This window comes from Citrus clementina, unplaced genomic scaffold, assembly GCF_000493195.1.
Source record: "Citrus clementina cultivar Clemenules unplaced genomic scaffold, Citrus_clementina_v1.0 scaffold_8, whole genome shotgun sequence".
Lineage (NCBI taxonomy): Eukaryota > Viridiplantae > Streptophyta > Magnoliopsida > Sapindales > Rutaceae > Citrus > Citrus x clementina.
Window position 1 is genome coordinate 302,589 of NW_006262022.1, and position 67,193 is coordinate 369,781.

The window sequence follows — 67,193 nt, forward strand, 5'->3', positions numbered from 1 at the left end:
TTTGACCACCAGCACCATTAATACAGACCACGAAACAATTCCTCAAGGAATAGAAAAATCTACTAAAGATGAAGACAAGAAGACTGACAAAAGACAAAAGAACAACAGAATCTAAGTCTTACAATCTACTACTGTGAGCTGGCTACTTAGTGACTACTGAGCAGATGGAAACAAAAGGAACCATAAAATGGCTAACAAAACCAAAACGAAGATCCAAAAGACTTGTTTATTTTCACTAATATGACGTATGCGATCCCCGTGATTGTTTCTATGTTCAGCTTTTGCGCATGCTCTTTCATAATCTTTTCTTTGTTGATGAATGCTTTGAATCTTAATCCAGCCATTGCCCTTTCTTGGATCACGCGGTGCTATTGCTGCTATTGTTTCTTTTCCCTCCTAAATTTTTGTTTACTTTGTAATTTCTGATGAACTGCTCAATCAATTTTATACACGTGTTTTTTAGTTACCTGTTAACAGAATTGGGTTATTTACTCTTCAGTTTTTTGTTTTTTTTTTTGTTAAAGAAGATCATATGTTTAAGCAAAAAAACCAGTCCAGCCCAGGCCTTTCGGCTTTGGCCCGACCCTCTCATGCCTGGAAAGGCCTGGCCTAGCCCAAACCTTGTATTTTTCAAAATTAGAATATAGAATATTAAATTTTATCAACTTAGTTTACACATTAATAAACCTAAACCTAAAATTCTCTCATATGTAACACCCATTTCAGCGTCCCCATCCTCACATTTCCAATTCCAACCCTTCAATTTTTTTTTGGGTTAAATTTACTTGTTATTTTTGTTAAATGTAGTGAGAAAGATCTTGTAAAAAGCATAAGATGAGATTGAGAACAGCGGCTGCACTTTGATGTATTTTAGTAGCCTTATGTTGATTTTGATGTCAAAGTTGTTGTACTCATGACCTGTTATTGCTTTGGGATTAATAGCATATTTGTTCAAACGTATGCACCACCACTGCTTTGACATGAGCTTAATGTGTGTGTGTCGATATATATATAGAGTAGTTTTCAAGTCCGGGATATTAAAGTGCGGGAAAAATGCAGGAAAGCTTTAAAACCGCAGGGTTTTAAAAGATTAAATGTTTTCCCGAAGGATCCCACACTTTAAAATTCCAGATTAAAACATTTATTTATATATATATATAAATGCATGCTTGACGCAAAAGCTTAATGACCTTTTCATGACCTGTTATTGCTTTAGTTTAATGGACTTTAAATGAAGAAACTACAAACTAGCTTAGCTTGAGGTGACCAAAATAATATGAAATAATAATAATAATAATAATAATAAATAAAAAATAAAAATAAACGGGCCAAACGAAAACTTTTCAAGTAAATTACCAAAATGGATTCTAATTGAAGAAACTAAAAGCTAGCTGCGCAGCTATTAGCACCCTTCCAAAACTCTCACAAAACCGCTTTCTTCTATAGTCACCACTTTAACGTTTAATTTTAGTTCAATTAGAAAACAAATTTCTTATTAAAACCCTTGTTACCTTCAACGGCATAAAGAAATTTAAGGGCGGTTAGGGACTCACGTCTCTAAATAACCATTCGAGAAAGACAATAACTAATTCATCCATGAAAGATAATAACTAATGTAAAATATAAATTGGAAAACGGCTCCAAAAATTAAAAATTGGTTGTGAATATGGGTTTAGGGTTTGTGATTTCATATTGAGATTTTTTCTTTATAATTATTTTGTACTCTTCGAATTTGTTTTTTAATTATTAGAAGACATCATTTCCTTAGTTTAAATTTTACTCTAAACTAGAAAAAGGACAAACTTGTATCCGTACCTTATCCAATAAAATGAATAACAAAAATCAAGCAAAACAGATAATCCAAACAACTTTTTTTCATAACATGACAAGTGAGCAAATTATTTTATTTAGCAGGCAGTCTGAAATAAAACAAAAATTTCATATTAACTTCGGAGAGTTTAGATCCAACGGGGTGTGCTAAGAGAGTGAAGTATGGCTGTATGAGGTTATTTGTAAAATTAAAATAGATTTTCTTATAATAAAGGTCCCTTTAGAATTGTTTTTGAGAGGTTTAAATGTAATTCTAAAAAATTAAAAGCTAAATTTGGTGTTTCATAATTTTTTTTTAATAGAACCACTTTCAGCAAGATTGCCTCACACTACAGTAATTTTTGAAAAGTAGGAAAATAGTATATTTTTCAAAATCTGATTTTGAAAACTAGTTTTATCTTTAATATATATCCTCATATATATTATAAAACTCCAAAATTATCTTTATTAATTAAGAATTAAAATCAATAATTTTTAAAAAATTATCATTATTACCAATTATTTAGAGATAACAAAATATAAAATATAAAATGTGGATGATAAAATTTGAAAGGTTAGGTCCTGTGGCTTTGCTAGAATTGATTAATTTGAATGAGATAAATAAAAAACTTTATATGCTAAAGAATGAACAATCCAATGCACAGAAATACTGAAATCACTGGCCTACAATTCATTCAATATTTATAAGAAAAGTTATTAATGAACCACCATATTTTACATCGACAATTTATGTACTCACGTAAATTATTTTTAACAAAGCCTTGCACCACCTAACTTTTCACATTTTGTCAAAAATTTTCAACTTAACCATTATTTATAACTAATTAATTGATTAAACTATTTTAACATTCTGTCATAAATTATTTTTTATATATTTCAATTACTTGACAAGTTTCTAGTTATCTCAATGGAAAAGTTTTTTTGTTGTGTGAGCCGTGGATTGAAATCGTTAAAAATGGTACTTAAACAATTCATCAGCTCTTTAAAAAAGCTGCACAATCTTTAGATTCTCAAGACTACTTCCAAAATCTCAAAATTGGAGCTTCTTTTCAAAAGAGATAAATATAAATTCTCCTCCAAAAACTCATTCTCTCATTACACTCGAACAAAGTTAAATAAATAAAATAAAAAGAGATTTTGAATGACACTAATATCTCTCTCTCTCTCTCTCTCTCTATATATATATATATAAAATATTTTGGCAATCATAGAAGCTTCAAGAAACCGGCTATACGCATTGTACTTGTTGCTCCTGGCTACTTTTAATCCATTCAGGACTCGTCTAATATTTAAGTATGGTTATTGTAATACTTGAGTTAGAAAATTTAACGGAATTACTTTATGCAACTGAACTTGAGTCACACCTATATTGTCAACATAATCCTCAAAACAATAAGCTAATCCTGAATCAAACCCAAAAATGGGGAAGAGAAAAAAGAATAAAAATCTAATAGGGAGAGAATATAACTATACAAGTAAGTCCATGATATACGGAGCCATCCAGCAGGCCACCGTACTTACTGGGCAGCAAGAATTTGATTTCATATTCTACAATTGGCAGCTGCAGCAAAACAGGAAGACATTAACATAATGAATTAATGATATCAGAAAACGCACGCAAGAAGAATTTACCACATGATTTACAAGGGGTAGGTGAAAAATAAGGATTATTAGAAACAAAATTGTTCTTGCTCAAGCTGAATTTATATACTCACTACAAAAGATAAACTGGTTGAGATCAAGAGTGATCCTGCCCTGCTTAGCTGTATCAAATGAATTAAACAGATTCCTGAGGAAAAAAATGAATAATAATCTCCCCATCAGCAGAATGGCATTAAATTTTTGAATTCATTGATAAATACCATAAGCGCTGCACTATGTCTCAAGACTCGTGCAATTTTTGTGGAATGTGAGGGCATTTATGTCAATCAACCATCCCTAATCACTCAAGGTGCAATATTCAACATGAAAATTTAAGGGATTCATACCGAGCAGACTGCAAAAATATACAAAGGGATATGAAGTCATCCAGACGAAGTCTTCCATTCTTATTCTGATCAAAACTCTGAGTGATAAAGAAAGCTATCAGATTCAATGGCCAAAAAAACCAATTCTCACCTTATAAAGGAGAATAAACAAATTATTCACTACCAAACAAGATAATAGTTCAGAGAAGTAAATCTAATAAGGCAGTCCCAGTTAAACTTTGATGAAAGGTAAGATCTCAAAGACGTGTAGAGTTATTTTGTGGAACAGATCGTATTTAGTAATATTACAGCAAGACTGCAGTACACAATGTTGTACGCCTAGAGACGGTGACTGAACATCCTCTCTAGCTTCCATTTGCAAGCAAGGATAAATATATAATAAGCACGCTGAATATCCAAACAAATCGCAGATGTAAAGCCACAACAGTGGCATGTACTATACTGTAAAAGGTCTCTATTTGGAATGTGTTCCACATACAGTAGTAGGTCACATATTTCATCACTCAAAATGCTAATACCAGCAGCTTACAAAATAACTGATCAAAGCAATCAAGCTTACAATTTTACTTGAGCAACTAAAGAGCTAAAATTCTTCTAGATCTTGTATAAGCATCTAGGTTTGCTTCATGTCCCTAGCCATTAACTCTAGAGTAAAATGATCAATGTTAAAGTAGTACATCTGCATTATTTTATGTGAGAAAGATCTCTTTTAATTTAAAATAAAAAATGCTCGTGCATACCTCACAGACTGTGTAAAAAGCTGGTGAGTCCAAAGAAAAACCAATTTTCACCAATGCCTGTAATTAGGTTCAGCAGTTACAATCCAGAATTACAGCTCCGACAAGAAAACAAAGGCAAATAATTATAAATTAGAACAGGCATTCTTGAGGCTATGCAACACATCATTTTTTCATCTAACTAACAGTCAAAACCATGTCAAAAGATACCTCATACACGTTATCGGGAACAAGATATCCACGACCCCTGCAACAATGAACCCAAAAACTGAGATAGAGTGTAGATATACAAACTTCTTGGACCAAACATTTGTACTGTATCTCAAAGCTACATCAAATCTTTATCTAAATAGTGAAGAAAAAATAAAAAATAAAGATTTTTCAATTTTTCTTTATCTTAGTAATGAACTAAAAAGTTTTATATAACACTGCTTAATACAACGATTACCTCTCCAGGTCTGAGAAGGCATGTTGAACCTGCAAACAAGTTTGAGTAAATAATTATCATTTCTTCTTCTATGCTCGTGGATATACATAATAATACAGATTATAACTTGCACTTAAGAGAAACAACAAATAAGTTAAGGGTACATTTCATTCATAATCTAGAAACACTTTCAAAACTAAAGTACAACTGAAGATTTTTTAGATATAATAGGATATAATCTTAAAGAAGCTAGTTTTTGGAATGAGTTTGAAAACTATTTTCAAAGACTCTCAACAGAACACATTTTTCAAAACTGCGAAAACATGTATGGAATCAAAGACCTACACTAAAATAGTAAAATTAAACAGGCCATTGTCTTCATGTCGAACCATAGAGCCACGAACTCTTTACAGTTTGGAGACTAGTATTTGACTGGATAAAAAATGAATGTATCAGTTATTTTCGAAAACATACAACTGCATTCAGATTGCAGATCACAGAGCAGTACAGTAACTAAGCTTCTTATTGAATCAAGCTCATATATTTTAGTTAAAATTACAAATTTTCACTTAACAGATTAAAATCATCACAAAATGGATAAAGTGACAGTTGCTAACCTTTAGAAGGAACTTGTTAAGCTCCACAAATTCTGGATTCCAAACAAAAAAAAAAAAAATCAACAAATTATAGTAAATTAATTAAAAAAAAAAGTAAATAAAAACAAATCATTCAAAACTAAACTTACCCTCAAAGCTCATAGTACCATTCCTATCAAAATCATACATCCTTGGAAAATTAAAAAAAAAAATTATATTTGTCAGCAATTTACCATACACACACGAAAAAATAAATCATTGAAAAAAAATGAAAGAACCTGATCATTTGTTGAACAACAGAGAGAGAAAAATCAAGATTGCCAACGGCGAAAGCGTGCTGACAGAAAAAAAAAGAAAAGAAAAGAAAAGAAAACGACACGTCAGTTTGCGTTGTGGTTAAATGGAAAAGATAATTTGTTTCAATTTGAGATGATATAGAATAGAAACAATGAGCAAAGAGAAGTTTAAACCTTGAGCTGAGCTGCTGCTATGCTTCCTGTTTTTTCTGAGTCAACTCGATCGAACCACTCTCTCAAAACCGCTGTGTTCTCCATTTTCCTCCGCTTCAGAATAATTTAGTGTTTTTCCTTTACTCGCGATTTAAATATAAATGGATAATAACATTGAGATCCATTATATTTCGTTATCTTCTTAAATAAAGCATATTTTTTCCATATACACCAAATAGATCCGCGATCCGTTCCCTTCTGTAACAGTGTAATCAATCAGTAATGACCAGTTTCACAGATGAGGCCTTATCACATAATTATCACACATTTTATCTTTTTTTTTTTTTAATTCTTTAAAATGTAGGACATGATAACAATATAACAAGATTGTTTCAGTTTGTCGTTAATACGTTTAAAAGATGTATAAAATTATCAAAAAGTACTTAAAAATTATGAAAATTAGAGTCAAAATTTTTTTTTGAATACTGATTAAACATTAGATTACTGTATTACACAGATATTTACAACAACTACTATTATAACAGATATATTACACTGATAATTACAATCAGATATACATAATTAAGATTTATATTATTACATTAAATTCTGTAAAATACATGCCCAGACAAATAATCTCTCACAGAAGAAGAATGTCTATACTCCACTCATATTTCATAAGAAAGAATAATTTTTACATATTAAGAATATTTAGCTCCCACAATATTTTTATAGGAGCTAAAACCGCTGCCCTCATAAGACATTTGTGGGGGCTAGAATCGCTGCCCTCACAAGTCTTGTGAGGGCAGCAGCCCACCACGTCGGCCCAGGCCGAAGTGGCAATTAGAGTCAAGTTACTAAAGCAATTGAGGGACATGGGGACATTTTAACCACGTACCCCCGATTTCAAGATTTTTCTATAAATTCCCCAATTACTTCCATATTTATACTTACAGTTACCAACCATCAACCAAGGGGTTAAATGATAGATTATTCCAATTTCTTTGGATCAAAACAAATTCGCACGTGACACATGCGAGCCGAGTCGCCAACGTTGTTGAGTGTCCTCCTCCGAGCGTCGAAAGAGAATTAGTGGGTTTGGTTGGGTCCCAAAACGACAACGCTCCCTCCATCTCTGTAAGTGATTTTACCCCAGCGTCTGGCGCATCTCTGTAAGAGATCTTATCTCTTAATTTTTTTCAGTTCAATGAACTTTTAATTGATCATCGATTAATTAATTGGCTTAGTTGGACTCAAAGTTTTCAACTTTTCTAAACTCAAGAAGAGATATCATTTTGAGGACTGTATTTTTTCCTTCTTCAATTTTCTATGAACTTTTGAAAAAAGAAAAAAAATTGGGTATTGCCGTTTCTCATGGCATAACTATTTTCATGAATAAAATAAGATATGAGAACATAGTTTTAAAGCAATTTTATTTATTTTTTAATTAAAAAATGATGATTTTAATCTTATATTTGTTTTTGATAACATTTGTTTTTGGGTGTTTTGTAACAGGTCCATGTCCATTTGGCTCATCAAATGTTGTATTATGAGTTTGTTTGTGGGTTTGTAGTTCCATTATGCTGGTGGTATTTGAGAGCATAGCCCAATTAGAAGTTAGTATAGCTCATGAGGATTGCAAGTTATCACAATCTCGTTTCTTTGTTTGCTTATGCGACTCCCATATGGGCAAGTCTAATTGCCGGTGTCCTAGTAGTAGTGACCCTTTCACTTTCGATGTACCTTTTGTTTGACCACCTTTCTGCATACAAGAATCCCGAGGTTTTTGTTAATTTGTTGCTACACTTTGTCGAATTTTTATTGAGATCTTCATAGGTTTTGTACTCTATTATTGTTTATTCACTTATATTCTTCTTTTGTCCCTGTATTCAGGAACAAAAGTTTCTGATTGGAGTTATTTTGATGGTTCCTTGCTATGCAGTAGAATCAGTAAGTTGTTTAATAATCAATTTGGCATAAAGAAGTTACTATCTTCTTGAATGGATGTACTTTCCATCTGTAGAGAAAGATGAGCTATTCAATTTCAAATTTAGAATCTGGATAGGTTTTCTTTTGTAACTTTTTGACAGGTTTGGATGGGCGAATCTAGTATGAGACTGCATGTCTCTGAATTACTAGATTGGATATTAGAAGTGATTTGGGGATTATGTGATACATTTTTATACATCACTGTAAAATGAGGTGACATAATTGTATTGGAAGGTTCAGTGTTTTGTTTATTGGTGTGGAACATATTCGAGTGTTTTCCAATGTGAAAATAGTTTTTCCTGTCCTATGTACATTGTTTGGTACTCCTTCCCTCTGCTGCATCATTCTCTTTTCCTAACATGGATTATTTTGAACAGTTTGTCTCATTGACGAATCCAACAGTTAGTATTGACTGCGAAATACTACGGGATTGCTATGAGTCCTTTGCTATGTATTGCTTTGGAAGATATCTTGTTGCTTGCCTGGGTATGTAGTTTTCAATAGCTTTCTCATGCAATGCGAATTTATTTTGAAATAGAGAATTCCTTTCTTATTCATTTGTTGGTCTCGTATTTATGTGCTGATTCTCATTCTTGTTCCTATGGTGTTTCATTTTTTTAAATAATATATCAAAGGGGGGGAAGAGAGAACTATTGAGTTTATGGAAAGAGAAGGACGTGCAAGTCATAAAGCTCCGCTGTTAGAACACAATTCTGAAAGAGGAATTGTGACACATCCATTCCCAATGAATTATATCTTAAAACCATGGGAACTTGGTCGATGGTTTTACCAACTTGTCAAAATTGGAATTGTTCAATACGTATGTTTTCTTTCACTCACTGAAAGATTAACTTTTGCTGCATTTTACTCTTCTTTTTTTTCAATTTTTTCTTTCTTTCATTGTTTAATAGCGGTGGGTTATATGTTTGTCTGGCAGATGATAATAAAGTCTCTCACTGCTCTTTTGGCTGTCGTTCTTGAAGCCTTTAATGTGTATTGTGAAGGAGAGTTCAAGTGGGGATGCGGGTAAGATTATTTCATGGACCATTAATGATATCTTGTTAGCACAAAATTTCACTGAATAATTTGAATGCTTGATTGTGTTCTATTTTTCATAGATTAGCCTTCTGATCATCTTATTTAATGCATAACAAATTTTAAACAGCACGCAGCTGGGTTGAATGGTTTGAATCTTGTTTTAGGTCTATCAGTCTCTTCGTGGGTGTGGAGAATTGTTTGTTATTTGATAACCATGCAATATGCTGTTAGGAATCAGAATGATTTCATGTGGACATGTTTGCACCTATTCTCAATTTTGGTTTGTATTCTCAGGGAGTTTTGCTGTTTGAAAAATAGGTGTCTTTTTGAACTAGTGGTGTTGACTGTTAATTTTTCTAGATCTGAAACAGTGGGCAGCTATCAGTGGAATTTGATTAAGAAATCTCTTATTCTCTGTGCCTTCTTGTGTTTTTGTAGGTATCCTTATATGGCGGTGGTTCTAAATTTTAGTCAGTCTTGGGCTTTGTATTGTCTAATTCAATTTTATACAGTCACAAAAGATGAATTGGCACACATAAAGCCATTGGCCAAGTTTTTGACATTTAAGTCAATTGTATTTTTGACTTGGTGGCAAGGTGTAGCAATTGCTCTTCTTTATTCCCTTGGTTTGTTTAAAAGTCCTATAGCTCAAGGCTTGCAGTTTAAATCCAGTGTCCAAGACTTCATCATTTGTATAGAGGTATGCCTTCCATCATCTTCAAACATTTTTTGATGTTTCTCAAGTCTTTCAAGATTTCATGTCACCTGCTTCCACATTCATAGTTATTCTCTAACGTCATATTTTTCTGTAGTCTTTAAAACATTGTTTCTCCTGCCAAGGTTTATGAATGTTATAAATCTCATTAAAATATTGAAGTTAAACAAGCACTTGTATTCATCCAGCACAGATGGCAATTGCTTCTATTGTTCACCTATACGTATTCCCTGCAAAGCCTTACGAGCAAATGGGAGAGTGCTTTTCTGGGGATATTTCGGTCCTTGGAGACTACTCTGCTGATTGTCCGCTGGACCCTGACGAGATTCGGGACAGTGAGAGACCCACAAAGTTACGGCTACCCCAGCCAGATGTTGACATCAAGAGTGGAATGACCATCAGAGAAAGTGTCCGGGATGTTTTTGTTGGTGGCAGTGGATACGTAAGTTTTTTTTATCCTATGATGTCATATTGAAGCAGCCTGGACAGGTGGATCTTTTCACCATTGCAAGCTATAAGAAAAAGGAATAGATTTGCTTTAGTTGCCTGGACTTAGTTTTTTGCTGGTTGCCTGGAATATCTTAATATTGTGGGAAACAAAATATTGTTCTTGTGGGACAGATTATAACTAATTGCCGTTTGTATACTCCATATAGATTTATGGATCACTTTTGTCTCATTAAATTTTATTTTATTGTTGTAAGCCTGTTCTTAGTCTTGAATCTGATGTTTGCTTTCTATGCAGATTGTGAATGATGTGAAGTTCACTGTAAACCAAGCAGTAGAGCCTGTGGAGAAGGGGATTACAAAGTTCAATGAGAAGATACATAAGATCTCCCAAAATATAAAGAGGCATGACAAGGATAGGAGAAAAACAAAGGATGATAGTTGTATTGCCTCCTCACACACAAGGAGGGTGATACGTGGGATTGATGACCCCCTGTTAAATGGGAGCATCAGTGATAGTGCGCCCACAAGGAAGAAGCACCGCAGAAAGTCAGGATACACCAGTGGCGAGAGCGGTGGAGAAAGTAGCAGTGATCAAAACTATGGTGGTTACGAGATTAGGGGTCGAAGGTGGGTCACCAAAGATTAGTTAAGAGGAGTTATTGTAGCAATTTGGACCCAAAAAGGGGGAAAAAAGAAAAAGAATCTCAACAAGGATGGTTCTGGAATGAAGCACGAACTGTTCATATGCGGGCATTTGGTTAGAAGAGTGCAATTTTCCTCATGAGGTTCCTGGATCTTGCTTTACATATATAGAACATTTACTGCTGCACCAGGAGGCTGCACGTGTATATGATTCAAGAATTCTGTTGTGGATTTTTTGCCGGTAAACTGAGGTGGTTATAGGTGATCAATGGTGTACGTTAGGTTTGCATGATGGAATTCAATTTGTTGTATAGAGTTTCCTGAAGGCTTGGGTGATAGTAAATGCCACTGGATTGGGAAAATTGCTTTTTTTGTTTTCAACAGATTCATCGAGTAAAATGTAACTATGTCCTGTCTTAGCAATGCATTGTATTATTGACAAAATGCTTTCCATTTTCTTGTAAATTAGTAGTGCAAGTCTGCTTTATTCAGGTTTTCATCATGTAGATTCTTCGGTGACTGGATGCTTGTACAATCTCAATTGACAATAAGCTACGACATAGCACACACTTTTCCCTCAGACTTTTCTCGCAAAAATCTAAGGGTACATAAGCTCTGACGATATTTCCCATCTTGTAACCAAATTTCCTATGCTGAGAATTACAGCATCAGTCAGGTAATTCAGTGACTATAAGAAAATTAGAAAAGAGAGAACAGAAACATATCAAAATATCCTTAACGACAGCAAATTAGGGAGCCTGAGGCTGATTCTCCTAGGCGTTCAACAATCAGCATTCACTTCATTGCGCACTCTTTGCCAATGGAGACTTAAAATATAATCTTAAGAGTAAATGATGCTTCATTCAAAGCCATTACAGTGCCCATATAATCTTCCAGTTAGAAATTGCTGGCAAAAACTACCAACAACTCGAGCTCAATAATATCCGGCCTAACTCTTCTAGGCAGATTCAGCGAACTATTGTACAACGGACCGAAGTTCTCCAGTAAGCAGAGCATTTTTCCGGTGCTGTGACAGGATGTTGTGGACTCGGACAGTTTCAATCCTTGATGCCAAGTTATCACAATTGGGCTCTGTAACTTGCTTAACGGCATTAAGTAGTGTCTGCAAGATTTGTAGGGGATCACCATGGCTAACAACCAAAATTGCGCATCTGCAAAACAAACATAAAGTAAACACAAGAAATTAGGGGCTAATTACCTCAAGCTACTAGAAGGATGAAATCATTGCAGTTGTATAAGCATTCTACAGGACCTAACAATTATCACGCTAAACACCTAACAATTATCACGCTAAACAATATGATATTCAGGTAACATGAACAAAATGTTAAGCATCTTATCAAGGATTTAAAATTAATGTTTTTTTTTCCACAATATCATTTGAATTTCTTTGAGAATTCAGATGGGAAATATTTTTCTGCTAACTCATACTACTAAGGTTTTAAGCATTCTGATCCAGGATCATATTTTTAGTTGTTAGCAATCCATAATCAAGGAGTCATCATTCATGTTGTTACTTATTTGTTTGCTTTCAAATTTGTATATCCTTATTTGTTTGCTTCCCAACTAGTATCAATGTCAGTGTCTTAGAAACATAAATGCAGCATTTATTCTCAAATAATTCCCTGATTTGTTTTCCGGAATGCCAAATAAGGATGAGCATTATTACCCTTGAAATTCCAATTCCATAGCTGCCATAGCAGTTGCAAGTCTAGAAACGACGTCATTGACACTTTCTCCTCCCTCCGGTCGCATGAATGGATCTTTCTCATCTAGGGCCCATATCTCAGGATACTGCTCACGGAAGGAAATAGGAAATAAGAAAGCCTCAAATACTATGCAATTAGGGGGAAAACAAAAACTTGTGCATAGGTTCAAATAGAATAGGTCAGTTGATGTAGATATCACCACATATCAATTAAACCTTCACCCTAAATGCTTATAATGCCCCTATTATAAAGCAGAAGCAATCTTTCATATGCCACATTTATACTGACAAATGACAATTAGATTTCATTAATAGGACACATACTTTATCATGTGACAAAAGTTCAAATGAAGGGCCAAAGAAACGTTCTCGAAGATCTTCCATCACCTGCCCAGCAAAATTAACTTCAAGATCAGTGCAAGCAAGTGCGTGATGAAAAACAAATGTTTCATTTTATTTGTCAAAATAAATTAGCAATTTTTTGTCCCAAACCTACAATAGAAAGGAAAGAATACTGAAAATAGAGTGTGAAGTTCTGTTTGACTGAATATAAGTCTCTTTTGAGAAAACAAATACACAAATGCAAAGTATTTATCCTCATCTCTGGACAAGTCAGTAAGCATTAGCTGAAGCATTTAACATACACATGTATGTTCTGTCTATTATTCAAAGCATTTCAATGCAAAAGCATCTGGGTAATCTCAATAAGATAAATCTTTGCAAATTAAAGCAGCTTACCTTACATTGAGGACCTTCAAAAGGAAGATTCAAAACAGATGCAACGACTTCAGCTGTGTGTGTTGTTCTTGAAAATGGAGAGTAGCATATGCGAACATTTTCCAGCGGAATATTATTTTCATTCAGTTCCTACACACATAATAAAGTTACCCAGTATGTGAAGAAGAAAATACATTTTTCTCTTTCTCATTGGCCAAATGAGTCTGGATAAGATAATGACCATCGGAGACAACCAAAATCTATTTCTTCTTGATCTTCATTTATAGGTACCCGCTTACTGTTATAGTACCTACCTATCTTGCAAATCTGGGTTTATCAAAGGTGGATCATTGACTCAAGCTATTATCATCGTACACATAATCTTCAGGAAAGCACGCACCAGAATCCAATACCATTCCTAATGATTAAGCAACTACCCCTTAATGGATGCACTCCTCACAAACACTATTGAGTACCCCAGAAGGCATACACTAGCAAACAGCCATACAAAAGATAAAATTTTGGTTCTAGAAATAATAATTCTTGACAAAATGAAAACCTAAGACAATTCATTTTGCTTAGCAAGAAAAACATGAATAAAGGAATGACAAGCATGAAATGTAAATACCTTTAGGAATAACTCTCCAGCCAACCGAGCTTGATCCACTCCTTCTGATGCTAATTGATACTCGCGACGCGTGCCATTTTCCTATTTTTGTTAATCAAAACTAAGTAAACAACTTCAAAACAAAAATGGGATCATTAAAAAGAAATTAAACAAAAAAAAAGAATTTTGTTATCACGATGAATGTATCAGACATGAAACAAAACCAGACAATGATAACCTAAGATTAAACTAAACCGATATGGCATTACTCATTTCCTCGTACAATTTAAAAGCCAAAAACTTGATTGCTCATTACATCACATAAATATTTGTATAGTAATTTATAAATGAACGTGAGTAATAAATATAAAATAAAATAAAGCAGAGTCTGAGTGAAGAGAAAAACCAACGAAGAAACTATGAGTCCTTTCTCATTCGGAATGCTTTTGCCGTGCCTCAGAACCCAGTATTTGTTGCGAAGAAATGGGGTCGTCGCCATGTTTGCTGCTGCTGTTTGTTTCTTCTCTGATAGTGCAGTGTTGTTGAGTATTCACTCCTTTAAGTACGAGTTCTGATGATGATATCTTGATATCCTCTTGAGGGAGGTTGGGCAGTTACTGTTAAGGCTGCGTTTGGGACAACAAAAATAAATGCATATTCATTTTTCCTGTTTTTGATTCTTTTCACGTAATATCATATTGGTCATTCTATTAAGTCACTAAAATAAATGCATCAACATTGTAATTAAACAAAAGAGTGGGACCATCGGCGCCCTTCCAAATTTCTCTTAATTTTTTTTAAAATTATTTTCTAATTTTAACTTTTACTAAAATTATAATTTTTACTTAAAACTCCACTAAAAAATCAAGTAATTTTTTCCTTAAAAAAACTAATATTTAAAAAATAAAAAAGATTGTATTTTCCTTTAATTTCGAGTGAGGAATTTACTACTAGTAGCTTCAATAGAAAGAATAAAACTCGTTGTTTTTTTTTTATGGAAGAAATTTTGTTGTTGAAATGGGGTTTAATAATAAAAATTAGATAATGCAGTTTACACTGCACTGCTGAGTTTTAATTAAGGGTATTTATGTCATTGATAGAGGTATTAAAAGAACTTTATAATTTTTAAAAATATTTTGATGGGGTTAATAAACAAAAGGGGTGCTAAAAGATACTTAGAGGGGTAGCAATAGTCTCACTCTAAATATAAAGTATGTAAACGAAATATAAAATTTATAAATCAAGATTAACTATAAAATAAAATATAAATTTTTAAAATAGAACATAACCTTGTGAATGAAAATTAAACATATAAATTAATATAAAGCTAGTAAATTGATGTATTAATGATAAAGAAAACAAAAACCTTACAAATATAACGTAAAACTAGTAAATCAACATTGATTAAAAATTAAAACATAAATTTTGAAAATAAAATATAAACTTGTAAATAGAAGGTTAAAAAAAACTAAATTAATGGCAAACTAATTAATTTGAGGCTTCCCCATTAAACAAAATAAAAACTTACAAATATAACATAAAACTAGTAAATCAACATTGATTTTAAAAATAAAACATAAATTTTAGAAATAAAACATAAGAGTTTTAAATAAAAAGGTAAAATAAATAAGTTAATACAAAACTGCTAAATTGATACATTATTGGTAAATAAAATAAAAACTTGTAAATATGACATAAAACTAATAAATCACCATTAAGGGCAAAATGATACATAAATTTTGAAAATAGAATATAAGACTAGTAAATAGAAGGTAAAATAAGTAAACTGATATAAAAGTGGCATGAATAAAAACTTATAAATTTAATATAAAACTAGTAAATCAACATTGAATGTAAAAAAAAATATAAACTTTGAAAATGAAATACAAGATTTGTAAATAAAAAATAAAACAAGTAAATCAATATAGAAGTGGTAAATTGGTATCTTACTAGTAAATAAAACAAAAAATTATAAATGTAATATAAAACTTATAAATCAATATTAAGTGTAAAATTAAACATAAATTTTGTAGATTATACTTAAAATATACGAACAAAGGTAAAATAAATAAAATAATATAAGAGTTACTGAAAAAATTAAAAAATACTTGCAAATGAAAACTAAATACTCATTTATAATGTTAATTACCTTAAATGTTTCCTAATTTTGTATTTAAATTGAATAATGTTGGTTTTGCGTTTATATAATATATGTCATGTTTCATTAGAGATGAAACTTATTCTCAAAATCGAATTTTGGAAAATTATTATTTTAATATTTTTTTAAAACTATCGTAAGACGAGCTTAGTTTGCATCTCTTTTACACTTTCTCAACAATAGCCACAAATGGCCTCCAAGTACAATTAAGGAATAAAATTTGAAAATACATAAAATATGCATAAAACTCAAAATTATGTATGATTTTATTGATATATCATATATGTGTCTAGTAATATAAGAATATCTTTTTATTTTATTTTGGTTTGATCCACATCAAGATAAATAATTTTGTTTAGTCAGCTTGTGTAATAAATAAATACTATTATAGAAAATGATAAAAAGAAATTTATAAATGTACTAGTACAAATATACAATTTGTGGTTAAACTAATTCAATTAATAGTCATACCATAGAAACTATGGTAATCTTTTTAATAATTAATAGTTTGAATTTCTTGTTTTACTTTCTATTTACTAGTTTTATTTGAAAACTTATAAAATTTATATTTATCACAATATTCATACTATAATTTTAATCACGACATTATAAAATTTTTCTATTGTTGATGCAGAAATCTGGTTGATAGAGTTGCGACTAAGTGTCCATGCCAATACTTAAATTTGTTTGTTGGGATAACAGCTTAGCGCTGCAACTTTTCTGGTCAAACAATTATCTTCAATCACGAACTTGTTAAACTGGTTCACATGCGCTCACAATACTCAGTTAGAGGGCCACCAGATGTTTTTCTATTGAAAAGCCTCTGTTGCTCAAGTCAATAATCGGACCTTTTTTTAGAAAAACTTGTGTGACAAATCACGTGGCTTAATTACAACTACTTTAAATTGGAAGGCTTAATTTCAATAAGAAAGAAAGATAAATGAGAAAAAATTGTCGATAGAAAGAAAGAGTATCTGAGAATCAAGCCAAAAGTTATCCAACCCCCTCACCTTCGTTCTCCGAAGTTTTTATATCCAATTGAAATTATCGGCCTCCTCTCTCCCAATACCGTTACTGGGTCGGTTACATAACCGTGGACGAGTGAGCAGTGCAATTGCTCGTGAGTGGGCTTCGTGCCGGAATTCTTTGGGGGAAACCCACGGGTTAACCTTTGACCAAGTTTTTTATTTGACTTGATTCTAGTCTCTCCTTGTGTGCCCTCGAGCTGATTCTGTTCATGTGACCAGCAGCCACATGCCCCGTCGAATGTAATCTTCTTTGAGGAGCCATTCTAGGTTCAGGGGAGCACATTATGCTCATATGTGCCTGATCATGACGATTTTCACCCAAAACACCTATTATATTGTATTATATTATAATCTTTCTTCATAAAATGACAAAAAGAATAAATGTGACTTTAAATATAGTATATTTCGAAACCAGTCACTAGTACAGTTGTATATCATTTCCCTTCCTCTTTTGTGTGGGTAGAGATTCGAGTTTCTAAAATGTACTGGTAAGAGTTGATTTTAAAAGAGTATGTTTTAAAAATAAATTTGACCAATTCTAATTTCTAATCTTATATATTCATATTGAACCGCATAGAACTGATCTAGGAAGTTTTAAAATATTTACATTATCAAAGTGTTGATAAAAGAGACTTTGGTTGATTTAAGTTATCACAAAGCTGATTTACGTAAATTTTTAATTTTTAATTATAAATATCATCTAATCAATGAGATCTCAATAATTTTTTTTTATTTAAAAAATAAGCTAACCTTTAAAATTCTAAGTTTAAATATTTAGACTGTAATATCACATTTGTAGTACATTTATATCACCATAGAGCTGATCTAAAGATTATAATAAATTTTTAATAGTAGCTATCAATAAATATAAGAGTTATAAGTTTAGATGTTTGGACTATTTAATTACAAAACTAATGTAGGAGGTTTTAAGTCTAACACAAAATTAATCTAAAGAGTTAGCATAGATTTTTATTTGTAAACATTGAGTAGTTTATGAAGTTCTAATAGATTTGCAACCGTAAATTTCAACTAATCTAACGAGATTCAAAAAGAATTTATTTAATCAAAAGTAAAATTTATTCAATTTTTTAAGAAAATAATAATAATAGGTTTTCAGCCAAACATGTCCTTCATTTTGTTTTATTAGCATGTCCTTCATTTTTATTTTCCTCATAAGCCCGAAAAGTGGAAGTAGAAAATTAATTTAAAAAAGAAAATTTTTTATTGGTTCACTTGCATAAATCTGACGTGTACTTCAAATTAATGACGTGACCGCCGGGTAAAAATTAAATAACTGCACGAAAAATCACCGCTTAAAGAACCATAAATCTCCACCATTTTCAACCTTTGTTTTTCCCATTTTGCCCATCTGCATCTACTCGACCGCTTCTTCAATTCCATTTCACCATCCTAAAGCCTTCAATTTTACAAAAGCTTCAAACGCTTGGAGAATAAAAAGCAACTGAACAAAAATTTAGCAAAGTGTTTACATCACCATGGCTCTCAATCTTCGCCAAAAACAAACTGGTACATATCTCTCTCTCTCTCGCTTTCATTAGATCTCTCTTTTAATAAAACCCACTTTGTATTATTGAATTGGATTCGATGTATAATTTCGTATTAAGAAAAGAAAACCATGTTAGATTTTTTACTGAATTCATATGTATTGACTTAATTCAGTGCATTTTCTTTGGTGGGTTAATTGTTTGCATAGTGGTGTTATTGAATCTGATCCGTAAATTTGATTCCTATCCTAACAGAATGCATAACTCGAATGCTGAATCTAAACCAGCCTGTGAATGCCACGGGGACAGCAAATGAAGAGGTTTATAAAATCTTGATCTATGATAGGTTTTGTCAGAATATTTTGTCACCCTTGATCCATGTTAAGGATCTTCGAAAACATGGGGTGACCCTTTATTTCCTCATTGATAAAGATCGTAAACCTGTTCACGACGTGCCTGCTGTGTACTTTGTTCAAGCAAGCCAGCAGAATATACAGAGAATTATAGCCGATGCTTCTGCTTCGCTTTATGATAGTTTTCACTTGAACTTTTCATCCTCAATACCTCGTGCACTTCTTGAGGATTTGGCATCAGGGATGTTGAATTCGGATTCGATTCAGAGGATCTCAAAGGTCCATGATCAGTATTTGGATTTTGTGACTTTAGAGGATAATTTGTTTTCGTTGGCACAGAAGAGTAGTTATGTTCAATTGAATGATCCAAAGGCAGGGGATAGAGAGATTGAGGAGATTATCGAGAGGATTGTCAATGGGTTGTTTTGTGTATTGGCTACTCTTGGGGTGGTGCCAATTATAAGGTGTCCGCGCAGTGGTCCTGCAGAGATGGTTGCTTCGGCGTTGGATCAGAAGTTGAGGGATCATTTGTTGTCTAAGAACAACTTGTTTTCAGAAGGTGGGAATTTTGCGAGCTCATTTCAGCGTCCAATTCTTTGTATTTTCGATAGGAATTTTGAGCTTTCTGTTGGGATACAGCATGACTTTAGGTATCGACCACTTGTGCATGACGTGCTTGGATTGAAGCTTAATAGGTTGAGTGTGCAGGGAGAAAAGGGTGGTATGAAGTCATTTGAGTTAGATAGTGCAGACCCATTTTGGGTGGCAAATGGGTGGTTGGAATTTCCTGAAGTTGCAGTGGAGATTGAGACCCAACTGAACAAGTATAAAAAGGATGTTGAGGAGGTGAATAAAAGAACAGGAGGAAACGATGGGGCTGAGTTTGATGGGACTGACTTAATTGGAAACACAAAGCATTTGATGAATGCTGTGAACTCGCTACCTGAATTGACTGAGAGGAAGCAGGTGATTGATAAGCACACAAACATTGCAACTGTGCTGTTGGGTGAGATAAAGGAAAGATCTCTTGATTCCTATGCTAAAAAGGAAAATGACATGATGATCAGAGGAGGCATTGATCGAAGTGAACTAATGGGTGTGCTTAAAGGGAAAGGCAGTAAGATGGACAAATTGCGGTTTGCAATTATATATCTGATTTCTTCGGAAACCATCAATCAATCAGAAGTGGAAGCAGTGGAAGCAGCTCTGAGGGAGTCTGAGGTTGATATTAGTGCATTTCAGTATGTGAAGAAGATCAAGTCATTGAATGTCTCATTGGCATCAGCAAATTCTGCAAGTAGAAATAACATAGTTGATTGGGCCGAGAAACTATATGGGCAGTCAATCAGTGCTGTGACAGCTGGTGTGAAGAATTTATTATCTAATGACAGGCAATTGGCACTGACAAGGACAGTGGAAGCTTTGGTGGAGGGGAGGCCAAATCCTGAAATTGACTCGTACCTCATGTTTGATCCTCGTGCTCCCAAGTCAAGCTCCGGTAGCAACCATCTGAAGGGACCATTTAAAGAAGCTATTGTGTTCATGATTGGTGGTGGCAACTACATGGAATATGGCAGCTTGCAAGAGCTTGCGAAGCGTCAGCAGCCTGTGAAGCATGTTATATACGGAACAACAGAAATTCTCACAGGAGATGAGTTTGTTGAGCAGCTTGCACTGTTGGGCCAGAAGATGGGATTGGGAAACACTGTTGCCCCATCAACCCATTAAATACAGATATATCATAGATGTTCTTTCTTGTAAGACTTTCATTTGGTGATTTTATGCTTATGAGGAGGCACACTGGGAATTGATGCCGAGGCAGGTTTTGGAGCTGAATATTTGTGAAGGAACGCTATGGGGTTGGTGTGTGTGCTTGTTTATTGGTTATATTGGCCCCTGAGTGTTTTAAGTGAGACTCAAAACATACCGTTCTTTTGACAATGTAGAAGAATGTTTTTAGCTTAATAGCAATTAGGCATCTTCTTTGAAGTAAGCTTCTGTTGTTGGAATGTACCTGTTTCATTTTGCACTGTAATTGAAACCTTAACCTCAGAGAATTATTTTGTTAATGCTATCCACATCAATATATGAGTGTTGTTCAGTTTCACTTTCGCATGGTAGTCGATGTTGCTCTGCTGCTGCTGTGTTGCTTGGAATTCGTAGGTAGTAAAAAGTTTAATGAATGCATGGTCATGGTGTGTTTTTGACTTTCTTATACTTGGCTTTTCAACTTGTGAGCCGTGATTGCTGGCAGGCCCGGCATGATGCAGATGGTGCCTTTTTAGATATTTTACAATTTCTTGCTGTTCTCAAATAAATGAATAACAATAATAATCCAAGTTTTTGTAATATGTAATTATGTATCTGTCTCTTCATAGATTAAAAAACATAAATAATAATAATAATAATAATAATAATAATAATAATAATAATAATAATAATAATAATAATAATAGTCAATGTTTTAAAAATAACCTTCTATTTTTCTATTCTCTACACATAAAGAACAGAAAATACTTTTATTATTATTAGTACTGGTTAGATAATAAATTAATAAAGAAAATTTATGTATTAAAATATTAAAAAATCATCGGAAAGGCATTTCTATTTTCTCCCTATCAATCGATTGATTACCGGCGCGATCACTCTCTTTCTTTCATCTCTCTCTCTCTTCGTGGCATACAATTCCGTACACCAAGCATGTCTCGCCGATCCCTCCCTTTCCTGAAGTCCCTAATCCAAACCCGATCCGTAACCTACATGCCCCGACCCGGCGACGGCTCTCCGAGAGCCGTGACCCTTATCCCCGGCGACGGCATCGGCCCGCTGGTGACCAACGCGGTAGAGCAAGTAATGGAAGCGATGCACGCGCCGATCTACTTCGAGAAGTACGAAGTCCACGGCGACATGAAGCGCGTGCCGCAACAAGTGTTGGACTCCATAAGGAAGAACAAGGTCTGCTTGAAAGGCGGACTGAAAACTCCGGTCGGCGGCGGTGTCAGTTCGTTGAACGTTCAATTGAGGAAAGAGCTTGACTTGTACGCTGCGCTGGTCAACTGCTTTAACTTGCCTGGGTTGCCGACACGTCATCAAAATGTTGATATTGTTGTGATTAGGGAAAATACAGAAGGTGAGTACTCAGGACTCGAGCACGAAGTCGTTCCCGGCGTTGTCGAGAGTCTTAAGGTAACTTGTAATTTTAATTTGTGTTCATAGTGTTGATCTTGTTTTATTTTTTGTTTATTAATATCAATTAATTTGAGGCTATGTTCTTAATTGTCATATACAAAATTTATCTATCGTCCATTCATTTGTACTTAAGAGCTAGTGATTATGCTACCAAGTCGTTAGTCTGGTGGTTAAACACCCTTCGCCTGATCTCAAAGGAAAGGAATTTGTTAGCTATTTTTGAGCTATGCTCGATGATCCCACCAGCTATTCTACAATTGTTTTTAGACTCTCGATAGACTCCTGATAGCAATGTCAATGGATAAATATAGTTTTTGTTTTTTAAAGCCAAAAAAAAAAAAAAAAAGCTTGTGATTTCATTCCACAACCACCATAGCTCATCAATTCAAGACATACCTTTAGTTTAGCTTGAGTCTAGTTTGAATTGCTAGTCATATTTCTTGTGTTTGATCAAATTTGTTAGAGCTCTACTTTAGCTGGGATAATGATAATTGTAGTAAATGGGATTAGGGGGGAGACTTGGTTCATTTTTTATATATTTTAATGCTTGTTTCTGTTTTTGCGCAGGTGATAACAAAGTTCTGTTCAGAGCGCATTGCAAAATATGCATTTGAGTATGCGTACTTAAACTACAGGAAAAAAGTAACTGCTGTGCACAAAGCAAACATTATGAAACTTGCGGATGGGTTATTCTTGGAATCTTGCCGGGAGGTTGCTACTAAATATCCCAGTATCAAGTACAATGAGATTATTGTTGACAATTGCTGCATGCAACTTGTTTCAAAGCCTGAACAATTTGATGTCATGGTATGCAGCTTTCAAATACTGATTTAGTTTAAAACAGCCGTGCATGTTTTTCCCATAGCTGTGCATGTTTATGCCATTGCATCGTACTTGAGTATCTATTTCTAGGTTGTAGGCATACATAATTTTGCTTACTGCATTATTATTTTGTTTTATATGAAATTGTAGATCTCGTAGTATTTTTGGTTGATGTCAATGTGACTAGTATTTAATGTGTATAATTAATTTTGGCAACTTTTGGTGTAGTGACCCAAAAAAAAAAAAAAATCTTTCTAGAAATTTTGGCAACGTCACTTTGGTTCTATTGAATTGTGCTTTGTACATTGTGAAATCGTGTACTTTACTATGTTGGGCTGAATGTTTGAGCATTGTTTGATATATTTCATGTTGCTGATGAAAGTGTAGAATTATTGGCTAAGTTTTATATAGGGAGATCTTAGATCTCACTACATTGGTTTTCAATGTGATTCCAGTTTCTGTCTGGTTCATGATTTTTTGTAAATTCGGTACCAACTTTATTAGCTTTCCCTCCTTGCTTATGGAGCTTTCTTAATGTTCTGTAGGTCACCCCTAATCTGTACGGCAATCTAGTCTCAAATACAGCAGCTGGTATTGCTGGAGGCACTGGTGTCATGCCTGGAGGTAAAAATCTCTGGTTTTCAGGTTTTATTTCTTTTGATGAGTTCTGATATTAAAATATAATGATGGTTATATGCTTAAGAAGGGATGGTAAGGTTAATTTATGGTGTACTGCATTGAATGTTCTGGAATTTTTTTTTCGTTGGTTATGGGTGAATTAAGTCTTATCAAAATTTCAATGGCTTAACAGGTAATGTGGGAGCTGATACTGCTGTTTTTGAGCAAGGTGCATCAGCAGGAAATGTGGGAAATGAGAAAGTAGTTGAACAAAAGAAAGCAAATCCAGTGGCTTTGCTTCTTTCATCAGCCATGATGCTAAGACATTTGCAGTTCCCTTCATTTGCTGATCGACTAGAGACTGCAGTGAAACGCGTAATATCAGAGGAAAAGTACAGAACCAAAGATCTCGGTGGAGGCTGCACCACTCAACAGATTGTCGATGCAGTCATTGCTAATCTGGATTGATTTGATTCACTTGTAGCATTCCTGTCATAGTTCTGGCACGTGGACTTCATTTGAGTTTCTCATTCCTTACTCTTCGCCATTTTTACATGTTCTGATTTTCTTGAAGCTTTTGGAATCTCGTTTTTTGGCTATCCGGCTGTGTTGCTTTTCCATAGCGTTTATCATTTTTCAAAAATTATTTGAGTTTATAGTCGTTATTGACAAATGAATTGATAAACAAAAAGTCTCCAATTGTAATGGTCAAAATTCTTGGATCTCTTTTTAGTCTTGGGGTCGGTTTGGAAATATTGTAATTTTTAAAATAATTGCTGTTAACTGTGTTGTAAAAATAATCAGCTGCGAAGAGAATCAATTGAGTGTTTTTTAAATTTTATTTTTAAAAGTATTGTGAGTTTTGAAAACAGTTATGGACATTTGGTAAATTTTACTGTTAAATTATTGAGAGAAAATAAATGACTAAAATGTACATAATGTAAGATAAAATTTATTTATATATATAAAAACATATACATATATTTTTAATTGTGTATTATAATAATTTTTTCTAAAAATAAAATTTATAATATATTGATTTTATATTTTTATTTTTAAAATAATTGATAATTAAATTAATAATATAGTGAAATAAATTTAATAATAATTTGATCGATAAATTAAAATTAATAAATTTATATTGATGAATTATAATAAAAATTTATTAAAACATTGATTTTGTTTCTAATTTGAATAAGGATTATTTTGGGTTTAGGTAATAATTTTAACGATATTTAAGGAATTATATTAAAAGATAAAATTGATTCTTAAAATTAGAATCTAAAAATTACTTATTTTCTTCTTTTTAAAATCAGCTTTAGCAGGGGTTGATTTTAACAAAAGTAATTTTAATTTTTTTTATCAAATACTAAAATTAACTTTTAAATTTTACATATCAATTTTAAATCTCCCAAAAACAATCTCAAACAGGCCATACACTCATCTTTTTCAAACACAAGTGCAGGGCTTGGATTTTTCATCGACGTCAGGATGAGATGAGACCAATTTTATGTACAATATGCGTTTTTTAAAGAGTAAAACTACTTTATAAATTATAATGTAACACCCGTTACAAGTTTTCAAGTTTTACATTCTTACATGTTTGTGTCTAAATATAAAATGGGTATATTATGAAACTTAAGGAGTGTATCGATAAATTTATGACCATTGTAAATTTGTAATACTGATGCACGACGGTTTTAGTCATCACTTCGTAAAAGAAGTAATATTGCGGTGGTGGGTGTTGCCGTTAATTTCTTTCTTGTTAATTATGGAATTAAATAATGGGACGATATAAAAAATGAGATAGAGAATTTACATGGTTCATCATGCGGCCTACATCCACTCATATAGAAAAAAAGTAATTTTTCATTATCGAAAAAAAATTATAATGAATATTAATTTTTTTTTTTTAAGTCCTTTGCTCATATCTCTATAAACATCAAGAGTTCTTTATTTATAATACAATCTAAGTATCTTCAGTCTTTGATAACTTCTTAGTATGATCATCTGTATCACTTAATTTAAAGTTTTATTTGATGTCAATGTCAATCTTTATCAGGAATCAACATTTATCTCCAGCATTTATCTCATTCAGGAGCTTTTAGGGTCCGTTTGGTACAACTTCTTGAGTAAAAGTTTTAGAAGTAGAGCTGTTGCAATTAGAGATTTTATAAATAAAGCTTTTGATAAAAAGTTGTTGGGTGTTAGTTGTCAATTAAAAAAGTTCTTTTGAGCCACTAGATTGTTTGGTTCCACAATATTAAAAGTGTTTTTGTGGAGTCAAATTACCAAAAAAGGATAAGAGAACTTACTTTTAAATTATAAATTTAGACAAATCATGATATTTCTTATCTAATATCCCCACTTTACATAAAAATTTAAAATAAACTTCAATTAAAATTTAAATAAACCCCATAATTCAAACATGAGGTAATAAACTTTATCAGTAAGCACCAAAACTATCAATTAAAAAGTTTAAAATAAACTTTAAAAATCAAAACAAATCTTTACGAACAATGAAAATGTTAACGGTACATAAGAATAGTGGCAATTTGATCACGTTCTTAGCCCATAATACATATACTGATTTGTGTGGACCACATGACCATGTGAATACATTAAACAATAGTAAAATAAATTAATAAACCTTAAAAGTAATTGAAAAGTGGTTGTAAAGTGAAGAGAATGAACAATTTAGATAAACATAGCTATAAAGAAAGCATGAGAAAAATCGTGCCTGCTGCTGCTTGCCAAAAAATGGCGGCAAGTGGAGAAATATTTGTTGTGTAGGATTTTGTATATACACTATGACTTTTTGGAATTAAAGAAATATTGTTAGGGTATTTTTGGAATTCTATATGTTTTACAAAAGCTCAAAAAGATCTATTTGTAGAAGTCCAAATTTTGAGCTTCTCTAAGTAGAAGCAAAATGGTCTTTTTAAATCCCAAAAACTCTACTAAAAATGCAACCAAATAATTCAATATTTTTTCAATGAGTGACGCTATTGGCACCCCTCTATATTTCTTATGAAACTCCTCTTGTTCTTTATTTACAAATTTACCCTTTATATTTAAATTATATAAAAAAAAAACTTATCTAATTAAACCCACCTATGTTTTCTTATTTTTTTCTCCATTATAAACTCATTAAATCTATAAATTTTGAAAAACAATGAATTGTCATAGAATAAGAATTTAATCTAAATATAAACAAAGTTTTTGTAGGAGATATAATTTTGTGAAATTTGTTTACTTAAGCCAATTTTTTGTTTTAAAGATTCGCACACATGTCTTTATGTATATACCAAAGATATTACCTACTAGGAAAAACAAAGACAAATAGATATAAAAATCATAAATTCATGAATGCTATAATCAAGAAGAGATTAAAAGTGGTTTGGAATAGGAGAATGGTGAGAGAGAGCACCTAACAATTTTTTTTTTTTTAAGTATCGATGCAGGGGTTTATTAAGAAAGTATAACAAATGAGGGTTATTTTAGGAATTAAGAAGAGTATGTAGAGAAAAATGATTTAAAAAGAATGTTAGAGGTGTGTCAATAGTCCAACTCTTTTTTCAATATTTTTAGGGTTTGAAAAAGCTCGTTTGGCTAGTAATGGCTAGTAAAGAAGCCCAACCAAACATACACATAGACTCTTCTATTGGGTTTAGAGAGCACTTCTAATTATTGGATCCTAAATGTTAGATGCAACAACTGGGCTTATTTAATTATACTCTCATATAATTGCGCTCTCGTACAATCGTGCTTATTTGATTCATGTTCTCATCGTGTTTATTTGACTTATTAAGTGCTATCACGATATAGCTAATAGTTATGCTCTCACGCCGTTGTACTTAATTGACTTATTAGCTTTGCTTTCATTCTTTCATGTTCTCATTCTTTCCTACTCTTATGTACGAAGCTGTACTTAATTGACTTATTAAGATTTCTACTGAGTTTACATGTAACGCCCCAAATTTAATTGGGTTTTCATGGATATTTTTCTTATTGTAATTAGAATTTGATTTGGTTTTATTGTGCCAAGCCATGATTATCACTCTTAAGTTAGCAAAAAAAAAAACAAACAAACAAAAGGAAAGTTAGGTCAATAATATTTGATACATATGTATTCACAAGTTCCAAAATCACCATTCTTTTGGGTTCTTAGTAGTCAAGGCAATGAAAGGAAAACAAAACAAATGCTTGAAGAGGGATAAGAGCAAAAGGGCTTGAGAAAGGGGGGGAAAAAGACCGAGAGAAGAAGTAAAAAAAGAAAAAGAAAGAAAAGGTTTTAAAAAAGGAGGAGGCAATCGATGATGTCCTTTTTGGTATGTAAGAGTTTCATCTTCGAGTATCTTGGACATAAATTTGATGTTGGTAAATATTTTTACTCTCTTCGCTCATGTTTTACAAGTTTTACTAATTTTTACTGTTATGGATGATGGTTTTTGTTGATTAAGAATGGCTTAAAGAAGAGAGAGGCTGTAAATTGATGAGTTTTTTTTATGATCAGTACTGATTTTAGACAAAGAATCGTGTGTCCTCAATTATTTTTATCATGAATAATATACATCTCAAGCTTTCTATTGAATTATCATGTGTTTCAAAATTCTAAATATTGAATTTATCATGAATTTTTGAGTTTGGTACACTTTTCCTGGAAAATTATACTTTTCTTAAGTAGTTCCAATTTGGATAATTTTTTGTTAGTAATGGGCCATTTGAAATTTATGAAACTATTATTATGCATTTATTTATTATACGTTTAATTTTAGAATTTAATATGAGGTAAATTAATTATGGAAATTCAGTTAGTATGGCTACTGCGATTTATGAATAGTTTTTCTAGAATTGATAGGTCTAAAGTACGATATGTTTAAGCATGTTTTTTTATACTTAAAATCAAGTGAAATTTTTATCAAAGGTTCCTTTGCATGTCTAATATGTGCACATTTAATTTTATGATTTTTGGGCTCGTATAATAAATGTTGTAGATTTTGAAATTGGCCTTATGCAATCTTGAAAATTGTTTTTTAGAATTGAAGTATCACATTATGAATCAGTCTTTATTATGTTTGGAATTATAAATGTTCATGAAATTTTTATCAAAGGTGACCACAAGTTTGAAAATTTTTGAATAAATTTTTTATACATGAAATGAAAATTTATTTTAAGCATTTTTTTTTGTGAGATAAGTCTCATATTTCGATCTCTGAATGTCTATTATGTTTCCTGACATAAATTAAAATGGCATAATTTTTAGAGCTATATGTAATAATGTAAATAGTAATAAAATTTCAAATTGTTGCCATGTAGTATTAAATATTGAAAAGACAGTTTTGTTCATCTTGAAATAAAGTGATTTTTTAATAAATTTATGACACTTTCAATTATGAGGTGTTCGTGTGAAATCCTACATGTTTGAACAGAATCTTTGCAAGGTCTTAGATTTCTTGTAGTGACATATTATTGGATTAATTTCAGAATGTATAGGGTGATTGAAATTTTAATCATTTAGTTAGTTTGGTATTTTCATATCTAAGAAAGTTGAGATATTGAGAAACACTGATAAGTTAGGAATTGATAATGATAATGATATAAATATTATTTCGATGATTATAGGAGGCGGGTGAGCTCATGTTATGATTGAAGTGTTTATTGCTTTTTACAGATTGAGATAAGTGAATTCATGTATAATATTTATTATATACATATATGTAAATATGTATGAAAAGAATAATGTTGTTCATACGGATTGGAATTACATATCGGTAAAAAGTTTAATGAAAATGTTTTCTTAAATTTTTTTAAAAATGACTTTAAAATATTTTCTTCCATAAATTGTTTTCCTTAAAAATATTTATAAAATTTTACCAATTAAATATCTTGTAAGAGCATTTTATTAATCTATATTAACTAATTGATATTGAAAGATTGAAAATTGTATTTAAGGTTTTGGTTCATTGTCTGTAACTATCGATGCAGATATGACTGAACAGTTAGCTGTATTGTGTGCACTTACTAACATATATTGCAGGCTATAATACCCTGATTGAATAATTGGCCAGATCATTGGGATTACATATGATAATTTTTTTGCCAGGTTACCAGGATTACAAGTGATATATTGACTAGTGAGGCTACCGAAAGTACAGGTGATACTATGTGACATGAGTAATTATTTTAAACAAAATGATTTATCGAACAAATTTTTATATGATCAAATGATTTTTGGCTAGCAATTGAATGAATGAAAGATTTTACTATTAAATGATTGTATATTGATAAGGGATTATGTTATGACTTAAGTTTTATCGAATTTATGCAATATATAGTAAAATAGTTATTGTTTTCTAATTTTATGGTTCTTTATAATGATTATTATGTAATTGTTTGTCTATATGTTTATTTGTTTAAATGATTAATGTAGGTGTTCAATATGATATCGTATTAATTTGTACTTGATAGATTATTCCAAATTGCTAAAATATTTTAAGGTCCGAAAAACCTTAAATGCTCATTGTTTAAAGTTCCAAGTCCTTCAATAAATAGTTATGATATAATAGATAGATATAAGATACTGTTATGCATTAGTTTACTTACCGAGTTGATAACTCACCCCTCGTCTTTAACATTTTGTTGATTGAGTTTATAGATGGATGTTTTCGTTGGAGACTTCGATATGTTGTTGTGCTAGGCTTTTTGAATGAGTGAAATTCCATGTAGTCATAAGTGAAAATTTTCTGAAGTTTTGTCATGGGTCGAATGTCAGGGTCAAATTATGCTTTTTGTTATTTATTACTTTTGAGGTTTGAGCATGATTGCATGGAATGTTTTGTAACATCTCGATTCCCAATGGCCTCGAGGAGCTAGCGTGTTACATTGCATGCTTTCATGGTCTCATACTCATATGTTCTCATGCTCGCATTATTTGACTTGTCACATTTCTCCTCACAACAATGGGAAAAAGAAAAGTTTCAAGAAACAAGCTCACTCAAGATTCTAATTTCTAACAATATAAAAACACTTATCCAACAAAAAAAAAAAAAAACAACTTTTGAATTGCCAAAAAAAAAGCACTTTAAATCTTTCATTCAACTATGCTACACAACCACAATAAATATCAAATATGATTGGATAAGATTGAAATATTTTATGTCAATTTAACAAATTATTAAAAACTGGCTTGCCAGAAGTGTGTATGTGTGTACGTATGTGTGCGCGTGCGTGTAGCATTTCTATAGTGAGGCCCACTTAACAAAGTGAGGATACTATTAAAATACAAAATATATGTATATATATACATTTGAATACATAGGAGACCATATTTTTTTGTTTGTTGATGACTTCCTCATTTTAATAGTAAGAATAACAATAATGATGATATTATTATTATTATTATTATAATAATAATAATATCCGACACATCTATGATTATGCATTGATTGCTATAATAGAGATACAGCCACTACATAGATGTTAGCTAGTCGCACATTAATGCAAGTACTAAAGTAGTTTAAAAGTGTCTATTGGTAGATTGAAATTTGCTACAGCAACTTATCTATAGGAATAGTTTTCATGCAGTTATAAAAAAATTTTAATTTCAATATATGTAAGTTATAAGTAAGAATAAATTTTCCATTCTAATAGGTTATAATTTTTTTAGATTCCGCCTTAACAAACTTGCCTTTATATAGTAATAATTATTTGAATATTGTAAAAAAAAACGTTGTGTTACATTAAGATGGAATAATATATTTTTCTAAAATTGTTTAGAACAATGGTTTATTCTTCAGATTTTTAAGATTATTTTGTATATTCCCGACATTAAATAATTTTATGCACTTTTTTTTTGAAGCTATGTCTATATATTTTATTAATATTTATATACATTGGATTTGACATGTATGGTGACTATCAATCACATCTAATAACTCAATCAAACATATAATATACATGCACGTAATCATGACATGATATCAAATCATATTACCAAACATAAATGCTTCACGGAATACATAATAGTAATAATAATATCCACTCATAGATCCTATTTCACATTGAGTTTATTGGGGCTCTTGTGGGTTCTTCGATTATCGAGTTCCTCCTAAAATACAAAATTCAAAAATTAACTATTAAAACTGATATAAAAAATTATACATATCATGTAAATTGTAATATAATTGCTCAGACTTCATAAATATATTACCTACTAATTTATTATATATTAATCTAACTGTCCAATACTATTTTCTGAATTTTTCCTTTTAATTTCTCTTTTTAACTTATTTCTCTCTCTCGGTCTCCTAATTCTTCTTCCCTTCTTTTTTTTTTTCATTTTCCTTTCTTGTTCTCTTTTCCCCACTCTCGGGCCTCGGCTTCTCCATCTTTTTTTTTTTTTTCTTTCTCTTCTCTGTTCTCCACTTTCTTATTTCTCTTCCATTTCCTTTATTTGCTCTCGGTGCTCAAACTGATAAAACGAGACAGCTGTCAAAATTTGTATGTAAACATTAACACCGCCCCAAGCAAGCAAGTGGAACGTGCATGTGGCAAGCAAGAGGTGAAGCCGGCATGCGGAGAAGTGGTGAAGCAGGCAGCTCATATTGCATGCAACAGATAGTTGGCCATTTAATTTACTAAGCACGCGTGGCTTCTCTTTCCTTTTTTTCTTATTTTTTCAAGCGGTGCGTGACACTCGTGCTCATAGGTTCATAGCTAGCTAGGAGTCAATTCTGTTCTCCCCCTTCCATTTTATGTATTCCAAATTTTTTGTCACAAGTCCTAGTGTCATAACAATATGATTGAACCAACAAAGTGTTGGCTCCACTAGTAATGGAGTCCCCTTAAGTGACTTGACTGGATTTACTCCCCAGTTCGAGTCGCAGGAAAGTCGTTTTTGTTGGGAAAACTTGTACCTCCCAGTTCGAGCGGAGACTTCTAGTCTAAGTTGTGGTACGAACTTAAAGGTACCTCCCACAGTTGAGACCCTCGCCAAAATACCTCGTGGTTAAGACAAAAAAAAAAAAAAAAACAATATGATTGACAAACCCATGCCACGCCTCATCATCCTCAGCAGCCCACAAGAAGGTATACTGGAATAAAACGTCATTTTTCTTTCGGTGACTTTACCAAGAAGAAACTACAAATCTGAGGCAATGCCACCTCAAACGCCTCATCATCCTCAGCAGCCCACAAGAAGGTATACTGGAATAAAACGTCATTTTTCTTTCGGTGACTTTACCAAGAAGAAACTACAAATCTGAGGCAATGCCACCTCAAACTCCACCCAGGCAACTTTTGTTCTCTTTACATATAAGCAGTTGCGGAATACAATGAAACTACAAATTTGAGGAGGCTGGAAAAAAAAAAATCTACAAAATAAAGAGCCTAAACATAAGTTCTAACAATGCTAGAGATTAATGATGGTGATATTTTTACTCCACAACCTTTGTAAACATTGTCCGTTATTAAGAAATAATTATAATAATTTTACATTATTTTTAAAAATACAAATAAAGAAGAAGTTTGTATATTTAATCAAATAAAATTACATATTTAAAATCCTAAATACAAGAGTTCATATTCTTTAGCGTAATTTGTTCATTTTATATTATTAGAATAAAACAATCAAACAAAACTTTATTTTAAAGCAATCTCGATAAATAAAGAGAACTAAGTTTAAAAATTATAAGAAAGATATAATTGATTAATTGTAAAAACTTTTTTGTTGACTTCTATACATTAAATGTTTAGGGAATGAAATAGGGTGACCAAGATAAATGTGTTTGCTCATACATTATCGTGCTCTCCTCAAAGTAAAAGTGAGCAAATGGTTGAGTAGATCATCTCGACCAGGATGTTGTTTGGTGACCTCGAGCACATCACCTCGACCAAGATGTTATTTGTCACCTCGACCAGAATAATATGTGGTGACCTCGAGCACATCACCTCGACCATAATGTTATGGGTCACCTCGACCATAATAATATGTGGTGACCTCGAGCACATCACCTCGACCAGGATGTTATTGGTCGCCTCGACCAGGATGTTATTGGTCGCCTCGACTAGAATAATATGTGGTGACCTCGAGCACATCACCTCGACCAGGATGTTATGGGTCACCTCGACCATAATAATATGTAGTGACCTCGAGCACAATAATATGTAGTGACCTCGAGCACATCACCTCGACCAGGATGTTATTGGTCGCCTCGACCAGGAAGTTACCAGGAAGCACGATTCAGTCAAAACATTTTCTCCGAAATATTAGGGACCATGTTCTTAGTGGGCTGAAAATTAGTAGTTTTCTTGAGAATTTTAGGGGAGAGGATAAAAATCGCTATAGTTTCCTATAAAAACCCTAGGAAGGGGAAAGAAAAGATGAGGGGGGATTCTCCTCTCTCTCTCTCTCTCTCTCTCTCTCTCTCTCTCTAGGCAATTGAACCCATTGGACCTTTTTCTCTCTCTACCACTAGGAAATTTCTCTTTCGCTTATGATTTCTTTAAGATTAATTATTCTCAATTATTTTCCTTTAAATTTACTTAAAAGCTTTTTTGTTTAAAGCAATCATAATTAAGCCACATGAATTGTGGTATAGGTTTTTTCAAGTAAGACCCAAATCGCTGACTTGAGCATCGGAGAGTTCTCGCCGGAAAAACTTCCGGCGCCTCCTGACTGTTGGTTGTGCTCACAGGCTCACGGGTTATTTGCTCATGGATCATCTGCTCATGGATTGTCTGCTCATGGGTTGTCTGCTCATGGATCATCTGCTCATAGATTGTCTGCTCATGGGTTGTCTGCTCATGAATCGTCTGCTCATGGATCGTTTGCTCATGGATCGTCTGCTCATGAGTTGTCTGCTCATGGAACATCTGCTCATAGAAAATCTGCTCATGGTGCTAACTAATCAGCGGCTTCCCACCAAACAAATTTAATACTGATGCGGGGATATGAGATTTAACCAACTCATCCGGATTTCGGCATCAACATTAAAAACAATGAAAACTTATTATAATTATTCTCTGAAAGTGAGATGCATTTACAAAAATAGTGGGTTGAAATTATCCTCACCCAAAGTTCAATTAGAATCGTTCTCTTTTATGGAAATATCCTCACCCACAGTTCAATGCCAACAAGTATTACTGGAGTAGATTTTTCTATGATACATCTCAAATTGAGTTCTCCCTCACCAAGATAGATTTTTTTTTTCTTTTCTAGTATTCATCACCATTGTGTAGATCAATACTTGTTCCACTAAATTTCTCATTTTATTTAGAAATATCCCATTATAATTTAATATTTTTAAAATAAAATAACTTATTACTTCACTTAATTTTAAAAAAAGAGAGAGAAAGAGAATATACACACTTATTCCAAGTCCCCAACTCATGCTGGCAGCCATTATTGAGAAGGATCGAAAAGGTCACTTATGGATTGTAAAGTCTCAGGACTCCACTAAAGTCTCTGTTGCAAAACTTTACGTTATCTAGATAAGTCCCGCCCTTTCAGAAATTCACCATGTTCAATGAACACATTATCCAAATTTTTACGCATTTCTATACGATTACATTTGAAATTAAGTACAGCAGTTTTTTTTTTTTTTTTTTTTTCAGCGCTTGAGTAAAGTCAGTCTTTCTCCCAGGCTGAGAGTTTGACGTCCCTCGAATATTTGAAAGGATTACAAATCTGAGCGGTGCCATATTAGCATTAATGTCAACAGGTCTCAGTATATATATATGATTGTACATATCAATTATACTCTCATGTAATATGAGTTGTAATTTGAGTAATAGTCTCATATCATCAAAAAAAAAAAAAAGTACAGCAGTTTTTTTTTTTTTTTTTTTATTTGAGGGTCATGTCAGTAGGATTAGGATAGGATTATTTTCCTTTTTACAAGTGAAATAATAAATAAGTGTAACTGATATTACACCTCAACATTTTGTTATTAAATGTTAAGAGTACAAGTGAAATAATCCATCCACACTCATAAATATTTATAATGTTGAAATTTTAAATCCATGAAAATTTGAACTCATATTACTACCACTCGACTCAAATTTTACTTTTTATGAAAGTTACATATGAAGATGAGTAATGATACATCCACAAATTCTTGTACAAACTGATGTGTCATAATAAAATTAATTGAATTAAATATATGTTGATCCACATAATTTATTTTTATTATTTTATATTTTCATTCAATCAATAAATTAATACCACATAAATTCGTACAAAAATTTGTGCCTCTATCATCACTCTATGAAAATATTCCTTTTTTTTTTTTCCTTTCCTTTATTTCCCCTAAATCTAAGAGGATGATTTGATAATACCCATTGTCCTTGATAAGGTTCAAGCCCAGACAAATATTAACTGCAGGAAGACAAAAGGGAACATCAAAACAGATATAAAAGGAAATCTCAGGATAGCAAACCCTGATAATATATTTGATTTTTTTTCCTTTTACGGTAATCTAATGGACAGAATGGTTTAACTCTGGTAAATGGTTAACAAACATCCATAAAGTATGCTATGTAGGTGGATAAAGAGAAAGAAGCATCAAGCAAATGCACTTGGTAGTTGTTAGCTGACAGCAAAAGGTGTAATGGAGAAGAAACAAATAGCCATTGTCGGTGCTGGTGTCAGTGGTCTTCTTGCCTGTAAGTATCTTCTGTCAAAAGGGTTTCATCCTATTGTTTTCGAAGCTCGAAGTGACATTGGAGGAGCATGGATCAAAACTGTGGAGACTACAATGCTACAAACTCCTAAACAACTGTATCAGTTCTCAGATTATCCTTGGCCGGATTCAGTCACTACAGATTTTCCGGACCATAATCAGGTCTTGGATTATATTCAATCTTATGCCAGTCACTTCGACTTGCGTAAGCACATCAAATTCAATAGGAAGGTTGTTGGCATTGAATTTGAAGGCCTTTCTGGTGAAGATGGGAAGTCATGGAGCTTTTGGAATGGCAATGGTCAGCCCTTTGGCTCCCGAGGCAAATGGACGGTTGCCGTAGAGGATGCCAAGAACCACTCGACTGAGGTATGTGCAATTGGAGTGTGAAAAAATGTGTCTAATGTTTTGCTTATGCCTTATCTGTTGATGCAAGGCAGGCATATTGGCTAGCCAGACACATTTAGCCCTTGGATAGTATGGCCATTTCTTGCATCTTTCTAATTTCAAGATGTAAATAAAATATGTGCAGGTTCATCAAGTGGACTTTGTGATTCTGTGTGTGGGGCGATTCAGCGATGTACCAAACATTCCAGAGTTTCCTCCAAAGAAAGGACCAGAAGCATTTCATGGGAAGGTGATACACTCCATGGACTACAGCGACATGGATTACGAAGCCGCTGCCAACCTTGTCAAAGGGAAGAGAGTTACAGTTGTTGGGCTTCAGAAATCCGCATTGGACATTGCAATGGAGTGCACAACAGCGAATGGTAGTTAAGAGAAGCCAATTAGATAATCATCTCTATTTGCTCCAACTTATTGAATAAATCTTTTGTTCTCTTTTTCATTTGATTACAGGTTTGGAAAATCCATGCACAGTCTTATACAGGACGGAGCACTGGAACATCCCCGATTACTTTCCCTGGGGGTTTCCTCTAGCGTATTTATACCTGAACCGTTTCGCTGAGCTATTGGTTCATAAGCCTGGAGAAGGTTTCCTGCTAAGTCTCTTGGCAACAATGCTTTCGCCGCTGGTAATGTTTATTCTATTCATTTTTTGACATTTCAAGTGGGAAAACGAATACTCTCCTAGAGGACTAATTTGCTTTGTATTCAAGTAACAGAGATGGGCAATTTCAAAATTTGTTGAAGCTGATATTAAGAAGAAGCATCGTTTGGCAAAGTTTGGGATGGTGCCGAAACATAGTTTCCTGCAAGAACTCAGTTCATGTTTGACCATAACAGTCCCGGAAAAGTTCTATGACAAAGTTGAAGAGGGCAGCATCATTTTGAAGAAATCTCAAGACTTCAGTTTCTGTGAAGACGGCATAGTGGTTGACGGTCAAACTACACCTCTGAAGGCAGATTTGGTCATATTGGCTACGGGCTTCAAGGGTGATGTGAAGCTCAAAAACATATTTCTGTCCCAAACATTTCAAGATTACTTAGCAGGCTCCCCTACCGAAAAACTTCCACTCTACAGGTCAGCACATATTTATATAGATACACACACATATCAAGAATAAAGAATTTATGAACTACAAATTCCTTTTTGCTGAAGAGAACTAGAATTGTTGGTTCATTGCTAGGTAACTTTTAATATTGTTTTGCACTTGATCAGGGAAATCATTCATCCCCAGATTCCTCAACTAGCAATAATTGGATTCTCAGAAAGTATATCAAACTTGTACACCTCAGAGATGAGATGTCGGTGGCTAGCTGAGCTTCTCGATGGGGCGGTCAAACTACCTAGCATAAAGGAGATGGAGGAAGACATGAGAAAATGGGATGAATACATGAAGCGATACTCCGGCAAGTACTACCGGAGATCATGCATTGGTGCCCTTCACATTTGGTACAATGATCAATTGTGCAAGGATATGGGATGGAACCCCAAGAGAAAGAAGGGATGGTTTGCTGAATTGTTTGAGCCTTACGGACCAGTGGATTATGCTCCACCTTCAACAAGCAATTAACTCCACTGAAGCTCTTTTAAATTGTGTTTTTCATCTCTATTTTCCTGTACGTTGTGTTGTTTAATTTCTTTCTATCACAATTCTAAGTAGTAGTGCTTCCATCATTTTATATTGTGATGGAGAATTGCTACATGTACAATAATGGCAGCAAAAATCCAAAAAAAAAAAAGCATTGTACTGTTTATTGCGTTCTTCAGTGCAGATATAGTTCTCACAAATGCTTAACAAATTATCCTTTCTGTTAGCAAATTGGCAAGCCAGATAAACAATTACTTATCCACATGCATATGCTGATATGTCGTCCACACTTTACACAACTCGTTGACAGTCGTTTTCGTATAAACAAGAATATCGCGGAAAAAAAAAAAAAACCACACACACACACATTATTAGCTAAGGACTAAAATGAGTATAGTTCCTCAAATATCTGTCTGGGACAGATAAGGGCACATGGTCCTGAACTCTATGTCCATTTCAAAAACAGATACTAAGCTGCAATGGAGAAGAAGCAAATAGCTATTATTGGAGCTGCAATCAGTGGCCTTATTGCATGCAAAAACACTTTTTCAAAAGGGTTTCATCCAATTGTTTCTGAACCACAATGCAGCATTGAGGAGTATGGACCAAAATTTTAGAGTCTAAAAAGCTACAAACACCAAGACCAATATATCAATTCTCAGATTTTCCTTGGCCATCTTCGGTCACTGAAGAATTTCCAAGCCAGAATCAAGTTTTGGGTTTATGTTCAATCTTATGCTTGCCATTTTGACTTGTTTAAGCAGATTGAGTACAATATCAAAGTTGTTGGAATTGAATTTGAAGGCCATTCTGATGAAGAGATGCGGTCATCTAAGCTATGAAATGGCAATGGCATGCCCTTTAGCTCTCAAGGGAAATGAAAGGTTGTGATAGAGGATTTAAAGAACCATTCAACAGAGGTATTTCTATCTCCCATATCATTTATATTTCCCATTTAAATGTAATGTCTTCAAGGTACACATTAAAGAAACTTGTAGACGTTTATAATCTTAAAAAGATATGAAACTATCGAAATCAATTGTATATAATATTGTGGGGGTACAATCGAACTTTGATACTATTGCAGAAGAATCTATATGAAGGTTATGTTTTACACCAGCGTCAAATTTTTAACAACACATTGTTTTACAACAATGAAAAACTTCTATGAGATGTCGTTTAGAATCTCATCTTCTTAAACGATTGGTTGTCCATGGTTTATGCCATTGTAAAAATTTTAACTGAATTACTTCTTGCGGTGATATTATCATAAACAGAAAGATGATTTTTAACAAAGCAAAAGCAAGTGATATTCAAATGGCAGTGTACTAACTAGTTCATTCATGGCCTAGCAGAAAGATGCAGTTTTACAAAATGGACATTGTAATTCTCCGTCTGGGGAGATTCAGTGATGTTCCAAACGTCCCAGAATTTCCTCCAAGCAAGGGTCCAGAAGAATTTAAAGGAAAAGTGATTCATTCAATGGACTATGCTGTCATGGATTATGAAAGTGTTGCCACGTTTGTCAAAGGGTAACAAGTCATTGCTGTTGGGTTTCAGAAATCTGCATTGGATATTGCAATGGAATGCTCAGCAGCAAATGGTAAAACAGGACGATCTAGCTCAAAGCATTAACATAACAGAAATGGTTTATTTTCCAATTCAAAGAATTGATCTCCATTTTGATTTGATTCCAGGGATGAAGAAACCATGTACAGTTTTAAACAAAAATGAACGCTAGAATGTACCCAATTACCTACCCCGCAGAGTGCCTTAAGCATATCTTTAACTGAACAGATTCTCACAGCTTTTGCTTCATAAGCTTGGATGAGAAATCCTACCAAGTCTCTCGGCAATAATCCTTTCTCCATTGGTAGCATTTTTTCTTAATCCACTGGTAGCTAAATTCAAATTCTTTCTTTTACTTATGCGGTCTAATGTACTAACTAAAGCACCTAACTGCAGAGATGGATGTTCTCAACATTTGTCCAAAATCACATTAAGAAGAAACATAAGTTGGCAAGGTTCGGGATGGTACCAAATCACAGTTTCCTACAAGAAACCAGGCCGTGTTTGACCTAAACAATGCCGGAAAGGTTTTATGACAAAGTTGAAGAGGGCAGCATCATTTTGGAGAAGCTCAAGGCTTCAGCTTTTGTGATAAGGGTATTTTGATTAATGGTGTGTTTGACGCTCCTCTGAAGACAGATTTGGTCATACTGGCAATAGGTTTTAGGGTTGACTTAAAAATCAAAAACACTTTTAAGTAAATTTTTTTTCAGAATTACATGGCAGGATCCCCTATTCAAACACTAACACTTCCACTCTACAGGTTAGCAGCATATCATCAAAAAATACGAATTGTTGATTTCAAGCTTCCTTGTATTAACATCAATTTATTTCAGCAACAATCTAGGATTCCATAATCATAATGTTTTTCATATTTGAATTCAGGGAAGTTGTCCATCCCCAAATTCCTCAACCAGCTGTAACTGGATATTCAGAAGGTCTTTCAAACTTGTTTACCTCAGAGATGAGATGCCGGTGGCTAGCAGAGCTTCTCGAAAGAACATTCAAACTTCCTGCCAATATATATATACATACATACATATATATATGAAGATATGGGATGAATACATGAACTAATATTCCGGCAAATACTACAGGAGATCATGCATGGCCAGTCTTCACATTTGGTACAATGATCAATTATGCAAAGACATCGGAGTGAACCCAAAGAGATAGATGGGATTATTTGCTGAACTGTTAGAGCCTTAACGGGTTATGTTCCATCTGCCACAAATTTCATTTTCGCGTTTATATTGTGGAATGTGATCACTCTCCTAATTTGAAGCATTTCCCTTTCAACAATCCTAATTTGAAGCATCTCTTTTATATGCCTTTCATTAATTGGGTTGTAAAAATAATGTTAACAGATATAATTAAATTCACACACATAGCAATAATATTATTGTATCCCAACTCACTAGGCATAAGATTATTGTTTATCATTACAAATAAGATGATTACTTTTTTTAAAAGTTTCATTGCACTCCACCCCTAAATTAAACGTAACCCACGAGCCCCCTACAGGCTACAACTGTTGAGCCAATTGTGCAATCGTTAAGGGATAAATAAAACAACCATCGATAAATAGCTTTAAGTTATGAAAGGAGAATGTAGAAAGATCAACATAGAAATGTAATAAGCAGAACTAACATATATGTGATTAAAAAACTATTAGCTAACATAAGTCAATAAACCTAACATGTGGTTTCAAGTTTTGTACAGAAATCTATGACTACTATGAATTGAATATTGAAAATTATATGATTAGGCACCAAAAAGAAATCATCCAGTGCCGCAAATTATGATTGGAATGTCTCTCAGAGATTAGGCCTTTCCAAATTGTTGTGATATGAACTTCTGGAGAAATTCTAGAATATATCAAAGGTACTATGTCAGCCATATAACAAGTAAATGATACTATGACATATGTGTATTTATTTTGAAAAACTACCATGCAAGTGGTGATAATATTAAATTCAATTACACATGTCATACATGCAGTGATTGGTTGTAATACCTTTAATGTCTTATAGAATTCCTCCAACTTCTGGTATCAATTTGCCTGCTGAAAAAGATGCGAGTTAAGTAGTTCCAGACTTCCAGATCAAAACTATTAAAACTGGAAAAGGAAATATATAAGAATCCTTCACCACCCAAACCCATCACAAAATGAATGGATAAGTAAATGAAGAAAGAATGGGAAAGAATAGCATTTTTCATTTATAGCATCCTGAATTAATTAACAAGCGCAACATTGAAACATAAAACAAAGATCAGAAGAATAGAAAAACCTGAATCACAAACAGAATTATCATTAATATCCACCAACCTTGGCTCCCTCTAAGTCCGTGTGGAGGAACCACCACGGACCTGATTTTGATAATAACCTGAAGATATGAAGAAATCATCAGGAAAAATCAAAATTATAAAGCAAAGAAAAATATGCCTAGATTGAATCGGGATAAGCAGACCAGCAACTTTTGGCATGTAAATAAAACCAATTGTCATTTAAGTGTCCATTACCTGACAAAACCTGCCACTGTACGCAAACCCATAAAGAGTGTCAAGCCTGCCCAAACCCCAGGAAGACCAGTAGCACGAGGAGCATATAACAAAAATGTAGATGACATTGCTCCCACTAACATCTACATGTCACAATACAAATGTCAAACAAGAACACAGAGCAATTTAACAACCAAAAAAGTACTCATATCAGAATTTGAGTTTATGAAGGTGAGGGTTACCATAGAGCAAGCAGCATATCTAAAGTCTGAGACACCATAATGAAGGCCATCAAAAATGAAAGCTAATGCATTGATAGGTTGACTTGCACTAACAAACTGCAAGAAATTTAAAACAAAATAATTAAACCAAAAAAAAACGTAGCGGAACCCACATCATCTAAAAAACATAAAGGTGAGAAGAACAAAATATTCATACATACCAATACTCCAGTTCCAACAATTCCCAACACTTTAGGATCTTTGGTGAATAAGGGTGCCAAAGAACCAAAAGATAGCCCCAAAATCGTAGCCAATGAAACACCTGTGAGTACTCCTATCTGAAAAAGAAAACAAGCATCAAGTTCTAAAGTAAGCCTGCATATGGAACGTAGAAATCCTGGAGAAAAAACCTGAAAATTCTACCAAGGGTTTCTGGACAAGAAAACAAAACGGAGATGTATCCAGAAAATGCTTACTTTTAACACAAAGTTGGTAATTTCTCTAACGGTCTTGAAGTCCCCTTTAGATACATAACTAGCAATCAAGGCCTACAAAATGAATAGTTTTTGGCGTCAACATAAAATTATACAGATATAATTTTCGACAACTAGCTCTTCTCAATTAACTCAAAACTCATAAACAATCTACAATGATTACCTTTGGGGAAATTATCTTCACACCATATTTGTTTTGTCATATGTACCTCTAACCACTTCAAAATTTTGACATGTTCTTTGCACCACTTTTGTTTTTAAGTTTGTATCAAGAAACTACTTTGACACTAAAAAATGACCACTTTACCCCTTAGTGAATTAAAAGACCATTTTATTCTACAAAATTTTAAAAAATAAAAAAATTATAATTACAAGAATACACTTGAATTTAATAAAATAAATAAATCTCAAATCTAATTTGTCAGTTTTTTATAATTATAATTTCATTTAAAAATTATCATGTTAATTTTTGTAATTATAATTTTATTTAATTTATATAGGGAACTTTCTTAAGATCAATTATAGGAAAGTTTACAATAATTATAGGGAGCTTTTCTCTTCATGTTAATTTTTGTAAACTTCCCTATACTTAATTTAATTACAAAAATTAAAATTGCAAGAGGTTAATTTTTTATAATTATAATTTCATTTAAAAATTATCATATTAGATTTTCAGATTTTTTTTTTTTTTGAATTTAGGGGTCTTCTTGTAATTATAATTATTTTATTTTTCAAAATTTTTTAGAGTAGAATAGTTTTTTGATTCATTTAGGAGTAAAATAATTACTTTTAGTGTCAAAGTGGTTGATTAATACAAATTTAGAAATGAAGGTGGTGCAAAAAACATGTCAAAATTTTGTGGTGGTTAGATTTACATATGACAAAACAAAGGTAGTGCAGATATAATGTGCCTTACCTTTTTCTTTGGTTAATGTTGTCGAATAGAAATCAAATATGAAGATAAAGAACTAAAAAGTTGATATAAATAACGTATTAAAAAAAAAAAAAGATATGAATAATGTTAAACCTTAAGTGGAACTGGTATAAAGGAAAGATGCATACCTGACCAGAGGCAGCTAGTGCATCAGTAAGAAGAGATACAGCCAACCAAACTTGCATGCATATCTGGTGCGCAGCCATAGCGTCTGAACCTTGACGAGCAGCCATTGAAGTCCCCAGCGTCATTGTTATTAAAACTGCAAGTGTTCTTCCTAGAAGAAAGCCACCTGTAGAAGCCCATTATCATAAGAGATTCAAATCAACAACTGTTACAATACCAAAGCTTTATTTGTATCCTGAAATTGCTGGCATTGATTAAAAAAAAGTAGAGGAGTAAAATTCTGAAAAAAAAAAGGCAAGAGTAAAAATACCAGATTTTACATAATCACCAAATTGCAATGCTCCCATCTTCGGAGGCATTAGTACAACTTTCTTGTTCAAAAACCAGATCATTGTAACAGCAACAATGTACCTAGCAAATGAAGTTTAGTTATAATTACAGTTAAGTAAAGGAAATAAAACAAAAAGAACGCCACTGGAAAAGTACATACTGAGACACAACAGTAGAGATTGCCGCTCCAGGCATACCCAGTTGACAGAAATATATAAGTATGGGAAACAAGAATACAGCTAATAAGTTGCCAATACCTGCATACGGAGTAACTACATCAGTCAGAAGAGAATTTTTAAAAAATTAATAAAACTAAAAGGTAAATAAAAAATCAAACAGTCATAATAGAGTAATCATCCTAGACATAGGTATTAATTAAGTACATGGCATACATATCTGGCTTCTCTTTCAAAATTGCCAGTTTTAATCAGCAATAATCCCTTAACAACACCTGTGGACGTACATAATATATATAAATAAAATTATTCACTACATCCTACAGCATGAAGGTCAATAATGTTTGAAAAATAATCACATCTAACAACTGCCCAGTGTTAACAAAATAGAGTATAGAGCTTAAATGCACACTCAGAAGGTAGTACATACAGAGCTTTCTCATTCATAATTGACAAGCTTTAACAACAAGGTGAATGAAGCATGTCAAGCTTTCGATCATATCAAAATGAAAAGAAGCCACATAGATTTTAGTGGAAATTTTTAGTGATTATAACTCAAAATACATGGAGAATTCTGCCATCAGTACTTTATACATCCCAAAGTAAAACCAAATACTTGCCTAGACATAAAACAGGGGTCTTTGTATCTTTAAAACCACGGAAAATGCCTTGAAGAGCTAAAGAAACAACAAACGCTGGAGAACCAAGGGCTCTTAGCATGAGAAATTTTTTTGCTGGACCATGCATCGCAGATGCCTATTAAAAAATGAAGTCAAGGAGCATAGACCATAAGATTAGTGAGTAAAGGTATTAAAGATCAGCCAAAAGAAAACCTTCCAAGCATAAATTTGGTAATAAACCAATAAAAAGCAAGATCCAGATACCGAAACAAAAACATAAAACACAAAAACACTCACAGTGGAAACTGAGAGAAGCATAGTTTACAAAATAGGCCATACATGAAACTAGAGATATAAAACTTACTGATGGTACGCCCATCAAGTTAAGAAATGGTCCAGAAGCCAAAGATAAAGCTGCAGCCTCAAAGATGCCAATCCCAACTGCTAACAGCAAAGCCGTAGACACCGAGGATAGTTGCTTTCTTTCAGTTGTCCCATTTGGAGGTTTACCATTGCCTTCTAGGCCTGCATAACAACACAAGTCAGACAGATGGAATGTAAAAAAAGAAATTGAATCTTCCAAATTTCAGCTTGAACCATGAATCTGGAAATAAACGCATATTCAGGAAAATCACCAATTGTTCGTTTATATTCACCTGCAGCTAAATCCTTGGTTAAATTCTTTGCAATATCTTCAGCAACAAAAGAGGTAGCAACACTGAGGAGAGGAATATTAAATAACTTAGATACAATATTAAAGATCGATATAGAAACACCGGCTGAAGCCAGCTCCACAGAACCTGTGGAAGCAAAAAGAGTTATTAATCCTTCATTAGATAACAATCATCAAATTTACGAGCGTAAACCAATAAATTATACAGTAAATCAACACCATGATAAGAAATTATGAATTAAAAATCAAACCTACCTAATCTCCCAACATAAGCTGTCTCCATTAGCTGTGCTAAGGGATCAATGACCTGCCCAGCGATTGCAGGCAAAGTAAGCACTATAAGTTCATTTTTGGCATCTTGAGTATGTGATTTACTGGCAACCTCAATTTTCTCAACCAGAGTATGTGATTCACTGACAGTTACCCCTCTCATTTCACTGCAAATACTAGTAGAAAACCATTTAGACAGATCCATATCTGAAAATCAATCATCTTTCTCAGTGCAAATAAACAGGCTTAACTACCATTTAGAAATACATCAAATAGGCAAAGCAAGCATCATAAACCGACTTAACTACCATTTAAAAATACATCAAATGGGAAAATAGGTAACTACATTATGTCAACAAGCATAAAATTAACACAAATGCCTTACTAAAATGCTAACTTATATAAACAATCAAATGATGAGTTTGTGCTCTGACCTGTGCTCCTTATTTGAATTGGTGAAGCCATTCTCTTCTCCCAAAACCAATCTCGTCTCAGTGTCCAAAGATTCCACACTACAATCAGAATTTAACTGATCATAAATCACTGGAAAATTGTGCTTTCTGCGACGAGTCAGCAATGATGACACACAATTGCTATGTTCCAAAGACAGGCGGCAGCTACTATCAAATGCTGCACAGCCGTCACCAATTCGACTTTGTTGCAATGAAAAACGCGATGCATTTGCTTTCGCAACTGTGTTCCACAGCCTATTTCTACTTCCCACTCCACTGCAAAGTCTACCGCCACCATTAAGCTGTGCAATCGTCATTGTCTATAATACAATGTATTGCTGCGGTAACATGCGAAAGCGACACATCAGAATTCGAAATAATTTCGGCCCTTAAACGTCCACAATCATATCAATAATACAGTCAATTTAAGCAAAAAGATTATTTCTCACACGGTTTGATACTTTTAGTGTCAAAGATATTAAAAAAAGAAAAAAAAAACTTATTAAGTTCATTTCTAGAAAGAAACTAAAACCCAATGTTGACTAAATTTTTTTTTTAATACTAAGAACTAATTTAAAGGACCAAAAAAAAAAAAAAACTGGACAAAAAGCAAACTTTGGATCTGCTGGGTTAAGAAACCAAAACAGAGGAAAAACATGAAGGATCGTAACAAACATCAATGATAAAAGAGCAGACACAAAGAGCCAACAACCACAATTTTATTACATAGCAAATAAAATATAATAAAAATTGGATTTTTACCAGAAAGTGAGTGAGAAAATAGGGTCTCTGTTTGCTTCTAACTTCTCGGGAAAATAAGAACGACCCAGAAAGGAAAATGAAATTGAGAACCCGAAATTGGCTGCAATACGAGTAGTAAGGTGAAAAAAAATTATAAAAAATAATAATGTTATATAAACGATGAACACAAAGATATGCATGTTACCTTTTACGTGGCGACCAAGTTATAGACAAAAAATGAAACAAGAGTTTTCTTTCACAAGAACAACGGAGTTGAAGTTATATATGAGAAAGAGATACTGCAACTCAACCAAAACGGAGAGAAGTTGGTTCATTTTGTCATGCCCCGTGGAGCTTAAGCGGCATGCTTCGATATTGGTTAAAGCACTGCCCAAGTGGGCCACTTGGGTTCAAAACTATGGGCTGCTGAAATTTTAAATACACCCACTACAATTGGGCCTGAGGTTCCAACCCCGTTTGGTACCCAAAATAAAAGCTCTCCCAGTATTTGACAGAAAAACAATATATTATTTGTATTATAGATTCTATTTAAACAATTGTACAACTTTCAAATTAGGATTGATTCTATTCTATTTGCCAATTGCTTTTAAAAGCGAGAACAACTTAATCCTCAAATCTCTTTTGGGCTAAACGTGTTTCACTATTACTAAGTGCACCCATATATCCTTTCGATGTTAAAAATTTTAATCCCATTCCTCGGGGTGTAAATCCAAATGGGTGATTATTAATCAGTTCAAGGGTTACTTAGCTCAGTGGTGATTAAATTCTTCAACTATTAATATAAATGCACGCTTGTTTTGGAACAACTTAATACCATCGGCTCAGTTGTATGCTAAAAGACAAAGACTTCTCACCATTACTAAAGTTTTATGTTTCTTTCATGCAAAATCATAGTGATAGCAAAAGAAAACATTTGTCACATTGCATTGGAAACAACTGATTTGACACATTATACGTGATTCATTGAAAAAAAAAAAAAAAAAAAAAAAAAAAAAAAAAAAAGAGAAAACGTTTCTTCGAATCAAATGGGGCGCAAAATAGTTTTATTATCTACCATTGAACCTTTGAGACAACTATTTTTAAGTTGAAGGAGTTTAATATACAGCACTTGCATATGTTGAGCATGAAATGATGCTCTACATTACACTTCCGCTCCTATTCTGGATACAACATTGAGAAAAACCACAGCAAGCTCAAGATGCTACTGAATAAGATGAAAATGGAGAAGGACCAAGAAAATCGAGATTAAAAGTAAGTTCCAACTCCCGATCCTCGAAGCGTTATTACTAGGACCTGTTTGTCAACAATGGAAAAAACATACGAGTTTAAAGTCAATGATAAAATATTTCAATAGGCAAAAACTTCACATGATAGATTACACAGTCAATTGCACAAATTGGCAACTAAATGAAAGTTGAGGTTAAAAGGTACAGAGCTACGTGGCATTGGTTCTCGGCCTTTTCAAGGAGAACTAGTGATGGAATAATTTTGAACATATAGGAGCTTTTCAGTGGGTTCATCGCACAAAATATTCCATGCAAAATCTAAAACCTTTGTTAAATGAAATGCCAATGCACTTGCAATGAGAGAATGGTATTCCAATGCAATGAGACAATCAGAACATAGATTTGGAGGGCATTTAGACAAAACAATGGATGTGATGATAATTTAAACTTACTTGGGCAAGTGGATAAAGAGTTCAGTGTTGTGAGGATGGACAGGTTATTATAACCAGCATATTCGCAAGTTGTCCGATTGCAATTATTTGAAGTGGTAGTATTGCCAATGGATAAAGATTCTGAATCTCCACACAGCATAGACGGGCATGTTTTCCACCTGGAGTTGGGTGATGATGGTTGAAATTGGGAAGGCTTGCATTGTAATCTGACCAAGCAAGAAAAGTTTACAGAAAAGAAAATCCTTGAGAAATCATTAATTAAAAGGCAAGAGAAAATTTAAACATAACGAGCTATTATGTAAAACACTTACGTCCAGTTGTTTGTGGCATCACACTGGCACTTCACACAGCTGTTGGCAGTGAATGTATAAGTGCCATTAGCAACACGTAAATAGTTGTCGAATGAGTCAGCTTTTATCGATGAGTTGCAAGCTGAATATAAGCATTAAAACATCATCAGATCACTAAGTTATGGAAGAACACCCGTACAGAGACCATATGAGCCATAATACATCCATATTCTGTCTAACTTGTAACCCGAAGCTTGAATATATTGACTGCTTAACTCACATTCTGTTTTTGCTAACTAGAAATACTTGTTCTAGGAGGTCATGTTTCACAGAAGGCACAGAATTTAAGTCAGCCCTGGACAACTGAAGAGAGAGAACTGGAAACCAGGAGTGAAAAGATAAAACATCACCAGGATTGGAGCTGAACAAATAACCACCTAATATAATTCAGAAAACAAGCACCCAACCTAGTAACAGTGACAACCTTTCCGCACTTTCCCTAATCAATTGGCGCAACAATTTGATGCATTTCAGGCATTCAGCCCAAATTTAGACCATACTGTAACCTATTAAACAAGATAGTCCTTAGCAAGCTACCAGTTGTAACTGGTTAAGACCGGCCTATTGTATTAAAATTGCTCATTATATGAAAACTTAAGGGTGTCGGCAAGCCAAGCTACATAGGAGCAACATGCAGCTTAATAATTTAGTGGGACAAGCTGTACAATAACCGATGTCAAATGCTGCCGAGGACCCTCTAAAATCGGTCATTTATGTTCCCAAATATAAAGATATCCAAAAGATGCACAAGACTACCAGCGGTAAAGATATAAAATATCCAAATAATACCACCTTATATGTGCAAAAATATTAGTTCCATAGGAACCATTTTACTTGGAATCACTTCCCTTTAAAGTACACATTTCCAAAAGTAGAAAGTACTTGACAATATAACCTTAAAGGAAAAAAAAAAAACCTAATAAACCATTAAAAAAATGCCCTCAGGTATTTACATTTTTCCAAAGAAAAATAAAGAAAATTAATACAAAACAAAAGGCTGAAGAAGAGTACCTTTAAGAGGAACATCAAGTGGTTCGCCGGCAATAAGCTTACTATCATCATGAATGCCATTAAGTTTCATCAAAGTATCTCTATCGGTTCCAAACTTCTGAGCAATTAACTCAAACGAGCTCCCCTCTTCCACCACATGTGCATAGTGAACCACCTTGGCATTATCAACATCATCACAGCTACAGGGCAATGGAATTGTCAAATTTTGGCCAATTTGGATCAAATCTGGGTTGCTAATATTATTAGCCTCCACAATTTTCTGGTACTTCAGCAATTGTCCGAAAATTGTTCTTGCTATAAAGTCTAAGCCATCATCTTTCTTTACCGTGTACACTGGCACTTTGTCGGACACCCCTGTAAAAATTGAAAAAAAAAATTAAAATAAAATAAAATGGTTTGGTTTTTGCTCAAAAAATTAGCCAAACTCAAGATCCATTTCAGCAAAATTAAAAAAAAAAAAAAAAAAAAGATTCCTATGATTTTTCACTAAATTTGGAAAGATACAATTTTGAAAAAAAAAATTATTAGAAGCAGTTAATGTATATTACAAACTTATAATGATAGAAATGCTTTACTGGAAACCAAGTTGGAAGAAGTAAATTCATAATACTTAAAATCTTTATAAAAAATTGTGAAATAGGGTCGCTAAGTTCTTCATTAACGATCACAAATTTACCGTTACATTTGTCATATCATTATTTTGCATTGAACATTGTAAATCAAGACATGAAGTTCGCGAATGCATCGAACAACAGTTGAAAAATGTAACACATAAATGCTAGTTAGTTTAATTAGTAAAATCTCCTAAGATTAGTACAAAATGTTATGAGTTTGAACACGTTAACGCGGTAGAAAAGCAATTGAGTTTTCATGTATGAACAAAATCTGCAAAGGTTTCAGCATAATATGAACATAAGATAGTTTTGTCCTCCTATAATATAATAATGGGTAGTCAATTAAAATACAGATGACATGTCAATGTCATGTATAAAAGCGTCCACGTAAAATGTGAGCTGGAAACGGAAGAGATGATAGAAACAAGTCGAGCCGTCATGCCAGACTGTCAGTAGTCATGTGAAATTAAATTAAAATTAAAATTAAAAGATTTATCAATTTCTTTTTTTTGGTTTTTTTTTGGGGGAGGAGGGGGGGTGTCATCTGAGGAGAGAGAGAGAGGAAAGAGGAAAGCACCAGTGCCGTTAGAGCAGATGCAGTGGATGGGGACTTTGATGGGCTTCTGGGCTGGTACAGAGAAGTTGCGAGGGGTGCCGGGTGGGAAATTATTGGCGCCGAGGATGCTGCGCAGGTTCTTGACGGTGAACAGTGATTGAATCTCCGAAATGGTAGTTTTGTTGGGCGGCAGGTACCCTACTAGAGCTTGGCATCTTGCTGCTGTCTGGGTGCTACACTTGAAGTCTTGCGCTGTTGATAGTGTGCTCAGTGCTGCACAGACGGTGAAGAGGAGTAACACCAGTTTCAGCTGAAAATTACCCATCTTGTTAACTTTTCTTTGTGAAGTTGTGAGTAGTTTCTTGTTATATATGCACTGGTAATGGGGCTGTCCTCTGCTGTCTTGCTCTTCCTCTTGTGCTGAGGAGGAGAGGAGACTTTTGAAGTTGGAAGTCTGAAGTTTGAACAGCCTTGGCTTTGGTTTGTTGATTCGCATCACATGGGTGGTCTTCAGTCTTCTCTTTTCTTTTGTGTAGTGTGAGCGTGAGGACTTACTTTCTGTTTTGCCTTGTCCTTCCCACGGGGGTCATTTCTTCAAGAGTTGGTGGCAATCACACGGTTTTTATAGTACATTAATTCATTTACCTTAGAATGAGCAACATATATATATATATATATATATATATATATATATATATATATATATATATATATATATATATAGAGTAATGATACAGTCACAAACTCTTGTACAAATTTATTTTGTACAAACTGACGTGACATTAATTCATTGGTTGAATGAAAATATAAATTAATAAAAACAAATCATGTGGGCCAAGTGATATTTAATTTAACCAATCTTATCATGACACATCAGTTTGTACAAAATAAATTTGTACAAGAATTTGTGGCTGTATCATTACTCATATATATATATATATATATATATACATATAAAATCCAACGGACATGCTCAAATATAGTTTATCATTTAGTTGATCTCTACCAAAGTTATTAAGGTGTACCAAATGTAGACGCTAGTGGGTGTATGAACTAAACTCGTCTGCTTGTGTCAAAAATTGGTTCCCACAAAGAATATGCTGACTTTTAGTCATCCTATGTTAATACCGGTATTTGTATATCCCAATTTTACCCAAGAAAATAATTTAATATACAGACATATATATACATATATACATATGAAAAAAAACAAGTATGTGCTATTGTGCTTTCTCGTGTTGTGGATAAAGATATTATAATAAGGGGCTTTGTGTGAATGTGACCAGACTGAAATCATTGGAGAATTGTATTTGAGTCCATCCATCATGGTATCATTTTAATACGTAATGCGCCAAACATGACCAATAATTTTTATACAACCCAACAAATATTACACTTAAAAATTTTCATATTTTATTATATATTCAATTTTTTTTTCATCACATCTAGGACATACTGTTGGCAATGAAGTTAGAGAGATAAAATTGAAGGCTTGGAGCCATTTCAATAGACAGACCTAAAAGCTGTATACCATTTAACTTATTTGCTTTGGCGTAGAGCATTTGAACACTTAACGATAACTTTTTCTCGTTTGGCTTGGAAAAAAGTATTGCCCCGTTCAAGTGGGCAAGTCATTATCGCTTGGCCGAGTCAATGGTTTATTTAATTCATAGAAGCAATGTGGAGATGCTCCAGTCTATGGTCTTACACCATTTAAATTTCAATACATTAAAAAATTTGGCAATCAATTTGACAATGACGGATCCCAAAAGTCATCCAAACCATTATTTTCTTCTCAAATCTCAAAACTCAAAAAGAAATTTCATATGACTTGCATCCACTTACCCTTCTAACATTAAGTACTGAGAACCAGGATCTAGTAGTATGCATGAGCAGGATTCAAAACTTGAAAATAAAACAACTGGAGTATGTCAATTGACATGAAGAGAAAGCAAATGCGAATTTGACTTTGTCCTTAAAAGTCAAGCCATGATGAACTAGTCAAAATTCATACCATGTTCTAAGCATAAATAAACGTCGACTTGAAGAACTATTCTGAAAGGGATTATGCATATGAACAAGCAAAAAGTTCTAACAAAATTGGAAGTAGGCCCATCCAGCCTAAGCTTTATCATTATCAAAAACTGCACTTAATTAAAGGAAATCAAGAGCATAACCATGATTCTGTACTTGGTTAAATATAACAAACAATAATAACACCAAAAACATGTGTCACTTCTCATCCAGGCGCCGAAGCACTGATTCAGCAAAGCTTTGTTGCCTGCAAGTACAAAATGCTTATGAACAAGCAAAAAGTTCTAACAAAATTGGAAGTAGGCCCATCAAACCTAAGCTTTATCATTATCAAAAACTGCATTTAATTAAAGGAAATCAAGAGCATAACCATGATTATGTACTTGATTCTGTACTTGGTTAAATATAACAAACAATAATAACACCAAAAACACGTATCACTTCTCATCCAGGCGCCGAAGCACTGATTCAGCAAAGCTTTGTTGCCTGCAAGTACAAAATGACCAATGAGCTTAAAGAGACCTATTTTATCAGTATTAGAAACCAGTTCAGCAAGCAAAAATATAAAAATGGGGTTGGTTTATAAGCAATTTAATTCATAGTCAAGATGGGAAGTAGAAAGTGATTTCAGGCATCCTGAATATGTGCCAGAGCAAGTCAGATCCACAGATTTATAACAAAACTTCTACGTTCTATGTGGTCGAATAGAGGAAAGTAAGCAATGGTGGATTTAACCAATCACTACTAACAAAGACAAAATAAAATAAATAATAAGGCTCCGACAAAATTTAGGTTTTGTTTACACCAGGAACAATAGGAAGGAAATTAAAGGTATTTGACTTACTTCCGCTCTCTATGCTTTGGGCTGGGACGAGAATACTTTAGATATCCATCCCAAGGCACTTTTTTAAGACCTGCCCGAACAGATATTATGTCCCTGACCCTGCAAAAAAGCATTAAAATGGAACCAGAGAAATTTACCTACGAATTGTATTCATTTTTGCTCTATGCGATGTATTTCGTATTTGTAAAAAGAAGTAGATGATAGTTGCCATCACTTAGTGATTTCAGAAAACAGATAATTTACCTCTCAGCAAACTCAATGGCTGTCTCTCCAGGCCTGAGGGTTTGGGGTTCTAAGTACCATACGTCACAAACAACAGCCCAGGATGTCATAAGCTGCAGCAGATGCATTGTGAAAGACTGCCTGCAAATGAGACAATCAGTCAGAATTTCCTAGATGGTAACATCAACAGTATGCCAAGACATTTCACATAATGGCAAGGGTCAAGACTCGGTATACAAAATTCTTAAGCAATTGCCAGTTTCCAAAAATAACACATCAAATGTTTGTTATCCATTTCAACAAAACCTTGTGCACAATTACATGCATCAGATGGTTTTTGCCACCTCAAATAAGAAGAGAGGGTTCATGTGGAGTATTTTCAGGAATAAAAAATAAAGGTAAAAAAACTAAAAGTAGCTCCTTACTTCCGACTGTTCCAAAAAGCGTCAACAAAAATTTTGTTGTACTTGATTGCTACTGGGCAAACAGTGCATCCGAGTTCAAAAGCACCCTAATTACCATCAAGTGAAATAATAATAAGTATCAAGAACCAATGGGTATAATAAGCTCAAAAATCCTGCACCAAAACGTAATTGGTGATACCTTCTTGAACATAACGGTGTAATGATTATTTACGCATGTCCCTTCGGGAAATATGAGAAGAGGATTATTGTCGGTACCCTGCACATGGTCCCTTAACCTGAATAATTCAAACTCCGATTATTAAGACATGCTCAATCTTCTTGTAATATTCTTCTATCAGGCAATTTCATATTTTGACTTACTTCCTTGCTACAATTTCACGATCCTTTGCCTCTGAACGATTGAACCAAATACATCCTACACTCTCTAATATAGTACTTTGAAGTAGTCCTACACCAAAATCAATCAATAATTTAATTGCATCCATTCCATTAGGTACATTGCAGCTCTAAATTCCATAAATGTAATAAGCCTAATTGCTTACCAACCCATCCAGGATGCTTTTGCATAATAACAGCAAATGCAGTCATCTGCTCTAAGATGATAAAGTCTATCATGGAAGTATGATTGGCCACAAAAACCTGTTCAACCAGAAAAAGGAAATTTCAGATGAATATCCAACCCTATGGGCTCTATTGATTACAAAGTCAGAACAAAAATAAAATTAAATGAATGAAGAATCAAGTCTAATTATAAGAGAACCAACATATAGCCCGATTAACCTGCTTAGGCCGCATGCTCGGCCTTGGCCCATGGTACTTGACAACTCCAGTCCATGAAGCAACAAAGAAACTGCAAATTAACTCCACCAAACACCTCTAGAGAGACAATCAGCGACAGGAAATGAGTTTAAGTGCAACATGTAAGAAGAAGTTATCAATTAGAAAATGCAAAAAGCAAAACAATGATTATTAATACGTTAACATCCTTCATCCAATGTATAGTATGGAGCACAACAAAATTTAGCATATGCCTCTCTTACTGCCACAGTATTACCAGTCCAGCCCAACAAAATACAAGTAACAGAAAAGCAGGTTAACAACATTATAAAATGATATCAAAACATCAAATCCTACAACATGGACCGGATTGATTGCCTACTCACTGCAAATGCCTCTAGCCTTGGCCCTATTAATCAATTGAGCATGTGCCTACTCCAAATTCTCTTCTTTAAAATTCAAGATCCAGTAGGAAGGAGAAAAATCCTGCGAGACTTTTGATAAGATGGAGTCTCAACGTAAGATGTTGGTAGCATATGTTTCCCTGTGCTATAACACAAACATCATCATGAGGGCTCCTAGATATCCTGCGTCTATTTCGGAGTCACCATAAGCAAATTTTTATCATTCCTCCTACATCGGGTCGCAAAGTAAAAAAAATTTCTTTACGTGACTAGAAGCTTCTTCTAATATGAGCATGTCATACCAAAGCCTACATGCATAATTATAAAGAACGGTAAACCCAATTACTAAAAACAATAAAAACTCAAACCTCTAGCTTTTTCCTCAACTTATCATGTCCTTTCAGCAGAGAATGCACAGGAATGAAGGACGAAAGGAATATTATCCATCCTATCGTCAATACTATAACCCTGCGAATTCGATCATTACTCATCAGACAGCTAGAAGAGCAATACCCAACAAAAACATTAACATAACAAGTATAAATTTCCAGCTAACCTGAGAGGGAAAAGAATGAAGTAACGAAAGACCACACCAAAACACCACAGAGGAAACAAATATATATTCCAGTTCCAAGGCTCTGGTTGATTGGACTTGAAACACCGCGTAAATGAATCCTATTCATCCATTAAACTTATAAAATCATAACCATGAATAAAGATTACAGCTTTTTATTAAGTGTAACAATGTTAAGCATAATCAAGGTTACAACTTTTAACAATAGCAAAACATATACAATGTATTTTTGTGAGTATTCAGCATACAGTGGATGCTACAATAAGCACTTGTCGAAAAAGCACTGGTAATTCTCTACAAATTTGAAATGGATTTTCCGGGAGAAACAAACAGAGAGACTTAAGACTCCAAAAAGCAGACTCACATCGACAATGGCACCAGCAGCCTCAGTAAGCGTAGGCGAAATGTCAAGCAAATCACGCCTACAAAATATAAAATAAGATCAAAACAAAGCCCTTCATTAAGCTATGTTCGGTTTACAAAGAGAGACCAAAAACAAATAAAATTTTAAAAAAAAAATATTGGTGTAGGAGGAATAGGAAGGAATACGTACAAGCGAAGCTTGCCGAGAGGCTCTTGAATGGAGGATCCGGAAGGGAGATAGTCTTCGATGTTGGGTCGGTCCAAGTCCAATTCGGAGCTTGACGATTTCAGCTGGCCTGGACTCCTCATCCTCAATTGATTCCCTCGGCTGGAGCCTCACCTTCACCTTTGCTAAGTATTCACTGATTGTATTCGATTTCAGAAGCTAACCTGAACGGTTTCATTTTTTTCTTTTTTAAATATTATTTTTGTGGTCGGGTAATTAATTGAATACTATATTAACATCCCCTTCACGCCACTCAATGGAGCACTGAAGCTTGTAGAACAAATCTTTTTTTTTATAATTCTATAAAATTAGAATTTCCTTCCAAAATTAGATTGTATTTTATAATTACTGATTAAAATTCTTAAATAAAATTCAATTTTCTTTTAATATTACATCACAATTGTTTCAATACTACCATTAGAAATCTACTACCAAGACCTAACTAAAATAACTCTTTTATAGTTGAAATATACCTATATGTACTTGAAAAATTTAAAATTAATAAGAAGACAGGTTATCATCTTACTAGCGTATCGTGCCCAATTTTATTTATATTTCTTTCCCCCTTAATTTTATGAGCGTAATATGACTAGAAATTAAATCATCTCTCGAAAGTTAAATAGACAAGGGTCAATCGAAATTATTTTTAGTATACTTTTATGGAGAAATGATGGCATCTAATAGAATGAGCCCAAACATAAGACAGTAGGCCACATTTGATTCGCGACTAATAATTTCTGGATGGGGTTGGCCAACACAAGGAATCATTAGCATTAATGTTGGTCAACAACGTGCTCATTCTTCACCATGCTATTTGCTATATTAAGCTTATTGTCAATGGTAGGTTAGGTGCTTTGTCGAGGACATTAGTTTAAATTTTTAATTTCTATAGGAATTTTTTTTTTTTTTACCTCTTTTCTGTAAAAAAAAAAAAAATGGTTAAAATAAGATTAAATCTCTCGTCTGTGAAATAAATTATTCTGTTGATTTATTTAAAATTGCTAAACTCTATCACCAACTTGTATAAAACATTCTTTATTCCTCAAAATTTTATCGAAATTAAACGAGAATATTCTTGTGAGGACACGGCCAACGGGCTTTGCTAAAAAGGAACCTGCAGATCCAATAAAGATTGGGTTCTGTCTCAAAGACATTCCATCAACAATCAATAGTCATGGGCCATTAGTCCCAAGAATATTTGGCACCCTCCAAAATATTTTTGAAAATTGAAATCCCATTTTTTCAATTATACCCACACTTAAAACGGAAAATACCATTTTCTCGGAATAAACACCATTTTCATTGTCGCCACTTCGGCCTTGATCAAAGTGGTGGGCTGCTGCTTGTGAGGGCAGCGGTTCAAACCCCCACAAAAATATTGTAGGGGTTAAATATTCTTAATATTTAAAAATCCTTCTCTCTTGTGAAATGTGAGTGGAGTATGAACATCTTTCCTCTGTGAGAGGTTATTTGTCTGGGCATATACTTCACAGAATTCAATGTAATAATGTAAGTCTCAATCATGTATATCTGATTGTAAATATCAGTGTAATATATCTGCTATAATAACAGTTGTAAATATCTGTGTAATGCAGTAATCTGATGTCTAATTAGTATTAAAAAAAAAAAACACCATTTTCATGGTTAAATCTCTCGATTTTCATAATTTTTCATTCTTTTTTTTTTTGGCAGAAACATTGATCTGACGGGGTATATGTTCGGTCCCCAAAAAAAATAAAAATGTTTTATTTAAACCCATGGATCGTAGATTTTCAAAACATATACAATGTATTTTTTTTTTTTTTTTTACACAATGTTGTTCGTGTAGCAAGTGATGAAAATAATAATAGACTAGTAATTAGTGAATAATACAATTTCGTTTTCATGGTTACCTCATTTTATTATTAATTGAATTGAATTGAATTAAATTCTTAGGGGTCTTTTGGTAGAACTTCCAATTCTAAAATGAGAAAATCCGAAATCGGTTTAGTTTAAATGTTATAATCAATCTCATTATCAGCATCATTATTTTTCTTCTTAATGGACTGTATTAGCTAGTCATATCAATTGGAAAAAAAAAAACAAACACCAAGAACATGAGCCTCAATTACTTTAAGCAAATGTTTAATAAATTTTTTTTGTTCTCCTGTCCATATATAAAAGATAATTAAAATGAACACAAAAAAAAAAACGATCAGCTATGATTATTAATTTTTTTTTTTTTTTTGGCATTCTTAATGTCTTGCTATGAATGTTATCTATATTTCCCTTATTGTTTATACAATCTGAGTACAATCCAGAGGCTAACTAACTTGCTTATGTTCCTGCTATATGGATAAATTAAGTGGAAGCTGTAATTATTGGAATTTCTTTATTATACTTACATTTCCATTTCTTCAAAAAAAGCATGGAATATAGGAAACATATATTTCCAAGCTCTGCACTGTCAAACAACTATCAAAACAGCAAACGAATCACAAAAACTCCACCTAATATAATCTCAATAGAATAGGGGTTGATGTGATTGGATTAACCGAGGGTGCCAAAAATCCAACTCGCATGGAAAAAAGAAAAGCACTTCCTGAAGAATCGCTTTTCTCAGCAAGTGCTTTTTTTTAAAAAAAAAAAAAAGAAAATATCTCTGTTGATTTTTTAATTTTTTGGAATTATCCTTGGAAAACCAACTACCCATTTCATTTATGTTTTGAACTAAATTATCCACTAATGTCTCCCTTGGTTGTGGCCGTGCTTAGTTGCCTTCATAACCAGATAACCTTTTCCATATTCCTAAATAAGAACGAAGTCTCATAAACCGGTAGATTTGATTATCTTAAATGGTAAGTAACATTCAATTTCCCGAGTAACAGCACACAACATATGACAGCATTCACGTGGCTTTCAACATCTTACATTTACAACAACAGTTTCCTTAACATGCCCAGATAATTTCCATAATAAGCTGTCTTTAATTAACAATTGACATCTATATACGTTGAGTTATGTCCCACATTGACTAGTAAAGCTGTAAAGGGAAGATGCTTGGGTTTATAAGGTGGTAAGTCACTCCACCTAAAAGGCTAGTTTTTTAGGTTGGATACTTAGAAATCTTATACTAAATCACCCAACAATATATATATATATATATATATATATATATATATATATATATATAATATTTTTTATCACACAATGACACAAGAACAAACCCTTTAAACAACTACCAAATTTTTTTTAATAAGGGTTAGGTGTATGGTGATTTATTATATTTTGTTATCAACTAATCACTACAATTGTTCACCTAATTAACACCAATCCCATAGCTAATTAAGGAATCATTGCCTAAATTATGATTTTGGTAGATAGTTAAATAATCTTTGACCACATTGTGGCCCTTGGATCTTGATCAAAAGCTCACAACTCAAGCCTTTTATAGCAATACTTAACAAAGATAAGATCCCGAAAATCTATCTCTGTCTTTTCTTTTTCTTTTTTTTTAAATCAACAAACGGTTACTTAAAAAGAGCTTAGTTGTTAATTTGTTGCGTTGATTTTGATTAGATGGCTCATCAGTAAACTAAAAGCTTACACATTTGAATCTTTTCATAAATAAAACGTGGACGAATTAAAAAGGCCGGCCATATTTTTAAAAATAAATAAAAAGAGATGACGTTTTTACCTCTTGTAATTTCTTCCCCCCACCCAACTTGGTCTCTCCTAGTAAAATTTTAACACCCATTTCATCTATGATATTAAAACGTTTAAAAAAATATATTATTGAAATTAACACAAACCTATTTATATATTAAAATGTTATATGTACCTTAAATATTATAAATTCTTCGTCTGACATCTGAGGTATTAATAATCTATTATAGATTGATGTGGTAAAATGAATTCTATGAAATTGCCGATCTTTCAAAGATTAATTTTTTTTAGTTTAATTAAATTATTTTAACTAGGGATTGCAAATTTTCAATATGGATATATATACATTTTATAAGAAAAATAAGAAAAATTGTCATCAAAATCCGAAAGCACTCTCAACTTTTGAGGATTCATGGGTGTAAGAACGATTAATGGATAGAGGGATGGATGATAAACATCCATTACCACATTCAAATTCAGGAAATGGCTATCTATACCCTTAATTCGTGAGATAATTACAATCTTATCGCTAGATGATCCGTTACACAACCCACAAGCAAAAACACCACGAGATTCTGAGATCTAAAAGACGATGCCAGACAAAAGCGTTCACTTAAATCACATCCTCAGCGTTATTACCAACTCCCAAACGACAATGGATTGGGTGATTACAACTCTTCCCCACGCGCTTCAGATCACGTGAGAAAAGAGTTTTAGCTATTGCTATGCCGACCCCAGTCGGCTTCGCTTCACCCGGGCCGGTCTCTTTCTTGGTTTGGTGGAATAACGCACGCGCTGTTTGGAAGAGTGGAATTGTTTGTTTCTGATGAGAGTTAAAAGGATTGAGAAGGACAAAGCAGAGTCAGCACGTGAGATCCACGTGAAAAGACTTGCCGGAAAGAAATGAGGACCTGAAAGCGTTTGTGTGTGAGTACTCACACCGTAGCTTATATGTTATTCCTTAAACGGCTTGAATCATGAACCATGATTCAACAAGTTGTTTTTGACGCCCAAATTACTTCTAATATTAACTCATTGGATAACATCTCCACGCAGTACTCAAATCGAGTGGCACCCGATCACTCCTGCAATCACACGTGTCAGCAATCTACTTGCTCAGTTACGTTCAATTTAGTAATTTCTGGTCCGAGCACTCACACACAAGAGACGGCCCGCAATATTTTCGCGCGATTGGTTCAATGCCGAGCTTTTAGATTCTTGTGTTTGCATACAACAATACGACGATAACAACACCAGCAACATTTCTCTTCTTCCTTCTTTTTTTTTTTTTTTTTTCTTTCAATTGTTGTTGCTGCTGAGTTCTGCCATTCCTTTCGAAAAACAAATTCACATTGTTTATTTAAAACACTTTAAAAAATTTCGATCACGGTGGCTGTTTGCAAAAGCAACTACAGTGCTATGAAGAAGAGAAAACGGGACAGCAGCATCAACACATGTAGCGACCGCGTGGCCGTCGCTCTTTGTGACGTGATATTCCTTCTCCGTCGCCGGCGACAGCTGTTTCCATTTATCTTCGCAATTTCCGGTTGTATCCTCCTCTTCTTCGTCGCTTTCTCTCTCCTTTCTTCTCCTCCGCCAGTCACCAGGCACCGCTTCCTCCTCCGCCGCCACCATTCATCTGTCCGTACACACTCTCACTCCCTATGCTCCTATTTTAACGTTTCTCGTTATTTTCCAGTTCGTGTTTTGTTAATGTGTTGCCGTTTTTGATTTATTTGTTTGTTTCCCGGTGTTTAGTTTGCGGTGGATTCGAATTTTAAAACAAACACTGCGTTTCGAGTTCCGGTACCTCTAAATTTTTTGTTGGTGTTTTTTTTTTTTTTCCCGCTAAAGTTTAGTTTTAATTGGAATATTTATTATTCTATAATTTTATTGTTTTTTCTTCTTTAGGAAAATGAAGGGACCTTACTTGGAGATTTGTGGGGGTCAAAGGAATCGAAATTCTACTACGGCTGCAGCGCTCCAAGCGATAAGTTTCATCGTAATTATGAACTAGAATTTTGTTTTTTTAGATGTTATATATTTTTTATGGATTAATGAAATCAAAATAGATTTTGTGTAAAATCTTCTTCGATTTATTATTTAAATCGAACGTTGCTACTCTGTCGATGATGTGTGATGATAGAAAGTATTTTATTTTTATTTATCATCAGCTGTTTTTGAAGTCTCATTCAGCTTTGAATATTTTGTAGCTGCCCAAGTCAAAACGCATCCTAATCGATATTTGCTGATTGCCACCAGCGGAGGACTGAATCAACAAAGAACAGGGGTAATATATATATATATTTATATATATTTTATTAAAAATTTTTAAAAGAGAATTGCGGTTGAGGAACAGGGAATAAAATCATTGATTGAAATGAGGTTTATGTTATTCTTAATTTTTCTTTTTCCCCCTGCAACCAATGAAACTTAGTATACTAACTTCTGTTGTTTTCTTTCATTATATGCTTTTGTGAAGAAAATTTAAAGTATTCTTATGAGTTTTAGTGTTTTTTTTTTACATAACTCATAACACTAGATGTGTGAGAGTGCATTAATTCCTAAATGGCCTTTTCAATTGAATGCTCTGTACATACATACATATATATATATATATATATATATATTGAATGTAGTTTTTATGGCTGAAGTTTATTGCTTGTGTCATGTAATCTACTGCAATATCCAAGTCATCATTATTGGTGTGATATATGCCAACTTATTTGTTGTGATATTAGTTGTTGGTCTACGCATATATTCTTTGATTTTGTTATAGGTCTGATGCTGACTGGAATTTGTCAGGATGTTGAATAATTGCATAGATCTAGAAAACCCATGATCATATTATTATGTGTGGAGGGTGGAAATGTTGGTTATAATGCAAAATGTGTTGCACATTTTTGGCTGCAGATTACTGATGCTGTTGTTGCAGCTTATATTTTGAATGCGACTCTCGTTGTTCCTAAGCTGGATCAGAAATCATATTGGAAGGATAGCAGGTCTGCTGTCATATTCATGGTTAAATCACCTTTATCATGATGATTCCTAAGATGCAGGATTGCAAATTCTGAATTAATGATACGCAATGTGATGTCTGGTGCAGTGATTTTGAGGAAATTTTCGATGTCGATTGGTTCATATCATCTCTCTCAAGAGATATTGAAATCATCAAACAGCTTCCTAAAAAGAAAGGGAAAGTTTTGAATCCACATAACATGCGTGTCCCGCGGAAGTGCTCTCCAAAATTCTATGAGAGTCATGTTTTGCCTATTCTTAATAAGAAGCATGTAAGCTCATGCAACCAGTCAATCAAATTTATTGGCTTTGCTTCTAGAGAGTTCAGGTTTTAAATTATCATTTCATTTAAGTTGCTCAGTCAAATATGTGCATGCAATTTGTCAGTGCTAGAACACAAGGTAAATCATATAAATGCTAGCAAATTAAGGGAAAAGTATATAAAGGTTGTTATTCTTGAGGATATTCGTTGCTGATTTTTCTTGAGAGCATTATTTGGCTCAAGATAAGCCTGTGATATTTTTGTTCATTCAAGAGCTGACAGTTCCTTGCCATTCTTTTGTATTGCAGGCTATTCAACTCACCAAGTTTGATTACCGACTTGCGAATAAATTGGATACAGACTTGCAAAAGCTAAGATGTAGGGTTAACTACCATGCTTTAAAATTCACAGATCCAATTCGTCATATAGGTAAAATGTTGGTTGAGAGGATGAGGTTGAAAACAAAGCATTTCATAGCTTTGCACTTGAGGTAAGGTTTATTTTCTTCTATATACTGTCCGTTTTCATTTTTATAATAGTCAACAAAACTGGGATTTAAAAACCAGTTAAGTTACACTTGCATTCATAAGTCTACCAATTGATCCAAGTTATGTCATGTCATGTCATAGATTTGAACCTGATATGCTTGCTTTCTCGGGATGCTATTATGGTGGAGGCGACGAAGAAAGGACAGTTTTGGGTGCACTTCGCAAGCGGTGGAAAAGTTTACATGTGAATCCACTCAATTCTCGTGAAAACGGCATGCCTTCTATTTACCGGACTCCTGGTTTGACATGTTTATTTTTTATTGCATGACTGCAGGCAAGCAACCCAGACAAGGTACGGAGGCATGGAAGATGTCCACTCACTCCAGAGGAAGTTGGTCTTATGCTGAGAGCACTGGGATTTGGAAGTGATGTTCACTTGTACATTGCGTCGGGTGAAGTGTATGGAGGTAGAGAGACGCTGGCACCGCTGAAAGCACTCTTTCCAAATTTGCATTCAAAAGAGACATTAGCCAGCAAGTATGAGTTGGAACCATTTTCATCATTTTCTGCCCGCATGGCTGCACTCGACTTCATTGTTTGCGATGAAAGTGATGTTTTTGTCACCAACAACAATGGTAACATGGCTAGAATTTTAGCTGGACGAAGGTATGCTCTATAATTTTGTTGTTTCTTTCATGTTATGCCTTTTCAAGATTGTGGTTCAGTCTCTTGTTTTCCACGAACAGTTGGTGACTGGTTGTCCTTTTGTTGTAATTGTTTCTAGATCTATTCTAGTTGTTTCTAGTTTTGTTTAAACTTATTTTGTCTACTGCAGGAGATACTTTGGGCATAAACCAACAATCCGTCCAAACGCAAAAAAACTATATAAATTGTTCGTGGACAGAAATAACATGACATGGGAAGAATTTGCCTCGAAGGTTCGAACCAATCAGATTGGTTTCATGGGAGAACCAAATGAGGTAAAACCAGGCAGGGGCGAGTTTCACGAAAACCCAGCAGCCTGCATATGTGAGGATTCCGAAGCAAAGGCAAGGGAACTTCTGACTCCCCAAAATCAAACTCTAGGCAATCATAGGAAGGTCGATACCCATGGTTCTGAGGCTGAAGACCATTTGAATGACAATGACCTTGATTGGTCAGATATGGATTACATTGACAATGGATATACACTTCAAGCTAAAAAGTAGCATACTGAAACATCTTCGGATAACAGTTTATCACTTAAACCAGAAATGGAAGGATACTTTTAGGACTAATTTAAGGAGATCACAATTTTCACTGACAACAATGCTCCTGCAATTGCTAACCGAATCTTCACCAAAATTTTGGGGCTCTTTGGCATTAGCTTCTTGGACTGTAAATATATTTACAGGAAAGCATTCTGTATATGAAAATCTTGGCGGTAGAGCAGTTTCAGCATCAGAATATTGTGTCTGGCAGCAACAATCGGACCTTGAGGATCATCGCCTACCGCATATTGATATTGGCGTGTGAAACCTTACTATATGTTGAAATGTAGATAGTTGTAGTTGAAGTTATAGCTCTTAATTTCGTATTTAAATTTAAATTTTTTTCACCTGTTTATTGAATCTTGCCGTAAGGCCGGATTGGTACAGAATAAGAGAGGGAGAGAAGGTCATATATATATATATATAGGAGGTGTCAAATGTAGCATTTTTATGCAATATGATCAAATCTTGACGCAGTTGCAATATAAAGCTATGAAGCAAGATTTTGGTTACTCACCTTCTTTTCTTAATTTTGTGGGTTCAAAAGGGTATATATTCTTTTACCATAATTATTTGGAACAGATTTCACCGTTGGTGATGATAAGATGACTTTCGAGCGAGATTGAAATTATTAAATGACTTTGAGTTTTTTTTTTGGAAAAGAAATGACTTCAGTTTTTAAACTCATTGTTTCACCCTTGATTGACAAAAAAGGGGGGGAAAAAGAGAGAACTTATTTACTTATAGGAAATTGGAAATAATAAGTTGACAAAAAACAGAAAAAAAGGGGGGGAAAAGAGAAAACTTATTTGCTTAGGGGTCCTTCTATCTTACATAAGATACATTCCTCTCACATGAATAGTATGTGAGTCCCACACATGCACTATTCATGTAAGAGAGATGTATCTTACATGCATGTAAGATAGGGTTTGCCATTTGCTTATAGGAAATTGGAAACAATAAGTTGGCAAACAAAAACGACAGGTGGCAAGCAGGGCCCCCAGCGCATGTTAGCCAATAGGCAGTGGGTAGTAGTTATCAGTTAATCATAACAAGTGG

The 67,193-nt window shown here is 33.6% G+C and overlaps 10 protein-coding genes and 1 pseudogene across 26 annotated transcripts; 6 read left to right on the forward strand and 5 right to left on the reverse strand.

Moving 5' to 3' along the window:
• Window positions 1–3,146: 3,146 nt before the first annotated feature.
• LOC18034393 (sorcin) lies at window positions 3,147–6,132 on the reverse strand. Its single transcript, XM_006422381.2, has 10 exons — window positions 6,049–6,132; window positions 5,857–5,915; window positions 5,728–5,768; window positions 5,600–5,631; window positions 5,004–5,032; window positions 4,766–4,802; window positions 4,559–4,615; window positions 3,819–3,895; window positions 3,546–3,619; window positions 3,147–3,391 (listed from the first exon to the last, which is right to left on the reverse strand). Exons 1-10 carry the CDS (start codon window positions 6,130–6,132, stop codon window positions 3,372–3,374), a joined length of 510 nt encoding a protein of 169 aa, XP_006422444.1. The 3' UTR covers window positions 3,147–3,371.
• Window positions 6,133–7,001: 869 nt separating this feature from the next.
• Window positions 7,002–11,363, forward strand: LOC18034980 (protein LAZ1). Of its 4 annotated transcripts, none has more exons than XM_006422384.2 (9): window positions 7,002–7,199; window positions 7,543–7,809; window positions 7,921–7,977; window positions 8,394–8,502; window positions 8,652–8,836; window positions 8,954–9,042; window positions 9,493–9,754; window positions 9,958–10,211; window positions 10,515–10,607. In XM_006422384.2, exons 2-8 carry the CDS (start codon window positions 7,657–7,659, stop codon window positions 10,162–10,164), a joined length of 1,062 nt encoding a protein of 353 aa, XP_006422447.1. In that variant the 5' UTR covers window positions 7,002–7,199; window positions 7,543–7,656; the 3' UTR covers window positions 10,165–10,211; window positions 10,515–10,607. The 4 variants fall into 4 exon arrangements, with proteins under 4 accessions (XP_006422447.1, XP_006422452.1, XP_024034711.1 ...); XM_006422389.2 differs by having other exon boundaries at window positions 7,006–7,199; window positions 9,963–10,211; window positions 10,515–11,363; XM_024178943.1 differs by having other exon boundaries at window positions 7,006–7,164; window positions 9,963–10,211; window positions 10,515–11,363.
• Window positions 11,364–11,446: 83 nt separating this feature from the next.
• On the reverse strand, window positions 11,447–14,570 carry LOC18033600. Of its 2 annotated transcripts, XM_006422383.2 has the most exons (6): window positions 14,321–14,570; window positions 13,936–14,016; window positions 13,329–13,457; window positions 12,915–12,977; window positions 12,552–12,676; window positions 11,447–12,033 (listed from the first exon to the last, which is right to left on the reverse strand). In XM_006422383.2, exons 1-6 carry the CDS (start codon window positions 14,411–14,413, stop codon window positions 11,838–11,840), a joined length of 687 nt encoding a protein of 228 aa, XP_006422446.1. In that variant the 5' UTR covers window positions 14,414–14,570; the 3' UTR covers window positions 11,447–11,837. The 2 variants fall into 2 exon arrangements, with proteins under 2 accessions (XP_006422446.1, XP_006422445.1); XM_006422382.2 differs by lacking the exon at window positions 13,329–13,457.
• A 3,894-nt stretch (window positions 14,571–18,464) lies between these two features.
• LOC18035504 (SEC1 family transport protein SLY1) lies at window positions 18,465–21,048 on the forward strand. Its single transcript, XM_006422391.2, has 2 exons — window positions 18,465–18,627; window positions 18,861–21,048. Exons 1-2 carry the CDS (start codon window positions 18,597–18,599, stop codon window positions 20,684–20,686), a joined length of 1,857 nt encoding a protein of 618 aa, XP_006422454.1. The 5' UTR covers window positions 18,465–18,596; the 3' UTR covers window positions 20,687–21,048.
• A 474-nt stretch (window positions 21,049–21,522) lies between these two features.
• LOC18035427 (isocitrate dehydrogenase [NAD] regulatory subunit 1, mitochondrial) lies at window positions 21,523–24,319 on the forward strand. The gene is made up of 4 exons (XM_006422392.2): window positions 21,523–22,144; window positions 22,715–22,954; window positions 23,515–23,593; window positions 23,781–24,319. The coding sequence occupies exons 1-4, from the start codon at window positions 21,659–21,661 to the stop codon at window positions 24,053–24,055; spliced, it is 1,080 nt and encodes a 359-aa protein (XP_006422455.1). The 5' UTR covers window positions 21,523–21,658; the 3' UTR covers window positions 24,056–24,319.
• Window positions 24,320–27,945: 3,626 nt separating this feature from the next.
• Window positions 27,946–38,390, forward strand: LOC18035106 (probable flavin-containing monooxygenase 1). 3 transcript variants are annotated; one of them, XM_024179253.1, is made up of 8 exons: window positions 27,946–27,967; window positions 29,694–29,745; window positions 36,132–36,253; window positions 36,383–36,639; window positions 36,803–37,040; window positions 37,129–37,304; window positions 37,395–37,753; window positions 37,892–38,390. In XM_024179253.1, the coding sequence occupies exons 3-8, from the start codon at window positions 36,199–36,201 to the stop codon at window positions 38,244–38,246; spliced, it is 1,440 nt and encodes a 479-aa protein (XP_024035021.1). In that variant the 5' UTR covers window positions 27,946–27,967; window positions 29,694–29,745; window positions 36,132–36,198; the 3' UTR covers window positions 38,247–38,390. The 3 variants fall into 3 exon arrangements, with proteins under 3 accessions (XP_024035021.1, XP_006422456.1, XP_024035020.1); XM_006422393.2 differs by having other exon boundaries at window positions 36,132–36,639; XM_024179252.1 differs by having other exon boundaries at window positions 27,947–27,967; window positions 29,702–29,745; window positions 36,132–36,639.
• Window positions 38,391–38,743: 353 nt separating this feature from the next.
• On the forward strand, window positions 38,744–41,042 carry LOC112096166 (annotated as a pseudogene).
• LOC18035491 (protein DETOXIFICATION 45, chloroplastic) lies at window positions 40,770–47,707 on the reverse strand. 9 transcript variants are annotated; one of them, XR_002904280.1, is made up of 17 exons: window positions 47,578–47,707; window positions 47,394–47,493; window positions 46,614–46,969; window positions 46,165–46,355; window positions 45,893–46,036; window positions 45,601–45,761; window positions 45,237–45,372; window positions 44,601–44,697; window positions 44,421–44,521; window positions 44,113–44,276; window positions 43,033–43,104; window positions 42,778–42,894; window positions 42,578–42,673; window positions 42,357–42,478; window positions 42,125–42,220; window positions 41,851–41,952; window positions 40,770–40,846 (listed from the first exon to the last, which is right to left on the reverse strand). XR_002904280.1 is itself a non-coding variant. In XM_024179140.1 (17 exons), the coding sequence occupies exons 3-16, from the start codon at window positions 46,946–46,948 to the stop codon at window positions 41,887–41,889; spliced, it is 1,803 nt and encodes a 600-aa protein (XP_024034908.1). In that variant the 5' UTR covers window positions 46,949–46,969; window positions 47,394–47,493; window positions 47,578–47,707; the 3' UTR covers window positions 41,515–41,701; window positions 41,851–41,886. The 9 variants fall into 9 exon arrangements, 2 of the variants coding, with proteins under 2 accessions (XP_024034908.1, XP_024034907.1); XR_002904282.1 differs by lacking the exon at window positions 40,770–40,846 and adding an exon at window positions 41,515–41,701 and having other exon boundaries at window positions 42,163–42,220; XR_002904278.1 differs by lacking the exon at window positions 40,770–40,846 and adding an exon at window positions 41,515–41,701 and having other exon boundaries at window positions 41,851–41,895.
• A 697-nt stretch (window positions 47,708–48,404) lies between these two features.
• LOC18033990 (lysM domain-containing GPI-anchored protein 2) lies at window positions 48,405–52,221 on the reverse strand. Of its 2 annotated transcripts, XM_006422397.2 has the most exons (5): window positions 51,624–52,221; window positions 50,433–50,786; window positions 49,383–49,503; window positions 49,072–49,277; window positions 48,405–48,686 (listed from the first exon to the last, which is right to left on the reverse strand). In XM_006422397.2, the coding sequence occupies exons 1-5, from the start codon at window positions 52,096–52,098 to the stop codon at window positions 48,595–48,597; spliced, it is 1,248 nt and encodes a 415-aa protein (XP_006422460.1). In that variant the 5' UTR covers window positions 52,099–52,221; the 3' UTR covers window positions 48,405–48,594. The 2 variants fall into 2 exon arrangements, with proteins under 2 accessions (XP_006422460.1, XP_024035093.1); XM_024179325.1 differs by lacking the exon at window positions 48,405–48,686 and having other exon boundaries at window positions 48,749–49,277.
• A 1,478-nt stretch (window positions 52,222–53,699) lies between these two features.
• LOC18035608 (glycerol-3-phosphate acyltransferase 9) lies at window positions 53,700–57,684 on the reverse strand. Its single transcript, XM_006422399.2, has 12 exons — window positions 57,436–57,684; window positions 57,247–57,304; window positions 56,865–56,983; window positions 56,677–56,776; window positions 55,908–56,003; window positions 55,670–55,766; window positions 55,488–55,575; window positions 55,306–55,402; window positions 55,128–55,213; window positions 54,724–54,843; window positions 54,481–54,579; window positions 53,700–54,122 (listed from the first exon to the last, which is right to left on the reverse strand). Exons 1-12 carry the CDS (start codon window positions 57,552–57,554, stop codon window positions 54,074–54,076), a joined length of 1,128 nt encoding a protein of 375 aa, XP_006422462.1. The 5' UTR covers window positions 57,555–57,684; the 3' UTR covers window positions 53,700–54,073.
• Window positions 57,685–62,400: 4,716 nt separating this feature from the next.
• Window positions 62,401–66,601, forward strand: LOC18034370 (protein ROOT HAIR SPECIFIC 17). Of its 2 annotated transcripts, XM_024179657.1 has the most exons (10): window positions 62,401–62,757; window positions 62,875–62,922; window positions 63,028–63,118; window positions 63,330–63,406; window positions 64,030–64,118; window positions 64,223–64,406; window positions 64,705–64,886; window positions 65,026–65,128; window positions 65,219–65,550; window positions 65,720–66,601. In XM_024179657.1, the coding sequence occupies exons 1-10, from the start codon at window positions 62,536–62,538 to the stop codon at window positions 66,090–66,092; spliced, it is 1,701 nt and encodes a 566-aa protein (XP_024035425.1). In that variant the 5' UTR covers window positions 62,401–62,535; the 3' UTR covers window positions 66,093–66,601. The 2 variants fall into 2 exon arrangements, with proteins under 2 accessions (XP_024035425.1, XP_006422463.1); XM_006422400.2 differs by lacking the exon at window positions 62,875–62,922.
• The last annotated feature ends 592 nt before the right edge of the window (window positions 66,602–67,193 follow it).

Excerpts from the sequence above, each read along its gene's own strand:
- LOC18034393 (XM_006422381.2), bottom strand. The coding sequence starts at position 6,132 with ATGGAGAACACAGCGGTTTTGAGAGAGTGGTTCGATCGAGTTGACTCA. Across the intron at positions 4,616-4,765 it reads TTCCCGATAACGTGTATGAG|GCATTGGTGAAAATTGGTTT; the intron begins GTATCTTTTGAC and ends ACCTAATTACAG. Across the intron at positions 3,620-3,818 it reads ATATTTTTGCAGTCTGCTCG|GAATCTGTTTAATTCATTTG; the intron begins GTATGAATCCCT and ends TTTTTTCCTCAG.
- LOC18034980 (XM_006422389.2), top strand. The coding sequence starts at position 7,657 with ATGAGGATTGCAAGTTATCACAATCTCGTTTCTTTGTTTGCTTATGCG. Across the intron at positions 7,810-7,920 it reads CTGCATACAAGAATCCCGAG|GAACAAAAGTTTCTGATTGG; the intron begins GTTTTTGTTAAT and ends CCCTGTATTCAG. Across the intron at positions 8,503-8,651 it reads ATATCTTGTTGCTTGCCTGG|GGGGGGAAGAGAGAACTATT; the intron begins GTATGTAGTTTT and ends AATATATCAAAG.
- LOC18033600 (XM_006422383.2), bottom strand. The coding sequence starts at position 14,413 with ATGGCGACGACCCCATTTCTTCGCAACAAATACTGGGTTCTGAGGCAC. Across the intron at positions 13,458-13,935 it reads CTGGAGAGTTATTCCTAAAG|GAACTGAATGAAAATAATAT; the intron begins GTATTTACATTT and ends TTATGTGTGTAG. Across the intron at positions 12,978-13,328 it reads TTGAAGGTCCTCAATGTAAG|GTGATGGAAGATCTTCGAGA; the intron begins GTAAGCTGCTTT and ends TTTGCTGGGCAG.
- LOC18035504 (XM_006422391.2), top strand. The coding sequence starts at position 18,597 with ATGGCTCTCAATCTTCGCCAAAAACAAACTG. Across the intron at positions 18,628-18,860 it reads TCTTCGCCAAAAACAAACTG|AATGCATAACTCGAATGCTG; the intron begins GTACATATCTCT and ends CTATCCTAACAG.
- LOC18035427 (XM_006422392.2), top strand. The coding sequence starts at position 21,659 with ATGTCTCGCCGATCCCTCCCTTTCCTGAAGTCCCTAATCCAAACCCGA. Across the intron at positions 22,145-22,714 it reads GCGTTGTCGAGAGTCTTAAG|GTGATAACAAAGTTCTGTTC; the intron begins GTAACTTGTAAT and ends GTTTTTGCGCAG. Across the intron at positions 22,955-23,514 it reads CTGAACAATTTGATGTCATG|GTCACCCCTAATCTGTACGG; the intron begins GTATGCAGCTTT and ends AATGTTCTGTAG.
- LOC18035106 (XM_006422393.2), top strand. The coding sequence starts at position 36,199 with ATGGAGAAGAAACAAATAGCCATTGTCGGTGCTGGTGTCAGTGGTCTT. Across the intron at positions 36,640-36,802 it reads CCAAGAACCACTCGACTGAG|GTTCATCAAGTGGACTTTGT; the intron begins GTATGTGCAATT and ends AAATATGTGCAG. Across the intron at positions 37,754-37,891 it reads GAAAAACTTCCACTCTACAG|GGAAATCATTCATCCCCAGA; the intron begins GTCAGCACATAT and ends GCACTTGATCAG.
- LOC18035491 (XM_024179139.1), bottom strand. The coding sequence starts at position 46,948 with ATGACGATTGCACAGCTTAATGGTGGCGGTAGACTTTGCAGTGGAGTG. Across the intron at positions 43,105-44,112 it reads CACTAGCTGCCTCTGGTCAG|GCCTTGATTGCTAGTTATGT; the intron begins GTATGCATCTTT and ends TTCATTTTGTAG. Across the intron at positions 42,479-42,577 it reads GATATGCTGCTTGCTCTATG|ATGTTAGTGGGAGCAATGTC; the intron begins GTAACCCTCACC and ends TGTGACATGTAG.
- LOC18033990 (XM_024179325.1), bottom strand. The coding sequence starts at position 52,098 with ATGCGAATCAACAAACCAAAGCCAAGGCTGTTCAAACTTCAGACTTCC. Across the intron at positions 50,787-51,623 it reads CATCTGCTCTAACGGCACTG|GGGTGTCCGACAAAGTGCCA; the intron begins GTGCTTTCCTCT and ends CAATTTTTACAG. Across the intron at positions 49,504-50,432 it reads ACTTGATGTTCCTCTTAAAG|CTTGCAACTCATCGATAAAA; the intron begins GTACTCTTCTTC and ends GCTTATATTCAG.
- LOC18035608 (XM_006422399.2), bottom strand. The coding sequence starts at position 57,554 with ATGAGGAGTCCAGGCCAGCTGAAATCGTCAAGCTCCGAATTGGACTTG. Across the intron at positions 55,214-55,305 it reads ACACCGTTATGTTCAAGAAG|GGTGCTTTTGAACTCGGATG; the intron begins GTATCACCAATT and ends GATGGTAATTAG. Across the intron at positions 54,123-54,480 it reads CCAAAGCATAGAGAGCGGAA|GCAACAAAGCTTTGCTGAAT; the intron begins GTAAGTCAAATA and ends TTGTACTTGCAG.
- LOC18034370 (XM_024179657.1), top strand. The coding sequence starts at position 62,536 with ATGAAGAAGAGAAAACGGGACAGCAGCATCAACACATGTAGCGACCGC. Across the intron at positions 62,923-63,027 it reads ACACTGCGTTTCGAGTTCCG|GAAAATGAAGGGACCTTACT; the intron begins GTACCTCTAAAT and ends TTTCTTCTTTAG. Across the intron at positions 65,129-65,218 it reads AGCGGTGGAAAAGTTTACAT|GCAAGCAACCCAGACAAGGT; the intron begins GTGAATCCACTC and ends GCATGACTGCAG.